The sequence below is a fragment of the Ipomoea nil genome, unplaced genomic scaffold (genome assembly GCF_001879475.1).
Source record: "Ipomoea nil cultivar Tokyo-kokei standard unplaced genomic scaffold, Asagao_1.1 scaffold1421, whole genome shotgun sequence".
Classification (NCBI taxonomy): domain Eukaryota; kingdom Viridiplantae; phylum Streptophyta; class Magnoliopsida; order Solanales; family Convolvulaceae; genus Ipomoea; species Ipomoea nil.
Genome location: NW_017617849.1, coordinates 3,464,870 through 3,521,679, shown reverse-complemented (window position 1 = coordinate 3,521,679; position 56,810 = coordinate 3,464,870). Strand labels below are relative to the sequence as shown.

At 32.3% G+C, this 56,810-nt stretch overlaps 4 protein-coding genes and 2 long non-coding RNA genes across 15 annotated transcripts; 5 read left to right on the top strand and 1 right to left on the bottom strand.

Annotated features, from left to right (window-relative positions):
• The first annotated feature begins 19,901 nt into the window (after window positions 1-19,901).
• LOC109188287 lies at window positions 19,902-26,225 on the top strand. Of its 6 annotated transcripts, none has more exons than XM_019338903.1 (5): window positions 19,902-20,165; window positions 20,271-20,326; window positions 20,415-21,009; window positions 22,922-25,872; window positions 25,973-26,225. In XM_019338903.1, exons 2-4 carry the CDS (start codon window positions 20,295-20,297, stop codon window positions 25,868-25,870), a joined length of 3,576 nt encoding a protein of 1,191 aa, XP_019194448.1. In that variant the 5' UTR covers window positions 19,902-20,165; window positions 20,271-20,294; the 3' UTR covers window positions 25,871-25,872; window positions 25,973-26,225. The 6 variants fall into 6 exon arrangements, with proteins under 6 accessions (XP_019194448.1, XP_019194450.1, XP_019194449.1 ...); XM_019338905.1 differs by having other exon boundaries at window positions 20,267-20,326; window positions 25,979-26,225; XM_019338904.1 differs by having other exon boundaries at window positions 20,267-20,326; window positions 25,976-26,225.
• Window positions 26,226-30,187: 3,962 nt separating this feature from the next.
• On the top strand, window positions 30,188-30,426 carry LOC109187624. Its single transcript, XR_002055290.1, has 2 exons — window positions 30,188-30,243; window positions 30,374-30,426. It is a non-coding gene; the product is annotated as an uncharacterized LOC109187624 (long non-coding RNA).
• Window positions 30,427-30,880: 454 nt separating this feature from the next.
• Window positions 30,881-34,371, top strand: LOC109187228 (zinc finger BED domain-containing protein DAYSLEEPER-like). 3 transcript variants are annotated; one of them, XM_019337376.1, is made up of 4 exons: window positions 30,881-31,058; window positions 32,041-33,275; window positions 33,393-34,035; window positions 34,118-34,371. In XM_019337376.1, the coding sequence occupies exons 2-4, from the start codon at window positions 32,496-32,498 to the stop codon at window positions 34,159-34,161; spliced, it is 1,467 nt and encodes a 488-aa protein (XP_019192921.1). In that variant the 5' UTR covers window positions 30,881-31,058; window positions 32,041-32,495; the 3' UTR covers window positions 34,162-34,371. The 3 variants fall into 3 exon arrangements, with proteins under 3 accessions (XP_019192921.1, XP_019192918.1, XP_019192920.1); XM_019337373.1 differs by having other exon boundaries at window positions 32,041-34,035; XM_019337375.1 differs by having other exon boundaries at window positions 30,881-31,065; window positions 32,041-34,035.
• Window positions 34,372-42,519: 8,148 nt separating this feature from the next.
• LOC109188266 (floral homeotic protein AGAMOUS) lies at window positions 42,520-50,574 on the top strand. 2 transcript variants are annotated; one of them, XM_019338864.1, is made up of 9 exons: window positions 42,520-42,725; window positions 43,063-43,346; window positions 48,694-48,775; window positions 49,231-49,292; window positions 49,365-49,464; window positions 49,615-49,656; window positions 49,804-49,845; window positions 49,982-50,151; window positions 50,264-50,574. In XM_019338864.1, exons 2-9 carry the CDS (start codon window positions 43,114-43,116, stop codon window positions 50,265-50,267), a joined length of 735 nt encoding a protein of 244 aa, XP_019194409.1. In that variant the 5' UTR covers window positions 42,520-42,725; window positions 43,063-43,113; the 3' UTR covers window positions 50,268-50,574. The 2 variants fall into 2 exon arrangements, with proteins under 2 accessions (XP_019194409.1, XP_019194411.1); XM_019338866.1 differs by having other exon boundaries at window positions 42,725-42,819.
• A 108-nt stretch (window positions 50,575-50,682) lies between these two features.
• LOC109188265 (probable galacturonosyltransferase 15) lies at window positions 50,683-55,991 on the bottom strand. 2 transcript variants are annotated; one of them, XM_019338862.1, is made up of 7 exons: window positions 55,766-55,991; window positions 55,327-55,669; window positions 55,141-55,184; window positions 53,647-53,820; window positions 51,788-52,369; window positions 51,396-51,698; window positions 50,683-51,252 (listed from the first exon to the last, which is right to left on the bottom strand). In XM_019338862.1, the coding sequence occupies exons 2-7, from the start codon at window positions 55,571-55,573 to the stop codon at window positions 50,950-50,952; spliced, it is 1,653 nt and encodes a 550-aa protein (XP_019194407.1). In that variant the 5' UTR covers window positions 55,574-55,669; window positions 55,766-55,991; the 3' UTR covers window positions 50,683-50,949. The 2 variants fall into 2 exon arrangements, with proteins under 2 accessions (XP_019194407.1, XP_019194408.1); XM_019338863.1 differs by having other exon boundaries at window positions 55,327-55,688; window positions 55,766-55,939.
• Window positions 54,363-54,780, top strand: LOC109188267. Its single transcript, XR_002055375.1, has 2 exons — window positions 54,363-54,707; window positions 54,751-54,780. It is a non-coding gene; the product is annotated as an uncharacterized LOC109188267 (long non-coding RNA).
• Window positions 55,992-56,810: the final 819 nt, after the last annotated feature.

Sequence of the window (56,810 nt, the reverse complement as noted above, 5' to 3'; positions counted from 1 at the left end):
ATATGCCAGGGAAGGAAATAATGACAGAAAAATAGGACCCACCGGATAAATGAAACAGTCATGACAATCTCGCGTGGCTATCACAAGTGCGTCCAATGGGCACGTGCATTACCAGCACCTAATAGTGTTTATTTTATTATTATTTTTTAAAATTAATTTTACTTTTTGTTTTTCCTTTTTTCTCTCCCCTCTCATATTATCTTTTTTAATCACACTTACAAAAAAATTTCAAAAACCATAAAAAAAAATCCTCACTATTATGGATGCTCTTATATGCTCACTATATATGCACTAACAAATACGGAGTAATCAACAACGAAGAATAAAGAAGTACAAGTACAACATTTGTCCTTTTCATAAATTAAAGGAACCAAATTAAATAGTCAATTGAGAATAAACAACAACATTATTTGTACTTAATTATATTTTATATTTTACCTAGGATATATATTATATACTTAATTTATAAAAATTTCCCTTTATTATAATAAAATATGATTATATATATATAGTAGTAGGTACTACCTCTTTTGTCATTGTAAAAATTTGCACATATAATATAATTTTGAGTATAACATGCATGCATTAATATTTAATTACCTGGCTCATATCATTTCAGAGTAAGAAGGGTAAAAGCATCATAAATAATAACAATGCAGCATATATATAAGTACCGGACCCTACATGGCTAGAAAACCGTAAATTTTCAACTATTGGAATATAATTTTACTTTTTCATCAAATTTTCTAGTCATTTTAAGATTCAAAAATTCCTTTGTATTCAATTATAAAACTATTTATGTATAAGAAGTGATTCATAACACTCAATATCAAGCTACGTAACAAAAGGTGAAAGTACCATTAAGAGTAACTGGCATATATACGAGTATCCATGATTTCAACAATTGATATCAATCTAAGATTTTTGTTAGAAATAGTCTTTCAAATCACGTTAAAAATTCAAAAAAAATAATAGAAATAATCTTTTTTTATTTATCACATTGAGAATTCAAAAAAAAAAAATAAAATATCTTAGTTGATGTGTTCCTTTAATTTGTTACAATGCGGACTTTTCACATGAGTCGAGCTCTAATATCAAATTAATTAATTAAATGTTTTATGTATTAAATGTTCAACATGAATATCTGTAGAAAGCTATAACACTCGGTAGCACCAATAATGCATCACCATATGATGATCCATAGTCAAAGAATTAGTGTGCGTCTCTCTCTATATATATAGCCAAATTCCAGTGAGTCCAGACCTTAACGTGCGGCCACATCATTAGATATGTAAAAACGCACCAATAATCACTAGTGAAAATTATGGAATTTCCCACCACCTAAAAATAGTCTTAAATCAAGTTGAAAGCCTTGTTCTGACCATTTTTGGTATCTCGAAAAACCTTTGTTGCTATTTCCGACCACTTTTTGGTATTAACTTGATTTAAGATCACTTTCAGGTGGTCGGAAATTCCATAATTTTCAGTAGTGAATGTTAGGAAACGCATCACAAAAAATGCACAAATGCACCACAAAACGATACGCAAAAACGCGCCACACAATGTTGGAAAACGAACCATTAGGTGTAGGGAAGTATGGTGTATTTTGTTGGGTGTGTGCTGCGTTTTGTGATGCATTTCATTGTGCATGGTGCGGCCTTTTCTAACATTATTGATGCGTTTTTACATATATACCTAATGGTGCCGCCGCACCGACTGCGCATTAAGGTCTAACCGCATTTGAGCTAACATATATATATATATATATATATATATATATATATATATATATATATATATATATATATATATATATATATATCTACTATACTAATAAGAGCCCAAGAGAGTTAGGCCTATAATGGGTAGAAAAAATGGCGGTCACAGATTTTAATCAAATGAATGGCTCAGATTGATTAAAAGATTGATCAGATTTAAATTTTACACTAAAATTTCCTAAAATACCCACACACCGTTACTAATTCTGTTAAAATTTTAAGAATTGCCGTTAGTTCACCGTTAACTTACTCATTGATTTCAATAAAAAAAAAAAAAAAAAAAAAAAAAAAAAAAGTCTTAGGTTCGAACCTCATCCCAATCAAAGTTGGCATAATTAGTACTCTATTTTACTCTTATTAAATTATATAAATAATAATTTAGTAGTTACAACAAAAAAAATACATATGCATTTCTTTAATTTAGAATTATGTGTCCACAATGCCTTTATTCAAAAAAAAAAATATTCATTATCAATAAATTAAATAAGAGAAATAATTTTATTAGTTATATTGTCTTTATTTTTCTTCAATATAAAAATTCTTTATATTCAAATTTATTAATTGATTATATTCGCTACATTGTCCTTACAATGTCTTTATTCAGTGAAAAAAAATTATTAATTATCAATAAATTAATTAAAAGAAATATTTTCATTAGTTATATTGTCTTTATTTTTCTCAAATGTACAAATTTTTACATTCAAATTCATCAATTGATTATATTCACTACATTATCTATTATCTTTTTTGTGCACTATTTTTCTAATTAAATATCAAAGTTATAATACAAAATAATGCTATATATTTATTTACCAAGTATTTTATTAATACCATAAAAAAATTAAAAAAATATAATTAATAAAGCTAACCATATTAACTACTTGAGAGATTTTGTGACAAAGAGAGTATTCAAATCACACAACAAATTGAAGTAGAACTACCTCGCAATGTCCTTGTTTGACAATCAGCGGTTAGCGTTAGCGGATTATACTAGCGGATTTGACCAGCGAATCTATTCAATTATTACATTGGGTAGAAAAAATGACCGCCAAATTATTAAATCAAATGAATGGTTCATATTGTTCAGGTTTTAATTTTTTTCTTTTAAGATTTTCTAATTTATCCTTAATTATATGATTATCCATTTAACTTTTTCTTTAATTCACCGTTAGTCTAATTCTAATATTAAAGTCTAATATAGAATTATAACTACACCATTAATCTAATTCTAATATTAAAGTCTTAATTGAACTTAACCACAAATCCTAATGTCAGAATCTCCTCAAACAATATTAGTATATATTTAATATTTTATGCCCTAATTTTTATTTGTTCTCCCTTATGTCCCGTATTTGGTTTCAATCATACCTATACAATTATTTTATTGACAATTATAATCAATATTGACTATATTATCTTGCATTTGTAAACTTAGAATTACCTATTTAACTCGCACGGGCTTAGCTCAATGGTTTAGTGGGTAGTATTTGGGAGAAGAGACCAAGGTTTGAACCTCGGCGGCGGCAATGCGGGAATTATGTCCAAGCCCTATCTGCTGAACCATTAAGTCACCGTAATTTACAACTTTGGGGTTGCCTTATCCCAATCGCGTAAAAAACTAGTATATATATATATATGGTCACCAGCCATATATCATCAAACAAAGCCTGCATGCTGTTGGCTGGGTTTTGCATAAAAGGGAGCAGTAGTACTGAACTCTGAACATATCATCGTATCCCAGGACGACGACAGTTGAATGCATTAATATAATAGCAGTGCCCCGAATATACACACACATATTATGTATACACCATATATATATATATATATATATATATATATATATATATATATATATATATAAGTATCAAAGACTCTGATCTTAGCTTGCATCCATCTCTTTCAGATGAGAACGATGGATCACAGCATGCAGCGCATATATACATATATCTGCGCAGATTGCAACGAAAGAACGCATCCCCGGCCCTCATAAATCTCGTTGTTTAATTAGCTTAGCTGGTAATAAACACATTATTACTGATCACGCAGGTTGCAATAACTATAACTTAATTAATTAATGACCACCTAGATAGTATATATGTCTGTGCAGAGAGAAAGAACCCTGTCACTAATATAATGCTTCAGATCTATCAGATCAGATTAAATTAATTCTGTGTAAGTCTCAGGTTTTGCAAGCTAGCTAGCTAGCTTTCATCAACCCTAAAACATATCATACAGAAGTTTTAATACAATTATATCCCACAGAGTCGGTCAATTTATTGACTTGGTAATCATTCTTAATTTGAGCTGGTGAGTTATAGGCATTATATTGTGATCAAATTAATTTTCTTAGTGTACACTCAAGTAGAGACTGCTAAAAAATAATAATAAATTATAGTAAAATTTAAAATGTACATATTATGTAATTGTTGGGGTTAATACCCCAACCCATCAAGGTCTAGTTAATACAGGCATTGGGATCTATCAATCATTTCAAGAACAAACATGGTTTGTAAGCAACATAGATAAGCTCCTTAACGGAGCCATAGCAGACAAGTATGCGTCTCGTTTAATGTTACCTTTCTTGTCTTATCTATATTTGACTATGAAAAAGTAAAATCTGTTTGGACTAAATAAAAAAAAAAGATTTAATTTTTACTCATGCCATTTACTTCTTCCACCCATCATTTTTCCCTTTAAAATATTAAATATCCCACTATGTAAACCCTCACATATAATCATAAGTGAATTTATATTGTTAATTTTTTTTTTAGTGTTGTATATATGTATGAAGGAGCAAATGACAAAAAAATCATCCTAAAAAGTGAGGATTCATTTCAACCATCCATCATAGTTCATTGATGGTTGAGAGTTTTAGAAAAAAAAATACAAAGTCAATTTTATAATTATTGAAAATTTTTAAGAGCAGTGTTTATTTTATAATTATTACAAATTAAAAGTTTAGTAATATTAAGATCTTAACATTTAATTTCTCAAGATTAATGTGTGGATGTGTACACATGTTTTTACAAATTACAATGAGGTATTCTCACATGAACCCTCATCTATGAGATGATTAAAGTGAAAACATGACCCCATATAAAATGTCAGGATTAATATGATATATCCATCTGGATAGATCGAACAATAGTTGAAGGTTGTTAAAAACTAGTGAAAAAATGTAAGATTCTTTTTAAAAATATTGAAAACTTAAAATTTTTAATAATTATAAAATTGACATCATATTTTGTTTATTATAACTCTAAAATATTAATGAATCTTGATATACATTGAAATCAATTCTATCTCACTTTTTACACAAGAATCATGTTCTTATCTAATCCTATCCATATTTCACCTTATTTCCAATTGATTAAATAGACAGTGCACGTAACAAGGAAAAATGATGTGTGGTAGGTCCGTATGGATCATATAATTAAATATTATTAATTAAATAGACAATGCATATAATTAACCTAGAGAACATAGTGGAGTAAATAATGTATGGTAGGTCCGTATGGGTCATCATCATTTGGATTTTGAATAACAAAAGTAATCACTACTCTATGATGTACGTACCATCATGTCGTGTATATACACGTACATTGCATATTCGCATGCATTTATCCGGTCCGGGTCACCGGGTGTATGAATTTCACATAATACAAATATAACACAAAATCTTCTATAAAAATAAATAAATAAATATAACACAAAATGATACTCACCCCCCCCCCCCCCCTCTCTCTCTCTCTCTTGAATTATGCATGCATTCACTTTGTCGTCCCGGCCTCTCAATTATTTAAAAAATGACGATTTTCTTCCCTCTGATAAATAGGTGTTTAGACTGTTAAAACAAAAGGTAAAATATGTATTTCATTTTTTTTTTCTAACAAATTATTGTTTATATATGAAAATTATAATAAATGTGAAAAATAACAAAAATCATTTGCAAGTATTAAAACTATAACTTTAAGTTAATGCTAGCAACATAATTAAGACTTAGACACAAATAATTTATTATTGCTAAATTTGTGTTTAAGTCGTAATTATGTTACTTTCATTACCTTAAAATCATAATTATATTATAGTATTCGCAAACAATGTTTATTTTTTTCATTTATTATGATCTCACGTACAAGTAATAATTTGTTAGAAAAAAAAGAAAGTTAAAATACATATTTTGTCCTTATTTTTAATAATTCAAAAGCTGATTTAACAGAGAAGGGAAAAAGTGTCACTGTACTTTCAAAATAGGGAGAAGTGTCAAATAGGCCCATGTACTATTGTCAAGTGCTCAATTCCCACCATGAACTAAATTAAAAGTTAATTAATCACACTTACCTACTAAATTTGTTCAATTAACTTTTTTTGCAGGTTACCAATTCAATTATTAAAAAAATAATTTCAAAATAATTTAAACATTATTTATAAAAAAAAAAATATATATATAGCCACCAGCTGTCCTCGCCGGACAGCCACGGTTGTCTTTGAAATGGCAGCCACCGACTGTCCGACGAGGACAGCCGGTGGTTGTATTCTATTTATTTATTTATTTATTTTAATAATTAAATAGGTAATCTGTTATTAACCTGTAAAAAAAAAAACCAATTGAACAAATTTAACTCGTAGATGGACCTATTTGACACTTAATTTAGTTCGTGGTGAAAATTGAGCACTTCGCAGTAATAGATGGGCCTATTCGACACTTGTGCCTTCAAAATAATTGAGATGAATAATGTTGATACATGACTAATTTAGGGGGGGGGGGGGGGGGGTGAGGGTGTGATTCAACATGAATATTATTCAAGGGAAAAAAGTCTCATCTTCCATTTATTAAACTAACAACTTAATTATAATGCATCGATCATGTTTGCAAGTATCTTCGATTACCAATACATTAAGACACTATATGTGTGTGTGTGAGTGAGTGACATGTATGTGGAGTGTGTTGGGCGAGGGGGGGGGGGGGGGGGGTTGTTAAGAAATTAAAATACATTTTTGTAGTATTGTGCATTTTCATACCATCTAGTAATAGCTGGGAATTTGGGTTATCACCCAAAAAAAAAAAAATCATCAAAAAAAATTATATTTTTTTGTGCATAAGTGTCAAATAGCCTCATTTATCACTGGTAAAGTGCTCAATTAAACCCTTATTATAAAATAAGATTAATTGATCACATTTACTTTTAAAATTGTACTCGCTTGGCCTTTTCTCTAGGTTTTCATCAGGTAACCCTTCCAAAATGTTGATATAGAATTTAAATAAGAATAATTTGATGACTTGTTTCATTGTTTACTCATTCAAATCCAGAGAAAACCGCTACTCTCTTCCTTCTCATCTTCGCCACCATTATCATCGCGGCTGTCGACTTGAAAACAAGATCAACATGCATGTTCTCTTGGCTTTGCAGTACCATTTAGGATCTCCCTTGTGTGCTCGTGAAAGGTTGGTGAATTATAGCACTATTGACATTTTGCAAATCTAAAATGAACAGAATAGATGCGTTCATTGGCTGTCCAATTCAAAGTAAGTATCATTCTATTGACATTTTAGTTTTATTTGACAATATTGCTCTGTTTTTCAGTTTCATTTTCCACACTCACTAGTTTCATTATAGCAATACCAAAGTATCATTTTAATTATACTACAGTTTCATTTGACAATATACATTATTGTATAAGCTCTATTTTGTTTCATTTTCTACACACACTAATTTAATTATAATAATGCTAAAGTATTATTTAATTATACTCCACGTTCATTTGACAATATATGTTATTGTATGGTTCTAAATTTTAGTTTTATTTTCCACACACTAATTTCATTTTAACAACATTAAAGTATCATTTTATATACTACAGTTTCATTTGACAATATATGTTGTTGAATGAGCTCTATTTTTAGTTTTATTTTAGTAACACTAAAGTATCATTTTAATACTGCTACAATTTCATTTTACAACTATTGTCCACATAACACTGTGAACCATGATCCATTGTATAACAACCACTCATAATGATCAAACAAGTTAAAATTGACCGATAAACTAATTAACTAAATATGTTATCAAATACAACCAAACTCTTATATACCCCACATCTCAAAATCTCAAATAATAATATTCCTTCCAATATATGTTTGGACAGGAATCGCTCCGGAGAAAAATGGGGAAAAGGGGAAGGCTCAAAAAGCCCTAAAAGGGGAAAAAGTAAAAAATAGTACTCCCAAGTCCTAACAAAGTCCTCTCTCCCATCTTTTATATATATATATATATATATATATATATATATATATATAATGAAAATATATAACTATTAATGTATTGATAAATAGTACGTCTATATAAAAATACACGTGAGAAATAAATTTTACTAAGAATATCATGTACAATTCATTTGACAAAAAAATACTAACAAAATTAAACTCATCACCTTTAAATATCATATATTCATACTTATGATACATTTACTCAATCAACCCACTTAGAAAACTCTCTCCGGTCTTTATCAATGGGACAAGTGTCCAGTCAGTGGGACCCATACTCAGCTCCCATAAAGAAAAGCCAGAGATCGAGCTTGGTGTTCCCATGCCATCATCACATGCATGCGTCATGCATGGATGCCTATCTACCCCTATTACATATCATGATACCTTTTTTTTTTTTTGGGAAAACATATCATGAACCCTTCAAGTCTTCAACTCATCAAATTGCTCCTCTATTTGTGATTCTTTTATTTATTTATTTATTTGTTTGAACATATTTATTTAATTTAATACTCCGTATCTCACACACACATATAGGGCCAAGTTCCAGTGCGGTCAGATTTTAACATGCGATCAGTGCGGCCGCACCATTAAGTATGTAAATACGTACCAACAGTGTTAGGAAATGCACAAAAAAAGTATCAATGCACAAAAAAAAAAAAAAAGCACTATTAGGTATGCATAAACACACCACACAAAGTTCGGAAACGCACAATTACGTGTGGAGAAGTATTGTACATTTTTTTTTGAATGTGTGGTGCGTTTTGTGGTGCATTGGTGCATTTTATTGTTGTGCGTTTTCTAACGGTATGAAAATGCACAATACTACAAAAATGTATTTTAATTTCTTAACAATCCACCCCCTCCCCCCACCGCCCCGCCAACACAATATATTTAAAAACTAATAAATGTGAATGAAGGTTATACTCTTAATTTATGTCTGTTTTTTTTTATACATACATTATGTTATAAGGGTTGTATTATACAATATTTTAGACAAATATACTCCTACTATTATAACTTCCGTTATTTTTTCACTATTGTTACCATGCACATGTATCCGGCCACCATATATTTTTTTATCTTCTTCAATAATAATAATAATAATAATAATAATAATAATAATAATAATAATAATAATAATAATAATACTAATAATAATAATAATAATATACACATTATATATTGGAGTTATATGTTAGTTTTTTTTAAAATACAAATATCAAATTTATAAAAATGTTTTACATTATCATTATTATTTATAATAATATAAATATCTAAAATTTAAATAAATTTAAAATTTTAATATAAAGTATTAATATTAGACGTTTATTTTTACGCATCCCACATAAAAATACTTGTCAAATAATAAAAGGATAAACAAATATTGTAAAAATTAGTGAAAGCAAAAATTAGCTTAATTTAGTGAATGACTGATAAATAAAGCAAGTGAGTTGGATAAGAAGGAATAATTGAAAAGAAAAATAACCGGGGATGTAGGCATGTAGCCATGATGCCAATACTTTTATGTACTTTTTCGTCGTATTTTAACCGAACAATTACATCTACGTCCCAGTGTCCCACAATGCTTATCTTATAATTCTAGCTAAACTATATATTTAGTAATATAGTTTACAATAATATCTACATAGTAATTTTTTTTTTTTTTGTCAGGACATGAGATGTCATGAGCAGATTTGAACTGTATGAGACACCTTTAAACTCGTATCATGCTCATACTAATTCTCATTCGTATTGGGCTGACCCAATTAAGAGATAAAGTGCTGACCAGATTGATTTTTCCATACGAGAGGAGTTCGAATTAAACTTCTGACCCTTCATTAAGGAATGAGAGTACACGGCCACCTACGCCAACCAAGTTGGTTTAGTAATATTATTATTAACTAAAGTAATAATGGTATCCGGGTTGGACTTCCATTTGGAAGGTTATGAGTTCGAGCCTCAGTGTGGGGGCGTTATTGGCTCTTTGTGTTTCAGTAGGTTGAGAAAGTATATGAACAGATACTACAATGTAATAGAGCTAGTAGCATTCAAAAAAAGTAATACTACAATGTAATATAATCAGTAGCATTCAAAAGAAAAGAAAAAAACTTAGAATCATAATATTATTCTCACCATGTTTTATTAATATATATATATAGGGACGCACTCAGGTGCGAATAAGTGCCCAGGAAGGAAATGCGAACGAATCAAGACGCGACACGTGTCCAGATCTAATAACTTAAAAAAAAAACGCGGTGACATTTTCGTAAATAATTGAACATCGAAGTGCAAGTAAAATCACTTACAAGTGCACCTACTTTCACCTATAAGTGCATGTAATTTTGTCTTGTTAGCATTCACTTTCCACAACCATTCATGCACCTGGGTGTGCTTATAACTATATGTGCAACTATTTATAACTATAGGTGCAACTACTTATAACTATAGATGCAACTACTTTCACCTATGAGTGCATGTAATTTTGCCTTGTTAACATTCATTGATCTGAGTTCAGCGGGTAGTAATACTCCTGAAAACCACTCGCAAACATTCATACACCTAGATGCAACTACTTATACCTATGTGTGCAACTACTTAGAACTATAGGTGCAACTACTTAGAACTATAAGTGCAACTAAGTATTGATGCTCAGTGTAAATTTTTACTTGCACCTATAATACATTTTACATGCACTTGTAATACATTTTACTTGCACTTCGATGTTCAATTATTTACGAAAATGTCACCGTGTTTTTTAAAAAAAATCAATGTTTCCCATCCATTAGATCTGGACACGTGGACGAACAGAATCCATTTATATTTCGCGCCTGGGCGAGCTGTTCGCACCCGAGTGCAAGTCTATATATATATATATATATATATATATATATATATATATATATATATATATATATATATATATATATATATATATATATATATATATATATATATATATATATGAGTTAAGAAGTAATAAAATCATTCTCAAAATTATAATATTCTCTACAGCTGCTTCCCTAAAAATATCTTAACCGGAGCTTCCTCTGATCTGGCAGTTGTACGTAACAGTACGTAATTATGGTGCTGTCACCTAATTAAGCATAACCCATCAATCAACATATATATGTCTATGGCGATGAATTTAGAAAGCATGATTTACTTTAATTTCACTGGTAAGTTCGTATTATCATATCCCTATTGCATGTAATGATTTGTGGAGTTTGTAGACCAGATCAGAGCCGAGAGTATTCTGGAGAGGCTTATGAAAAGCTTTCAAAATCCGATCCTCCGACTTCAAATCCTAACCATGACTAAAAAAATAGAAGTATATATAAATTGTTGATCATATATGATATATAAATATAAAATGTGCAATCGAACTATAAGTTTAGACTTGTAGTTGGAATGGATTCAATTTGACTTAGCTTTGTTATGGGTGTTAATATAAATATTTAGAGGTTAGTTGATGCATATTTCGCAAGTTTTAGTTTTAAATAATGCTCTTAATAACCAACTCTATCGTAACTAAATTCATGTAGGGTATATTTGTTTTGATATTTTCTATTAGAGTTCGGCAGCCGGCAGGAATGGATATTTATTTTTACTTGGTTGTCATTTTAAGAAGTTGTTAAATATAATTCTTGTGTTTTTCGTATTGAATGTAAATACTCAATGGTGCAGTGTATGAACAATACAATTCCTAAGTAGAGGTATAAAATTAGTACCTTAGATGTTTTGCTCAAGTGGCCATTTTAGTTATAAAATTTATATAAAGTTAATGATGGTAAGATTATATGTTCAAGCGTTTACAATAAAGATCGATGGAATGGTCAAACATTCCTTACAGCCAGACAAAGAAATAACTTTCTTAGTAATGCTAGGGAAAACTTGATTCGCAAACTGTTTCACAAATTTGAAGCTGAATTATTTGGAAGAACTTAAAGCTTCTTTAATGATCTTGTCAAACGTACTCAACACTGACTCTGGTTGAGTAGTCTTGCGCACCATCTAAGTATCTATTTCAATTCTTCTATCCATTGACAATATCTCTATCGGGTTGAACTGCATATCATAGTTCAGAGGAGTCTCTTTTTCATTGTCATGTTTGTCACCCAGGATGAGATTCACATACGCCATAACCAGTTTTATCGTTTCATACTTTATGGAAAAGAACTCGCCAAATAAACGAGAGGAAGAAACTCGTCAAAACAATGAGAGGAAAAACACAGAAACTACAAACAAAAGTAAACCAGTAAAACAAAGCAAAGGAAAACAATAGTGCGAAAATAAAAGAGTAACGACCGGTAGTAGTGGAGATGAAGGGGCCAGGCGTAACTGGTGGCGGGCGGAAAATGGAAGAGAAGACATTGAAGGTAGAGAAGACAATGACGACGAACGTTGTCTGCGGTAGAGATGGCAGCAGGGGAAGACGATCAGACGCCATCTCCACTTACTTCACGGAGGCGGCGACCGTGTAAAAATTAGAGCACTGAAAAGCTAGAGGCGAGAGAGAATTAGAGAAACTCTAATTCAATGATCCCTTACACATTCTTTTTAATTTTACCTTTATTATTTTTCCTTTCTATTCTAATCTAATAAGTTCTTAATAACACCATTTAATCTAATAACTTTTATTTTATGTTTACTTCTTTATATAAATATAATTTTATTTAAATCTTACATTTTTTTTTTGTTTGATGTATATATTGATTATTACTCTATACGTTTCTATTTTCTTTTATTCCTTTAATATATTTACAAATTTTTTTTATTCTCATTAGACATTTATTCTATCACACAATGCGCAATATTTAATAGTTATTACTTATTAATATAAAAATGTGACATTATCATATTATATTTGCGAAGTTCCATAATGTCAATTATCAATTATAAAAATGTAGATTTTAAAAAGATAAAGTGGTGCATGTTTATCTAATTACATAACTTGTAAAAGAAATTACAAATATACTACAACTAATATCGATTTCTAACAATCAATATGTTTATAATATCTATATGACACAATTTTTTGTGAAAAAAAAAACAATATATAATGTTAAAAAGAAAATTGAGAGTCCCCACTCCTAAGAAATTTATTGTATGATGAAGTTTTGAGATAGACCATACTATGAAGACCCGGTACAATATGCTTAATTGCAATGGTGTTAGTAAGAACTAAACTAATAATTTGTTTGTACGAAAATCATGTTCTATCTACTTCATCACTTCTTTTAGCGTTGGCGTTTTATAGTTTTGTTTTTTAGAGTTCCCCATGTATGAATTACAAAATAAAATAAAATATTACATTTCTATTGTTATAAAAAAAAATATTAATGATATTTTTGTAAATAAAATACAAAAAAAAAATATTTTTATTTTTATTTATAGTAATAAAAAATATAATTTTTAATATTAAAAAATTTATAGTCGTATAATATTTTATTAAAGAGCTTCTCAGTTCAGGAGTATTGTTCAATCATCATAAATAAGTAAGGCAGTGGCATATATAATTGGAGGGGGAACATGTTAAAGAATGGAGTACACGTATGCGATGATGTATGGTAATTAAAGAGGGATAAAACCCAGTGGTCACAGTCATTACTTCACTGTACGCATAATATTTTACACGTTCTTCGATGACCTTCTTTTTTATTATTATTATTATTATTATTATTATTATTATTATTATTTTGCAATGCGCACAAATATATGTCCAATATTTATATTTTTTTACTAATTAAAATCTATATGAAGTCAAATTTATTTATTATATTAATCTAATATATAATGTTTACAAATATTATTATCATTAAAGAATATAAGAAAATATATAGTGGATGCATGTGTATGGTAATAATAATGAAAAAGAAAACGAAAGTTATAACGGTATAGAATATTTTTGTCTAAAGAATTATATAGTACACATCTAAAAGTGTAATATACAAAATGATTAGCACTACAAACATGGACATAAATTAAAGATATAACTTTGATTGAGACTTATTATTATTATTATTATTATTATTATTAACAACTTCAATTCCTAGCTAGTTCCTACTACTCACAAAAAATGGTATATTTTTCTCTGTAGTAATATAGTATATATTTTTATTTTTATTTTTAGTTTTTTGTAAATTTAACATAATTTGATTGATGTTAAATAAAAAATAAAAATAAGTTTTATTATTTTTAATATAATGAAATCAAGAAATGTACATATTTGAAGGGATATAATAATTTTTATTGTTTTTCTTCATAAAATCAAAATCAATACATGTGAAGATATTTTTATTCTAAAAATTACAATTATTATTATTTGTTTTCCTTTTCAGCACTCTCCCTGTTTGAAGGGACACCATCTTTTGGTTCCTATGAACAGTAACTTTCTTTTACTTTTTAGGTCTAACCATTGCCACTGATGTCTTTTTCATTCTTTATTTTTGTAAACATTTCTAGAAAGCATCAACCTATCCATTATATTGGAATACAACACGAATTGAATTATTTCACCAAAAGAAAAATGAAATTAGAGAAAATTTATAATTACATAATTTACATTTAATTATAAATTTTAAGAAAAAGTTTCAAATAGACCACTGAACTTTTACACAATGTGCAATTGAATCATTGAACAAAAAAAGTGTACTGTGCAATTGGACTATTAAAATAATTTTTTTGTTTTTTTTTTTTTTTTAATTTCAAAAGAAAGTGGAGGAAACCATGACTGCTTCCACCTTCTTCTACTGTGGATGAAGGGGGGAGGCAGCCATGGTTGCCCTTTCCTTCGTCCGATCTGGATGAAGGAGGGAGCAACCATAGTCGGTGGAGGCAGCCATGGTTATCCCTTCATTCGTCCGATCTAGATGAAGGAGGGAGCAGTCATAGCCAGTGGAAGCAGTCATGGTTGTCCCTTCCTTCGTCTGATATGGATGAAGGAGGGAGTAACCTCTTCGTTTAATTTGGACGAAGGGGAGGCAGTCATGGCAGCTCCCTTCTTCGTCTAGGTCGGATGAAGGAGGGGGCAGCTATGGCTGCCTCCATTCTCGTCCAAGACAAGGGCAGAGGCTGCCTCCACCTTCTTATAATTTTTTTTATATAAATTCTTTTAATTTTTAAAAATAAGAATTATAATGATTATATATATATATATATATATATATATATATATATATATATATATATATATATATATATATAAAATTTGACATTATGATATCATATTTAATGAAAATTTTAAAGTAATTTGTAAAAAAATGCTATTTACATAATTTTTAAATTTTTAATGCATGGTTCAATTGCACACTTTTTTGTTTGATGGTTCAATTGCACAATGTGTAAAAGTTCAGTGGGCTATTTGACATTTTTTTTTCTAAAGTTTGATCTTATTTCTTTAACAAAGTAAGAAATTCTTTAAAACGTTTTACATTGTTAAAAAAATAGTGTACATATTGCTTTTTTCTATTTATAATAGTAGGCACATTATCTATTTGTTAATATGATGTTTACATATGCCATAAAAGAGGCCATAAAAATTAGGCACGCGATACCCTCCTGGCAAGCTGGTCACATTCTAATGTGATTTACTCTTTTGGTGTGGTTTTGGAGATATTACACAAAAAGTAAATATTATCCAATATTAAAATTAATTAAGGTAATGTTGCATGGATAAATGTTGTACTAATATAATTAGGGTTAAAGTCAATCAATATAATTCACTTGTAGAGTTTCGATATTTAATAACCACATTCCGATCTACTTAAATCATGAAATTAAGGTATTACTATATATAGTTTAAATTTTATTTTATTTTTGCCATTTTAATTAGCTAGTTTGATATCAGATAATAATTTAGTCATTGAATTGTCAAATTTGGTATAAGATTTTCGGAATATCCCTTACGCAATAGTACAGACTACAGAGGGCTTTGTGTACACTATCCAAATTTAATGTCTATTTTGTGTAAAACCTAAATTGTAAATATATTAAACCAATAGACAACTAGCGTAAAGAATCTAATTTGGAACCACTTTTAATTTACAATTCTAGCCTGGTGCTTGTATGTGAAGACGACAAAAGATACAGGCCATGAGTTAAGAATTGATGTGCTAACTAGCTTCATCATTTATGTTTCATTCAATTATTATTATTATTATTATTATTATTATTATTATTATTATTATTATTATTATTATTATTATTATTATTATTAATGTTTCTGCTAACTTAAATCCACTAATAATAATAATAATAATAATAATAATAATAATAATAATAATATTTAACTTGAATATTAACCAAAATTGTACCATCACCATATTTTAATCAAAATGTACCTTCTTATTATCACACATCAAAGACTTAAAACATTACCTTAACTTAGTTATATTTAATAACTAAAATTGTAATTTTCCCTTATAAAAACTATTATTAACACTTAGAATGAATTAAATACAACCCATTTTGAATTATGAATAATTATTACACTTTTAAATAATCCATGCTAACATTATAAATAAAGCAGAATCATCTTGATTAGCAATTACTGTGCATAGGAATTATAATTTACTAATTGTGTTTAACTACCTCAAATATTTTAACATTGTTTTATCTTTACCAGACACGCAAAATATAGATAAGTATCTATGACCAAAGTAATATGTTCGAATTAAATAATGTGTGAATAAATCATTAGTTAAAAATTATAGAAGTAAATAATTTTATTAAAAAGTCAAAATAAAGAATGGAGCATATTAAATTTTAAATTTTGATGAGTGAAGCGGTGAAGCCATATAATTACTAATAACAAGATTAATTTTTTTATAAAACTTTCCTTGAAATTATTAATTTTAGTACATTTGGAAAGATCGAAAAACCGACAACACAAAACTAAATTCTTGTTCTCATGGCCTCTGCTCACATGACATCAAAATTTGACTAGTTTGTCATGCTATCCCTTTTAACTCAAGTTTGAAAGGCTATTAACACATTAGTCATTATTATAATATTTATTCTTGAATAAGATTCTTGAAATTTAGTAGTTTAAGCTTATTTAATTTATTTTTTGTTCCCTCTTCTTCAAAGTATAGTACTTCCTATTACCCTCAACCACATACTAGAAATCTAGTATTAAATTATAATAACATTACGAGGAAATCAACATTTTAGTCACTCAATTGTTTCATAACTGTCAATGTAGTTCATAGTTTTCAATTTCAACCAGTTTGATCTTCGAATTGTTTAAAATTTCGTCAATTAAACCATTTCATGAACCAAATTGATGAAATTTTAAAAATGTGAATACCATTTGGATCTCTGAAATAGTTTAATTGACAAAATTTTAAATAATTCAAAAATTAAATTTGTTAAAATTAAAAATTAGAGACTACATTGACATTTAGAAATTAATTGAGGGATCAAAATGTTGATTAACTCTAACATTATTACGTCAATGCATGTTATAATTTAGTGTTATAACTATAGATGGAATATTTGAAGTTCAGTTGTCATTGATGTCAAAACAAGTGAAGGTAGGCCATATCGGGTAAATATATTTCAACACCTTGAAATTTCTCGACATTGCGACTTGAGCCCCTATATTTTGATCAAAATTCTTTAAAATTCCCTGCAACACTCTACTCAACCCTAACTTTTAACAGTCCAAATTAAATATGCAGTAATTATTTATAGCAGAAGGGCCAGACTGTATAACAAGGTAAAGAAAAGTACTGAGAGTAGACCTATAGTACATAGAGCGTGAAATTAGGAGCCTCGTCGGGCGCGTGGGGCACATTCACCCTCCAAAACCAAATCTTTGTCTCAGTTCTCAATTACTTGCACACATTTTTTTTGTAATGTATTTTTTGCTTATATGTGCACTGCAAGAGTGATTAGTTTTTGACAAATCTCTTATGATCTTTATTTGTAATGGGGGTTAAGTTTTTTTTTTAATATATTTTTTTATGGTGCAATAGAGGGACCGAGGGCCCAATAGATTAATAGAAACGCCTAGTGGCTACTCCTTTAGCGTCGCGATCCAGAATGCTAAGGACGCCCTTAAAGAGATCTTCAAGAATCTGAGTACCCCAATCATTGTTCTGTCCCAAGTTGAATAGGAAATCAGTACACTGGTTACCTTCCCAAAGGCTGTGAATGAAGTCTCATTTCTCAATTTGAATCAAAATATGCGTGCAATATAATCAAGAATCAAGGTCTTTGCCTCGGGTTTGGCGTCGCTCTCACACTTGATCGTTGATCATTGCTTCAGAATTAGACTCAAAAATAATTCTGCTCAGACCTTGGCTTTTAACCAGACAAAGCCCATCCCTCAAGCCCCTGAGCTCCGCCATGAAACTACTGGTGTACCCAATCTTGGTGACATAAAACCCACAACCCATGAGCCATTGTGGTCACGAAGCAGCCCACCTGCACTAGCCATGCCAGAGTTGGCTTTATGCATCCCGTCCGTGTTGAGTTTGAAGCAGCCTGGTAAAAGTATCATAGTAAGTATTACACTTTACGGAGTAATTAATTAATTATTGATTAGTATTATACTTTTTTTTTCATAAGTAATTTTTCAACCCTTAAATATTACAATGATTTAAAAATATTATACTTTTTTTTTAATCAAAAGTATAGCATTTTTCTTCAGAAGTAGCAATCAATTTATTTATTTTAAAGAAATCAATTTATTTCTTATTAGTATTACAGTTTTCATCATAAATATTACATTTATATCTAAATTCGATCCGTCGCATGCAAAAATGATCTATTAGACAATTTCATAGGAGACTCACCCTTAATTTTTATATTCTTTAAAAATGGTTAACTTTTTTTTAATATTAATTTAGGTTGTGTTGAGCAGTTGAGCTAACGATTGTTCAATTCACAACTTGAATTGATATTTGGAAAGCGATTTGAAATAACTGTGGTTGAACCGCTCTCCAGCCGTAGAAAAGTTTATGTCTAGTAAGAGTATAGTGTGAATTGAAGCTGATGAACTCTTCTAAACTCAACAGTCAACATAAACCCTCACTTTAATTGTTCAAATCTTGTTTCCGCTGCCCCGTAAAGCTAAGAGTCAATACTCCAACACTGGAGTTCAATCCTGTGACCCTCCTTTAAAGGGAACCATAGAGGTGTCATTTAAATACAAGGTACTTGATATTTTACTTCGTTTGTTAATTATTCATGGATTAAATCAATTTTTTAATTTGATGTATTTAATAGCTCCTCTATCTTATTTAAACTTTTATTCCCATTATAGGGTCATTCATAACCGAACATCAATATTAGTAATTATTTCAATTCCATCATACTACCAAACATGCAAAATACTTTCACCAAAACTCATACAATTTTCAAGTATTTGATTTTCATGCGCAAACCAAACACACCATAAAAATGATTTTATTAGTTGCATCCATTAACACTACTTGTATTCCACTAACAAGGTGACGATATATAAATAGACTTTAAAAGTAGAAAGATTAAACCAACAAATTTTTTAAGTGTAAGTTGGGTATGGAAAGTGGAAACCCTCTTTTTTCCGTTGTACATAGCCACAACAGGACACCACATCAAACAAAAGAACCCCAGTATAATATTGTAGACTTAATAAAATACTCCGTAATCCTGTTAAGGGAAATAAAAAAAGCATATAATCTTTTTTAAAATAAAATTATTCTTTACTTTCTCATAGGTCGCTTTCAGTCATAAATAGTCATAGCTGAAAATGGGATTTGGATTGACACACACACTCACTACCTTCCACTCCCACACCTTTCGAGCGGGAAATTAAAAAAAAAAAAAAAAAAAAAACACATCACCCAACACGCATAAAGCAACCGTTCCCCCACTTCTCTCTCTCTCTTACTTCCTCTCACTAAAGTCTCACCCTCCTTCATTCTTCTTCTTCTTCCACCTCCGAAATCCCTAACCTTCAATCTCGCTTTCTCTCTCTACATTCATGGTTGACTGCGTGCGGTATGTAACTGCTAGCTGTAAATTTTGAGTCGTGTTGATGGCTTCTTAGCTAGTTTTGTTGAGTATTTGTGTGGAAGCAATTGCTTTCTCTCTCTAGCCAGCTAGCTACAGCGACAGGAATAAGACAGGTACTAGACTCCTCGCTTTTCTATCGCTTTATCTCACTACAACTCCATTATGTGCTGCCTAATTGACATATATAGATATATGTGTATATGGATGATTGTGGATAGAGTTTGTTTCGTTTAGGGGGAGTGATGGCCGTGGCTATGGAGGGTTTTGCGATCAGGTGAGTTTGTATACTTTATTTGAGTTTTGTTCTTTTGTTTGTTTGCTTTGATCTGTGTGTGTATAATTGTGGTTTGGTGACTGTTTAGAGAGTATGTTTCGCGGATGAGGAGTGTGGACGTGGTGAAATGCTGGCCGTTAGATGAGGAGACGAGGGAGGAGGAGGACATGAGAGCTAGGCTTCCTCCGATTGCAGTTAAGAAATTCCGGTGGTGGTTTGATGAGCTCAAATCGGTCCGTTCCTGTAGAGGAAATGAGCACAGCAAGCTTGTGGAAGAAGTCGAAGAAGATATAGATGCGGAAATTGAGGTGGCAAGGGCTGGGAAAGGGAAGGCCAAGGCTCCGAAGAAAAGGTCTATTGTTGAGATCTTCGCAGTGGCGCCGCAAGTGGAGAGAGTTGAAAGTGATGATTATATGGACGGAAACAATAGCGATGATGATGATAGTGTGCAAGAAGTCGATGAAGTTTCTAATCTAAAGCTTGCAGTTCTTCGCGAATCCTTGCTTAATTCTAAAAGCAAGGCGAACAGTGCGAAGACAAAGACGAAAAAGAAGAAGAAGGTGACTCTTATGAAGCTGAATATGGGGAAGAACATGATCACCAATAAGGATAAGAAGGAGACGGCCAAGAAGAAGAAGAAAGTAAATAATTGCGTGGATCTACATCTACTAATTGGAGTTAAGGTACGAGACTTCTTTCAATGAACTTATTTATATTGTCGAGCTTGATTTTAATGAACTTGTTACGATGAATTGTCGATTGGAACATTAAAGTACTAGCTAATTTCTTGATGAATTGTGAAGTTGGTTTGATATTTTCTGCATAAAATAATAGTGGTGTCTACAGTTATGTGGATTCTGAGTTGTTGGATACATGATTTGTGGTTCAGTAACTTTGGACTATCACAGTAGTGTTGTTTCCTTTAAGCACTTTGTGCTCAAATTTACTGCTGAAAAAGCTGGCTAAAGGCTGCTTGCCTTTAAAGAGGGAAGCTATTGCTTGTTCTATTTTATGTACTTTTTTTTTGGGGAGCTATGGGAATAGGTTCAGTAAGATGAGAAATAAAAATAAGCAAAATGAGAGAACTCATCTTCATGAGGATTTGAGCAGGTGGTTGATGAAGGAAGAGATGTGGTTCTAAGGATGTACAGTACATATGGTTGGAAACAAGCAGTGAGGGAGAGGGCTTTTATGAGGTTGGAAATTAATTGTCATTGGTATAGCTGTGTATTCAATAAGTTGTGGTGTGTTACTTCCACAGATTTTAGAGGATGTTATCTTGGAGAGAGGTCCTTTTCATGACAGTTAGGGGAACTTAATATGTTGATCAGGTTGCCATACTTTACAATAGAGACAGAAATGTAATATTGTTTAATTTGTTAAGATTGCTGGATAGGTTGTCAGAGAAATCTTTGGAGTAATTAGTTTGGGGAGTTGTATAGCTAGTTAATTGAACTTCTTAGTGTTTCAATTTGAATCATTTTGATGGCATAGCTTGTTTTCTGATATTTATTTCATCCTTAAACAATTACAGTAACAACTTGGAGACATGCATGGCGTACTATGGGTTCATGGAGTTTCGCAATCAATTCTATTTCTTAATTACTCGTATATGCGCTTTAATTTTAATGAAATCACTATGAAGATGAAAGATATTAATATAACAATTAGGTGAAGTACCATCCTTTGGGTTCATGGAGTTTTACATGCATTCTATATCTTACTGGCTATATATAACAATTAATTCTTCACTGGCTTCGATGATTGAGAATATAACTTAAAGTGTTCCAACAACTATGTGAATGACATTTTATGTTGGACTCCAATATGACATAGTTCCTTACAACATTTTCCATTTGGATGATTGAGTGCAAACGGTTGTAAAGTCATATACTGATATACAACTTTGAGCAAGAGACTAATCAAGAAGGGTGATTAGTAGCTAATACCTTGAATTATTATGAAATCCTATTCTACCTCATCAAGAATGGATTGTTGTAAGTGAACTGCCTGACCCATCCTAGTTTCTATTTGGGCTGTTCTTTATAAGTTTTAATCAGGTGATCAAGTAAACTGCTCTACCATGTAGGCATGTAGTTATGTCAAATAAAACATTTCTGCTACAGAAGGCTATCTATATTATATTGAAGGTTCTAGTTAATGGACTCCATCTCATGCCCATGAGGTGGCAAACATATCAATATCCAAACACACTACCATTTGTTTCATAGGCGCAGCATATGATCTTAACTAATAGACCAAGTATTGTTCATATATTTAGTATAATACAAGAAGGTAAAATCTTTTGGAATCCCTCAGCATCATTGGTTGGTAAAATTTGTAAATGGGAAATTGGAATGATCTAAATGTAATTGTGGTTGATTTATTTTCAGTAGAAACAATAGTTCTAAGTCTTCTTGCCCCTTCTAGTTTTGTTAGTGATAGAACTGTTTGATGTTGAAACAAAGCTTTGTTGTGAACCCTTAATCTGATTACGATATTAGCAATCCCACATGTATAATGCTTTTCTCTATCTAAAGCTTCTGTAGGTTGTTAGGGTTATCTAAAACATTTCCATATTTGATTATCTTTCAGGAGAAACTTAAGAAGCATGGAGAACAACCTCCACCTAATCCTTTTCCAAGATCAAGATCTTCAATGCCTAAGGAGCTCCAAAAGGATATCTCAGAAGATATTCCAACCCACAAGAAGAAACCTAGAATGAAACGTCCACCTGCACAAAAGCAGACAAAGACAATGACTACTTCCAAGTTGACTGCACACCATCCAAAGGCAGTGATACCAGTCCGTGGCATCCTCAAGAATAATACCAAACTATCTCCAGAGGACAGTCCACCAAACTACTTTTTGAGGAATCCTAACCAGGCAAATTTGAGTGGGAATGCTCAGGCAAATAAGCATGTCACCTTCTCAGGCAAGGATGACACGGGATCAATGAGAAAAAATTCTGCTCCCATTAGGTGTTCAGACTTTCACAACTTTTTCAATTTAAATGCTGAAGTTGCTTCTCCTTCCATAAAAGTTCCCTTCACTGAAGGAGTTAAAGCTTTATCAGTTATGGAGGTGGGAGGAGTTAACGGAATGGCTCCAAACGATGCAGGAAATGAGATAACTGTTCAACCGGTAGAAAAAAAACAGTTGTCTGTCATGTCTGATGTTGCTGGCACATCTAGTTTCCAAGGATGTAAAACTTATAGTAAAAATTGCTCATTTGACAGATGTGTGGTTGTAGGTCAAGATGCAGAAAGCAGTGACAGTTTGCATTCATTTGAAAGAGGCTATGGGGTACAGCCAAATGATCCACTCTACACTTGCAATCCTGGGTTTCTCTCTATGTCTCAAGAGGCATATAGGAACAGAAAAAATAACCAAGCTATTCCACAATTAACAAATTCTTCCAGTGCCACGAAGAGATTGATTGGTCATCTAATGGATCCAGTCCCCAGAATTACAGCAGTCTGCTCCATGGATTGTGTCCAAGCATTTCACCGACCTTCACTGTCTTATTTGACTAGTTTCAATGAAAATTTGAGCAGGATGCCTATGGGTCTCTCACATACCACTAATGAGAACTTCAGTGGCCATGCAATGCATTATCTGCCATTCTCTCCTTCCCCATCTCAGGAATTGATGCATACAATCTGTTCAACTCCTGATTGGAAGCAAAGAGTGACTGTGTGTGGAGACAAGAACACTTGTGAAGAGTATGTTAGGTTGCCCCTAAATTCTCATGGGGAATTGATCAAGTCTAGTGGAAATGGGAGCAATGTGAGTTCCTCCACAAGCTTAGCTATGAAGAACACAGATCTCAGAAGTTGGAATGAGAGAGTATCCCAGAAGAGAGACCAGTTAAATTATGCAAATGTCAAGGATTCTATGAGAAGTAGTCCTAATTGTCCTCTCCCTTCTAGGTTGGGTATTTATGAATATCAAGATGCTGGAAGAGCAAGCATCAATTTGGGTCACCTGAAGGAAAACAATCTTATGATTTCAGTGGAGTCAGATAAGGATGCCTTTGACCTCAAAATGAAGAAAGATAATCATCTTCTGAAACAGTTTGAAAGTGCAAAGATTCAGCAACATGGAAATTCCAACTATTTCCCACAGCATGTCCCTCAGTCAACAATGCGTCTGATGGGTAAAGAGTTTAAAGTGGATAGGAGAGACTTGCAAGGACTTGAGGATGCAAAATTTTGGACTGATAAGCAGATCATTGCTGAGCATTTTCCTGCTAATGGTGGTGCCCTTGACAATTCGAATATCAAAAGTCGCAATCAAGGAGAATTTGATGTACATGCAGTGTTAGGAAAACTGAAAGGACCTGCTTCATGTTCTTTAGAAGTTGTCAATCAGGTAGTGCCTGAGCATAGGGTTCATCTTGCTCACTTTAACCACCAAATTGATGTAATGCACCAGAGTAGGATATGCTCTCTCAGACAGAGCTATTATCCTGAATTGTGTACTAGTGATCCTTCATCAGCTTCATCTGCAGCATATAACCGTCAATTTGTCTTCAAGGAGCCCTTTATATATGGACATGAATCTCCCAGAGTTAGCTCTCACATTCCTGTCATAACATTCAACAATTGCAATTCCAGTCAAATTTTGACTCCAATCTCTGCTGGACCGGAAAACATGGAGAAGCTGTCTCATGCTACCAAATCAGCATTCAACTTTCCTTTCTTGCATCCAGATTGCAGAGGGCATCCCAAACCAACCAGGTCAGAGAGCTATTCTAATTGCATGGTCCCCAGGTTGCCAGATGCTCCAAAAAGGGGTGTACTATTGGGGTTTCATCAATTATATAATAATTCAGATGGAAGTTCTCTTCCCTCCTCGATGTTAAGGACTACTTGCCAAACTGAATCTTCAGTATATCTTGCCCGTGAAGATTTCTCTTCAATCAACAGTTCCTCTCATCCAACTCAGCTGAATGCGTTGTCTACTACTGCTTTGGCTAAATGTTCTCCAAACCAAATCCAGCTTGGGTTGACACTAAATGCTGCCACAAAGAATAAACATGGGCACAAGATAAAGTTCAAAGAGATGATCAAATCAAGAATCTCTTATACAAGCCTTGGTCTGGGCAGAAAACGCAAGAAAAGGTCTGCAGCTGCATCAGATGATTCTGTCATTCCAAAGAAAATCCCTAACTTGGGATCTCAAAGGGATTGTAGTAGTACGGTGACAGCACATGATAATTTTGAAGGTGGTCTGCCGGATAGCATGCAAGCATTTGAATTGGAGTCAGCTAGTGAAGAAGTCAACAATGTTGAGTGGGAAAAGAGAGAGAGCCTTAAAGATACCACAGATTCTCATGGGTTGATGTCCTCTAAAGTTGATAGTGCAATGAGATCAGGACCCATTAAACTAACTCCTGGAACCAAGCACATACTAAAGCCCTCTCAAAATTTAGATCAGCCAAACTGTAAACCATCGATTTCAACTCTCTCTTTTGCTGCAACAGCTAGTGCTAACAGGAGTTCAGAATCTGAGAAACCAATAACAATTTACGAGTTTTAGATGTAAGTTTGGAAATTTACAGTTTAGAATTTTATATGTATGTGTGTGTGTATATATTTATATATTTATATTCTAGATCCTGTTGACACTTAACTTTATATGCAGCAGGAATGGTCCACTTTGGTTTTCCTAAAGTCGGGAGTTTTTGTTCTTCGGACATGGACTCAAAAGGGGTGGGAAGTTGTCTGATAAGGTGTGTTTTGTTTCACTTTTGCGTGTTTGAATGAATGAAACTATGATGCTGTAGCTGGCATCTGTATTGTGGGTGATCAAACACTGTTCTTAAATTATGAATTTTTTGTTTTTTCCTGTAAACCTGATAAGTGCTTTATTAGTGAATGACTTGTTTGAATTAGTTCCCATGCTTTACAATTTTAATTTAGTGTATTATCTGTGACGCATGTTATTTCCCACTAGGACTAGTATACTATAGCAAGAGATTTCCTTAAAATGTTGTCTGGAATAGAATATGAATACTATTCTACTATATTATTTGGTTCATAAGGAGAATAAAAATGAGATTATATGAGGAATTATATTCTTGTATTTAGTTGGATTATAGAATAGAAAATAAATAAATATCATTTAAATAAACAAAATAAAATACATACAAATATATACAAACTCACCTACCATAAAATAACAAAATACAAAACATAATAAAAATTATTGTATTATTTCAAAAACAATTCTAATATCATAACAAAAACAACCAAAAAAAAAAAAAAACAAAAAAAAACAAAAAACAAAAACAAAAAGTTCATTATTATTGTACTCCACTCCTCTCAAGAGTATGTTAATAATAAATAACACTAAATATATTAATTGTACCAACAAACTTCTTTATCTGCTGTAGCCATATTATAGTTCTAGACCATATTATATATACAAGTAGTAAACAAAATATTAAAAAGAAATCGAAGAACAAAACAGTACACTACACGAAATTGGATTTCTCATGCTAGTAAAACTAATTATACTACACGAATTGGATTTCTCATGCTAGTAAAACTAGTACTGTATAATTCATAATATTAAGTAAAGAAATTCAAATATTAAAATTTTAATCTTAAAATACTTAAATCTTCATCAGTTCTCAACAAATATTAAAATTTTAATCTTAAAATACTTAAATCTTCATCAGTTCTCAATAACAACCGAAAGGTCAAATATAATATTCAAATAATTTTCAAGAAAATAGGAATATAAATTGCTAAATCTACAATTACAAAATGTGCATCCAATATCCAATTAAATACAGTACAAAACTACAAACTATCTACCCCATAATAATAATAGTAATAATAATAATAAAAATAATAATTTAAAATTAAAAAAAAAGCCCTTAAATTGTTTTAATTCAAATAAATTAATTAAGAATAAAAAATAAATTTTTTTATGGAAAAATCGTGGTCGACTTCTCCATTCAACATGACAAAGAAGCCCATGTTCAACGACCTTCTTCTTCATGATATGGACAGATGAAATGACCGCCTTCGTTGTTGTGGAGAAGCCAACAAGTATTTAAAAAAATGTTATATAGGTTATCACCTTGAGTTTATTGGTCAATTAATTTAATTGTATCAATTTAACAAGTTATCAACTATATTGAATTGAATTGAAGAATTAAATTATCTAATTATATTTCAAAAAAAAATTATCTAATTCCAATTAATTAGAAACCTAATTTAAGGCATATTTAATCCTTTTCCAATGTATTTTTTTAATCTTTAACTATTTTCTATTGCTGGATGTCTGTGAACTTTGCGCACTTTGACCCGATGTTACCAAAAGTCTTGACATCATACAATTATTAACTCAAGTTTATGCAATAATTAGAGACACGTGGGGGCATGGGGCACCTCCAATCCTCCACTTTGGTTTAATAACAACATCAAACCTTAATTATTCCGAAGCTCTCAACTTGTTACAACTTTTTGCATCTCATTAGGCACTTTGGTTCCACTAACTTTTTTTTAATTAAATATATAATCGTATGGAGTAATTAATTATTTATGCATTAATTAATTCTTCAAATTCAATTATATACAATACCTTTTTGACTTTCATACCCTAAAACCTTAACACTCTAGCATATATTATTATTTAAAACATACTGTAATAAAATTATGTCTTTACTATTAAATATAACTTTTGACGCATTAATAAATGTGAATATAGAAATACTTAATTCATTATATTTACCGTGTATGATTATATTTTTCATTCTTCTAAGGTTTATACTAACCCGAATATAGCGGAGTAGGGTTAGTTGAGATTAAAAATTGTGCATGCAATGGAAATATATATATAATTCATTGGGCGTGCCGGACCAAAGGGAAAAGAAGAAAGTAAAGAAAAACTTAAATGTCGTTTTCAGTAACACACAATTCAAAACGTCGATGGCTGGCACATTAAGTGATGGAAGATTAATGTAGATACTGCATGCATGCATGGATACTCATACATGAGCATTGATTATGAGATCCACATCATTCATGCATGCATGATATGAAATGGTATGGCTTATGACATTGTGGAATGATGAGATTTGGCGTATTCGGAACCCTGTTGCCATTCACGTGATGCCACTTCTCATTCGAAGACAAACTCATCATAAACTGGACTTCCTTTAATGGAAAGCTACATACAACTATACAAGTATAGTACCATGTTTAAAAAAATGGTAGAGGTAAAATATTTTTAATCTTTTTGATCAAGGATTTTATCCTCGTCTTTTTTTCCAACTCAATTTTTTTCATCCTTAATTTTAGGAGAGTTAAACTAAAAGAATAACAATAAAGTCATTTGTAAATAATTAAGAGACAAAATGTAATAATAATAATAATAATAATAATAATAATAATAATAATAATAATAATAATAATAATAATAATAATAATAATAATAATAATATAGTTGAATGATAAAAAGTATTGTTTCTCTATAATTTATTTGAGAGTCTTCCATTAATGAGAGTCTTCCTAAAAAAATTGTATATGCTATGATTAATTTGAGACCTATTGCGTTGTGTGTAATGTAATTTATAAAATTCTGATAAAAATAGTGGCCAACCGTATGAAACTATTCTATTATTGGAAAGTATTATTTATGAGATCATTCAATTCCTAGAAGGTTGACCACATACAACTTCTTAATTGCTTCCAAGGTAGATATATAGGATACTATATTTGAGGAGGAAACAATTAGGTAAGGTGGGATTAAGGTAACTGCTCTCAAGCTAGACATAGTTAAGGCTTATGACCGAATGAGAGTGGTCCTTCAATTCTTGAGGAGTATGATGCAGTGGTTGGGTTTTGAGAAGAAGTGAACTGATATAGTCATGTTGTGTGTTTTCTACTTAGCAACATACTCTACAGGCCGGGAACACTTGCAGGGTACGGTGGATGCGGGCCTGCCCGCAGATGGAGTTGGGGTCAGCAACGTATGGCTTCATCCTCCTTACCGACGATGGTGCGTTCAAGGTACTAGGCTCATTGTCACTCCTAATTTCGTACCCCACTTACCTTCCTATGAGCGTTCGTTGTTGTGCTCTAAAGCTAACAGAAGGCACAATATGAGGTTGTACTTTTTTTCTTCTTCTTCTTTTTTTTTTTTTTTTTTTTTTTAAGTGTCTAACATAAGCCTCAAAAGCCTCTTATTCTTTTGTTGCCTTAGGCTCAACAAGCACTAATGGAGTGTTTGGTAGAGTGTAATTGCAATATTTTTCTTTGATAACAGAAATTGTAGTGTTTAGTTGGAGTTCTTTTATTTTCTGGAATTACAATTTATATTTTCTTCATATGAATTGCAATTTAATGAAAAAAAAATAGAGAAAACAACTTTTTTTTTTTATTATTCTTGATTATTATTATTATTACATAATAACATTTTAGTCTTTATACAATTTCTTCCATTCTCATTCCCAATAATTCAATTCCTCCTACCAAAAAATACATTTTAAATTTCTACTTTATTCCACCTTATTCTTTTTAATTTCCACCGAATACACTTTCTTTCTCCTTTAATTTCCTCATCCAACAAAACTAGGGGCGGAGCCACCTTGTGATTGCAGGGGACCTCCCCCCCCCACCCTTCTATCCCATCCAAAAGCAAAATTTATTTTTATTAATATTACAATGTTTGTTTTGCCCCCCTCTGCCTCATCCAAAAGCTTCCATAGTTCCAAAGTAGCTTAAAAAAATAATAAAAATCCCATGCACTCCCCATCCAAAAGTTTACTCTCCGTCTCTCCCCATTGAAAAGCTTTTAGAGTAAGTTTTCAAAAAAATAAATAAATAAATAAATTAACTGCTACTCTTGCTAGTGCGACTGTGCGAGAACTCCGATGACTTCAAATGATTTGTTACCAGGTTCGTCTCTCTGACTCTCTCTCTCTCTCATTTCTCTTTTCTTAATCGTTTTTGAAACTGTGATCCGTGATTTACGGCTGAGCTCTAATGTATGCAACTGCACATTAATTACTTTATTTCTTATTTGAAGTATTATTTAATCCTAGGAAGAAGAAATCAAGTGGAATACAATTACTGCTTTTTAAAGAAAAAAAAAAAAAAAAAAAAACCAAACCAGTACAGCTCGCTCTCGTCGAGTTCATCGCGCCACTGTTTCATATGCTCGGCTGCCTCTACTCTTTTCTCGTAATTCTTTTCCTCTTCATCCAGTTTTTTTTTTTCTCATAAATTTTGAGATTGTTCCATCACTGTCTTCCTTAATTTATATCCGTATCCCTTTTTGGGCGCCATTGAAAAAAACAGGTATACCTTAAAGGTAAAATTATTATCACATGTCATGATTTTATTGAAAGAAGTAGAAAAATAAAGTGAGAATACATGTATTATTATTATTATTATTATTATTATTATTATTATTATTATTATTATTATTATTATTATTATTATTATTATTATTATTATTATTATTATTTACCCAAAAAAACTCTACTCAAAAAATAAAAAATGGTATTTAAAAAAAAATGGTAGTGGGCTGACAGCTACGACCATAGATCTCCCGATCTCCCGCCGGGTTCGCGCCTTGCAATCCAAACTTGCTCCGTTTACCCAAATTCTACGTGACATATGCCTTAGCTCTCCATCTCGCTTCTAGTACAGATTCTTGAACCGCTGAGAAACAAACCCTAATCCAGATTACTTGAACACTCTTCGTACTAGTAAGTGGTAATCCTTCATTTTCCTTGTGCACGCATGCATTTATAATTGTTCTGTAACTGAATATGTACGTATTTTATTCACTGAACGCAACATAATTTTAGGGTTATATGTGCCCCGCGATCAAGTTCACGCTCCAAAATTTCAGATATATTCTTTTTAAAGTCTGGTTTCTTCACCTGATTATTTATTACTTGCGTTGGTTTCGATTATCGGATCGGGTTTCCAATTTGTGGAGACCCGAGTTTCTGGGGACATAATTTGATACCGGGTCGGGCAGACGATTTCATGTCTGTTATCTCGACCTAAAATCTGTAATTTGAGGGTTCCTGGCTTCATTTTTGCTTATTTATAGTTGAGTCCAAATGCATTTAGACGGGTAGCTTAAAACGGATTCTGTTTTTTTTTTTTTTTTTTTTTTTTTTTTTTCATTTTATGTTGTAATCTCAATTCTCAAATGATTATGGCTTGAATATAGTATTCTACCAACATAATCTGGTCTTGGTCTATAAAAAAATGACCTAGTTGCTTTTCAGATGGTAGGATATATATATTTAGAAATTGACACTACATTTATGAAATTTAAGCACTATTGCATTGACTTCCATTTGTTGATTCTAGGTAGTGGTTTAATTATTTTGGTTTTGGAGAATAATGTCATTTCCTAAGAAATTTGGTGGTTGTGGAAAATATAGTTTGCTTGTGTAATTGAGTTAGATAAAGTAGAAAATGATATGTGTGTGTGTGTGACTGATGCATGTTTGCAGTAGTGCTATTAAATTAATGTATTCTAGTTGGTGGGTGCAATAGCAGCTATAATTCAATGGTTTTGCTACTCTCTCTGTTTATGCATGCATTTAATTCTTGTCTGTTTCTTTTACTTATTCCAAATATTGTTTCTCACATAATTAATGATTACTAATCATCCCGCTGGAAAATGAAAATAGTAAAATAACGTGGTTTTTCTAATGTTCTCCTCAACAGAGATCTCAGATAGTTTCTCACAGTATGAGGAAAGTAATGGAGATAGCAGATGAGCCAGTCATCGTCAAGTCTAGTAGACTGAAATCTGATGTGTGGAATGATTTTGATAGAGTGAAAAAGGATGATACTTTTATAGCTATCTGTAGGCACTGTGAAAGGAAACTTAGTGGGTCTAGTACCAGTGGTACTTCACATTTGAGGAATCATTTACTTAGATGTAGGAGTAGAACAAACTATGATACAAGTCAGTTGCTCACAAGGGGCAAGAATAAGGATAAAATGTTTGCTGCGGTAAATTGTACTTTTGACCAAGAGCAGAGAAAGGCCGAAGCTTTCAGCATTGTGAAGCTTGAACATGGACCCATGAAAGATGGAATCAACAGTAGAAGTTTGAACTTTGATAACAGGCAGAGTCGGCTTGATCTTGCTCGCATGATATATTACATGGGTACCCTATGACTATGGTTGAGCATGTTGGATTTAGAATGTTTGTTAGAAATCTTCAACCTTTGTTTGACATTGCTACATTTGATGGAGTTGAGGCTGACTGTAGGGAAATTTATTTAAAGGAAAGACAAAAGGTATATGAGGAGTTGGATAAATTGCCTGGTAAGATTGGCCTTAGTGCTGATACATGGACTGCTAATGGAGATGCTGAATACTTATGCTTGACGGCTCATTACATTGACGATTCTTGGCAAGTGAAGAAGAAGATTCTGAACTTTTTACTGGTTGATCCTTCTCAGACAGATGGCGACATGCTTTCAGAAGTTATAATGACGAGTTTAAGAAATTGGGATATTGACCGAAAGTTGTTTTCTGTGACATTTGATAATCATTCTATGTATGAGAAAATTGTCTGGAAAATTAGAGAGCAACTATGCCAGCACAGATTTCTTCTTTGCAATGGGCAACTATTTGATATACCATGTGCAGCAAATCTTATTAAAATGATGGTTCAAGATACTTTAGAGAAATCATGTGAGATTCTCCATAAGGTTCGGGAAAGTATTCGGTATGTTCAATGTTCTCAATCGACACAAGAAAAGTTCAATGAGATGGTTCAACTTGTTGGAATTAATAGCCAGAAATGCTTATGTCTTGATAATACACATCAGTGGAATTCGACATGCGTCATGCTTGATGCTGCTTTAGAGTACAAAGATGTATTCCTCATTTTTCAAGAACATGACCCTCACACTGGAACATCACTCTCTGGTGTAGACTGGGACAGGGTAAGTGCCTTAACTACCTTCATAAAGCAATTTCACGAAGCTTCCAGCATTTTTAGAGGAAACAAGTGTAATACTGCAAATATTTATTTCCCTGAGATCTGCAATATTCATTTACAGTTGATTGAGTGGTGTAAAAACTCGGATGATTTTATTCATTCATTGGCATTAAAAATGAAAAGCAGATTTGATGAATATTGGAAGAAATGCAGCTTGGCTCTGGCCATTGCAGCCATCTTAGATCCACGATTCAAGCTGAAATTGGTTGAATATTACTATCCACAGATATATGGTGATAAATCTCAAAAATGCATTGATACTGTTTCAGATTGTATGAAAGCACTATATACTGGCCATGCCATTTATTCACCATTAGCTTCTCATGGTTCATGTGATGGCTCTCTTGTTGGTACTGATTCTAGAGATCGGCTGAAAGGCTTTGACCGTTTCCTTCATGAAACATCAGAGAGTCAATCAGACTTGGACAAATACTTGGAAGAACCTCTTTTCCCCCGGACTGTGGACTTTAACATATTGAATTGGTGGAAGGTTCATGCACCAAGATATCCCATTCTATCTATGATGGCTTGCATTCTATCTATGATGGCTTGCAACATTCTAGGAATTCCTATGTCAAAGGTTGGACCAGAGCTAATGTACAGCACAGGGAATAGAGCTGTTGACAGTTATAGGAGTCCTCTGAGATCAGATACTCTACAAGCATTGATGTGTGCCCAGGATTGGATGCACAATGATTTTGAAGGTTAACAACTTACATAATGTTTCTATTTTTTACCAATTTATATTTGATACTAGCAGATGACCATAATTGTTTGTTACCACAGATGCAAAGGCTTGGCCGGGCTCTACTATTTTTGCATTAAGCTAGGATGAAAAACAGTAGCAAGACTTTGGTGCACTTTTCTGGTCTAGCATCATCATTCTTTTGTGAAGTGTGTACATATTTTTCTGTGAAGGTCTCTGCCTCCCTCAAATTTAGTAGGAAAGTATATATTTTGTATAAATACTTTTTGGCCTAAAGCATGAACATGAGGATTGAGGAATGCTTGGTATGGTTTTGCCTAGTCTTGCTTCTACATCCATCTTTATTTGTGTGGTTGTGCATTATCTTGGTGGATAATGAATGATTGAGTTTGGCAGAATTATGAGAAGTTTAAAGTAAGGGCAAAAGATGCTGAATATTGTAAATGGACCCCACAAAACAGCACTCGGGCATTTTACAATCAGGTATGTGTCTATTTCTATGCAATCATTGTCAGCAATACTCCAGAGCATACGTCCTTTGTTTGATGCATTTAATGAGGAAAAGTATTATTCCCATTCAAGAGGATTTTCCATTTTCACAAGCAATATACGCCAGTTTAATGTTTGGATTAAATCTGTAAATCCTCCTAAATTGATTTCTTAAAATTTTGTGTATCATCTCCCTCCCTCTCCCATTTCTCCTTGTTCTTGGGATAATGTTTATTCTGCTCTGTTTTTCACTAAAACTGCAACCACATGGCTGTGCCCATGTTGGGTAAATCATGTGAGTAATGGATGCCAAAGTCTTGGCTTCTTTTTACCAGCTGATTGTGTATTGGTCACCATTCACAATTATTAGGCTAAGGAATCTTTCTTCATTTGCATATCAACTTGCATTCTTATTTATCATTTTGTTGTTTTCACCGTCAATTTGGCTAAATATAAATTTCAATTTTGACAATGTCTATGCGTTAATTTAGTATTATTTCTAAAGTATTTAGTTCACATGTTCGCACGTTAAGGTCAGTTTACACTTGATTATGAACCGGTGTGTATATATATAGGCGCGCTCGAACTAAGAACCAATCACAGCTCTCCACGTGTCCAGATTTAATGAATCAGATATAATTTTAAAAATTAATGCGGTAACATTTTTATAAATAACTCGAACTTTGGTGCAAATAACATGTGTTAAAAGTGCAAGTAATTAGTATAAGTTTGCAAAGTAAAAAGTGCAAGTAAAATCAGTTACAAGTGCAAATATATTACTAAATAGTGCAAGTAATTTACATATTTTAATATTGGTGCACCTAATGATAACGTCTTTCACATTTGTGCACTTAATAATAACGTTTGGTGCAACTAATGGTAATGTATGTGCACTTAATATTGATGCTCAGTGTACATTATTTGTTGCACTTTTAATACATTTTACTTTACTTGCTATTAGGTGCACTAGGCAGTTGCCGCCACTACTTCCACTATAGCTCTGCCCCTGCGTGACTCTCGATTTACTTCTGCACCAACTATAGGGGTGGGGTCCTGAGGGCTTAGGATCAGTCTGTCGAAACTGAGTTCATTTAAGTATTAAAAAAAAAAAAAACACCACAAGGAGGTAAACCAATCTAAGTTATCCATAGTTGATCAATTCAATCCAAAAAGACTTAATAGGTCACTCCCATTCGGAATCAAACTTGAAACATTGTAATTACTAAATCAATCACCTAACTAATTTAGTTGGAATTGTCCCAACTTATATTTTCTTTTAAAAAATATAATATGTGGTCAAAATTATGTCGTATAATTGTACTGACTATTAAAATGTTAGCTTCTTAAAATTTAAAGAAAATTATTTTGTTTTATGAAATCACAAAATGCAAGTTGAATGAAGAAGAAACTTCATCGTATTGTATTGATTTGAACAGCGTGAAATATGCACAGAAGTGCATGACTTGAGTCAAGGGATGAAGTCTATATGTTCTTTATTCAACAGAAGTGCATGACTTGAGTCAAGGAATGAAGTCTATTTTCTTTATTCAACAAATTAAAGTGTACCTTACCTTAATTTATACCTGACACAAGTGATGAGCTCAACTTGTCTGCCTAATAATCTCTTCAAAAAAAAAAAAAAACAAACAAACAAACAAACAAAAGGTGGACTCCTCTCCTTATCAGAATGAGGATTATGTTTTTTCCCTCTAATATATCATAGTGAGAATTAATAGTTTCATATTATTAACATAAGAGAGTACCGATTTTAAACTAAAAAAAAATAGAAGTAATAATGGTTAAAATTAAAATTTAAAGGATACATATTAGGTCAAAATTACATACAATCGTAATAAATCGTTAAAAAAACTGTAGAATCATAGTTTGATTTTTGTCGATATTTTCTCAGTCGAGCCTGTAACTCAAAGTCTTTCTACTATTACAAAGGAGTATAGTTTATCCAGTGTACATCAGACCTCACGCAGTGATTACGAATTTACCTCAACACCCAACAAACAAAAAGACAATGGGACCACAAACGCAACATATAATGTCTCAGTCTAAGGTTGGAAGTAGCATCAAGTATGTGTTGATGGTGAAAGGTGCAAAGAATTCAATGGCAGCACCTAATGTCCTAATGGCCATAAATACCACGCACCCCCTTGTCAGTATTTCACCTCCTAACGTATCTCGCCCGTTGCTCTTAATTAAAGAGAACCAAAGTTGGGTGCAATTCATGAAAAAAAAAAAAAAAAAAACACACGCACACTAATCCGTGTGGATATTATGAAAATGTAGGATATTGTGTGCGACACATCATGTGTGTGTAGATGATTTGTTTGAAAATTTAATAAAGCAATGACGGACAAGTAACAAATAATATGTTATGGGTATAAAGTTATAAAATTTTTAAATAAATAATGTATTTTACGATATTTAATTTGACTTTATTTTTTTGAAAAAAAAAAAGCAAAATTATTTTGATTTTATATGAGGATTGTGGAGATGGACTCATAAAATGTTTGGTTTTTCCATCCTTGATTCTCTAGCATACGGCGGTTGATATGTGTCATTTTTCATCCGTGTTTGATTGGAATACTAAGCTTTTATATGGTTATGAATTATGTTTGGTTAAATTAAAATTAAAATGAAAGTGGGTTTCAAAAAAAAATTAAAATTAAAGTTGAGTGCCTAATTATTATTGTAGTTGTAAATGTAAAAGTAAAATTAATTCACATGTTCAACTATCATGGTAAAGTAAGGGTGTGTTTGGTGCACACATGAGAATCAGAATCGTAACCATATCAGAATAGAATCAAATACTTGGTAATGGTTACAATCAAGGAAGCATTTTCATGGGCCAAAGAACGTTGCTATCAGAAGGTGGTCATTTTTTTTTCAGATTGTCAAGTGATATGTAATTTGGTCAATGGTTTTTCCATTGATTATTCTTTTGCGGGCTGCGTTATTAGTGGTTGTCGAGATCTAAAACGACACTTTGATTCAGTGTCTATTCGGTTTGTTCCTAGATCAGTGAATAGGCTTGCCCATGCTTTGGCTAGGGATGCCCGTTCTAGTACTGGTCCTTCTATTTGGTTTGATTTTGTGCCTTCTTGTATTAGATCCTTGATTTAATAAAGTATTGAGTTTTCCTTTTAAAAACAAACAAAAAATACTTGGTAATGGTACGTATAAGTTTTGGTGAAAGTATTTTGTATTTTTGGTAGTAGGGTGAAATTCGAATGATTACCAATATCGATGTTTGGTTATGTATGACCTTATAATCAGAAAAAATAATTTAAAAATACAAAAACAAAAGCTCAAGTCAATTGATCCTAATATACTGATATCCAAAACACCAATAATCCAATATGAACAAAAAAAAAAAATCAAAACAAAAATCTAAAAGCACTAATTCAAACTTAAAAATCATTTTAATTACCAACAAGATGGAATGACGTACATTTTTTTTAATTAGGGAATATAGTTTTTAATTGAAGGGGTAATCAAATCCCATAGTTGTGCATTCAAAAAAAATTCCATAGTTGTGTTTTACAAAGTTATCAACCAAACACTAACTATGATTTTAATTCTCATTTATTATTGTGTGTAAACCCATGAACCAAACACACCGTAAATGTTTTTATAATATCCACTTGCCAAAGTTCCTGAGCTTATAAGATAGTGACGAGTTTAGGTCAACCTAGGTGTTGGTTGATATGATCAACACCCAGAAGAGCAAGTGCCACAAATATATATAATTGAGTGGAGGGTAAGGAGAACAAGCAAGAAAATATGGAAATGAAGGGAGATGTGTTATTTGTCTAAGCCAGAGTTTTCATGAGTTGATTGGAACTTTCAGTCAAAATGGTGTTGAAAGATACGGAGTAAGTATTATCTGGTCAAGAACTTGCTATACAACTCTCAAGTGTGAATTCTCCTCCCTCTTTCTCATTAAATAAGAGGGTATTTATATATACTAGTTTCATTACGTTAATTAAGAAGTTGATTTTGAGGGGGCCATCATTAGTCCTAGTACATCATCATTACTTGTCAAAATTACATCTTAGACTGAATAACTTTCCCTATAAGTATGTATTTGACATTATCTCTCAATGCGGTCACCTTCATCGCGTTCTAAATTTGCTGACTTTTTTCTGAGTATGGTCCCTGTTGGCGGCCCGGAATCTAGTTGAGAACTTCTTTTGGGCACCTCCTTTTCTTATTTTTGGGTTGGGTCGTGTTTGGACCAATCATATTCGTTTCGTTTTATCTATCAAATAATAATTACAAATAAAAGTTTATTAAATCACACTTTTATTAGTTTTCCAATTGTAAATGTGGTGTAGATTTAGTTAGTCAATAATTTACCATGCATATTTAGACACTAGGTTTTGAACTTATTTGGTTCTTGAGGTGAATATTTCTTAAAAATTACAAGGACCCCACATGACGAAAAGTTGAGTGACTAATTAAAGCTACACCACAATAATAATTGAAGTATTAAAATAATCATTTTCTCTATAAAAAGTTCATATTAAATTCCTTCCATTAAAGATTAAAAAAAAAAAAAGTTAATCCCGTCATAGGTCCCTTATCTTTAGTAACAATTTTGAATTTAGTCTTAGATGATCGCTTTTGTCATTTAACATCCTAGACTATTATTTTTTGGACACTTTTAATCATTCTCAACACTTTTTCTATTTTTAATAAGGACATTTTTGTCTTTTCATATTTTTCTTTTGTTATTTTTCCAGTTTCAATCGGTTTAGTTGGTTTAGAACTTTATGTAACCTCTGATTTTTAATAATCATATTTTTCAACTGGATTTTAGTAAAGTCCTAAATCAATTAAACCGGTTGAAATCAGAAAAATAGCAAAAGAAAAATATGAAGAGACAAAAATGCCCTTACTAAAAATATGAAAAGTCATGAAAATGACTAAAAGTGTCCAAAAAATAATAATCTAGAATGTAAAATAGCAAAAACGATAGTGTGGGACTAAATTTAGAATTGCCACTAAAGACAATGTACCTCTAGTGGAATTAGTTTAAAAAAAAAAAAAAAAAACAACTATATACATGAATACATCCAAACTTAGAGGAGACGACTAGTACTTATTTTAAAATTTACTTTTGACTAGAAGGGAGCAGTTAATTTCTTTAACAAATAAAAAGAACAAGCTAGCTAGCTAGCTAAGAGAAACTTGAGTTTTGTATTGATTTTGAAAATGTCCAACTTTGTTTTAGGAAGAAAAATGGTACACCTTGTTACAAACTTAGAAACTAAAAATATATAGTAATAGTAAAATATATAGTAAAAGATATAAGGCTTAAAAACTTTTTTTTTTTAGTGTTTGTAGCAACAAAAAGTGATAACAACTTCAAGGCTGCTCTTCCTAGGCTGCTCTTCAACCTTTCTATTTGAGGAAACCTATGGCGTAGGATGAGTAATAATTATGATTCCACTAGACGTGGTCAAATGATCCATTTTCCATTACTCCGTATAATTTTATTTCACAATCTACTTTAATTTGGATTATATTTATATATTTTCCATAAGGTGACGTATTATGTTTATTATGCATAATTAATAATACAATCATTTTTAGTCCATATTACATGATGAGGCGCATTGGTTATTCACATTTGCCTACTACTCCAAATCAAATCTTACCAACTAGTGAGATTACTTAACTTTTTTTAAAAAAAAAATTATTCACTTACATTTGATTCAAATTATCGCAATGATACTATGTCCAAGTTTGCCCTATCACATGAGAAAAGCACTCTGGTTTTTGACCATTCTCCAGCACCCATCCATACTATCTTGATTGATGACAAGATGAGAGTGTCGAGAGCCAGAAGGGTCAACGTGGATAATCACTAAGATTGATCTTTTAGGAGTTTAAATTTCTCTCCATCTTTATAAAGAAAAAAATGTCTAAATGTTATACAAATTGTAAATTTTATAGTGGGAAAGTTTTGGGAAGTAAAAAAGAAAGAGAGTAAAAGTAAAAAGATGGATCCCATACCACGCAAGAGATGGGCCAAAACGGAGAGATGGGAACTAAAAGTGTATGATGAAGTAGTTGTAGGCTTACCATAAATGAAGTGAGTTATGGGAGGTAAAGGAGAAGTTGACAACTACATCACATGCTACTCTTCTTCATTTGCGTCATCTCTTCAATTCCCACTTCCCATACATCAATTATATTCAATAATTATTATTATTATATTTACACACAGATAATTTTTTTTTTTCTCTGGCTGGGGTAAGTTGCACTTTTTTTTTTTTTTTTTTTTAAATAATAATCTTTTCATCAGTTCCAATATAGGAGGGAAGGTGAAAAAGTTTTCAACCATGGGTAAAATATCAGCTTTCATCACAAACCTAAATCTCAAATATACTATAAATTAAAAATACTTGAACTTATCAGGTTAACCTAAATTAAAAAAGATGGAAAGACCCAAAAGCAAATTCTAGCTTCAAATAAATAAATAACAATACGAGACGTCAGAACACCAAAGATCTCTTCCCACAGTATACCATGCATACAGAACTTGTGGTAGTCAAAGTTCTATTTTTCTTTTAATCCCACTTAATAGTCACTTTCCAAAGTCAATGAATTTTAGCTAATTGGTTAAAGGATAAAGGTCATAAAGCTGTAGGCTCTAATTGGTAAAATAGTTAGCTTATAGGTCAATTTTGATTTATTTGACCACTATTAGTTATTTGACTTGATTTAAAAATTAATATAAGTATTTGGTTAATTTGTTTTTGTACTCTAAAATGCTAAAATTCAAAAAGCTACTCAAACCAACTTTTTCAATTAGCTTTTTTTAGAAAAGAAATTATACCAAATAGCTATCATCTAATAGCTAATTTTACCAAATTTACCAAACACCTTCCTACAATCAGCTAATGTTATCAACTAGTTATACTCTTTAATTAACCCAATCAGCTAACAGCTATTTACCAAACATGACCATAGCCTACGGGGATAAAAAAAATTTCATCAAAAAATTTCACTAGATATATATGTGAATTGGTTGACTCCACTATTTGTTTTTAAAAATTAATATATTGCAATTGGTGAAAGATTATAGTGAATTCTTTTTAATCCATGAAGACCGTGTAATCTAAGTTTTGATTCTTACATATTAACAATGTTGCAAAAATCGCGTCTAGGCGCTAAGTAGTGGCCGCCACTTAGAATTTTAGCAAAATTGCCGTTTTTGGCGGCCTAGACGTCGACTGATTAGGCGGCCTAGGCAAGCGTTTAGGCAACCAGTTAGTTATTTTTTTCGTATTTTTTAAATGGATTATTTCACTCAAACCGAAGTCCTTTTTAGTGAAATAATCCTAAATTGTCCAAATCGGTCGCAAACAAAAAAAATGTAATAAAAAATTAAAATCAAGTACTCTAATATTAATACTTTGTGAGTTGTGACTTTGTGTTGTGTTTTGATTTTTTAAATCTTTATACAATTTACAATTCTATATGTTTTTTAGGTTAATATTTAATATTTTAGTACCTACTCTTAAAGTATTAACTTTGTTAAAATTATCAAGTCTTAAATATATATTTTTAAAAATCTTTAAAGTAGAAAAGAAAAAAAAAAAAACACCCGGACGTCAGAGGAACGCCTATCGATTTTTGCTAACCTTGAATATTAAATTCTTTATTTAAGAGTGTTTAATCTAATTAACAAAAGAATTTTTATATAGATGGATTATTATTGCAGTACAGTATTGGTTGATTCATAAATTAAATTCATAATTATATTCCTGCTGTCACCTATCATGTTGAACCAAAAAAAAAAAAAAAAAAGTGAGTCTCCAATTACCTTTTTCCCCAGGCCAGACCATTCAATTCCCTTTTATCCATACCTGAGAAAATGGATTCTGATGAAAGTCCATTTTTAAATTGTGAGCTATAACATACAGATACATAAAAGATGGAATGGTATTTTGTGTGTATATATAGATAGAGAGAGAGAGAGAGAGAGAGAGAGAGTATGTAGAGATACAAAGTAAAGATATAAAGGATTGTTGTTGGAAGGTCTATTTCTTGCATCTATAAATATATACCTTCTTCTTTCTCCAACTGACTTCCATTTTCTGCAACCCTTAGCTCCTCCAATCCCTGTTAACACCCAACATACAGCTAGCTAGCTAGCATAGAGAGGCGGTGGAGGTGATTATTATTATTATTAATTTATTTTATTTTATTTTATTGAAAAGAAGAGGCAAGAAGATGCTAAGAAATTTGTCCTGGGTGGTTAGCTAGGGTGAGTGATCATATCATATGGCCTGGGAATGAAAAAGAAAGGAATAGAAATTGATTTGATTAATTCTTTCATTCGCATGTATATATATATATATATACATAAACAAGTCGTAACTGAAAATCTTGTTTAGCTGGTTTCGGTTGCACCAAAAATATACTTGGGGTTCACTACTACTGTTAGTATTCCCCAATTGAGGCTTGAAATCTTATCCCCTCTCTAACCATATTGTTTTGCTTATTTCAGCTTTAATTAATAGGAGGCCAGGTTTAAGTAAGTGAAGATCAGATCAGATCCATGGAATTTCCGAATCAAGCATTGGAGGAGGAGGAGTCGTCTCACAGGAAATCTGGAAGGGGAAAGATTGAAATCAAGCGGATAGAGAACACCACCAATCGACAAGTCACCTTCTGCAAGCGCCGTAATGGCCTTCTCAAGAAGGCTTATGAGTTGTCTGTGCTTTGTGATGCTGAGGTTGCTCTCATCGTCTTCTCCACTCGCGGCCGTCTTTATGAATATGCTAATAACAGGTCCGTATCTCTCTCTCTCGATCTCTCCTTCATTATCACTTCCATCTTAATTTCAAGTTTTAGCTTCAATATAATGGTGTAAGGACCGGACTGCAACTACATTATTCCATGGATTTTCTCATCTCTGTTTCTAGCTTTTACATTAGATTTTCAGATTCCGTTCTCTCACCCTCTTATTTCTGTACTGTTCATCTCTCTCATAAACCTACCTCTCTTATGTATTTTAAATTCAGATCTGTTATAAGGTAAGGTCAAGGAAATGAGAGAGTTCTTGAAAGAATCACACCTTCCCTTTGTATGATTGTATCTCTCCTATCAATTCTTTTCCCACTCTCTCTCTTTCAGATGTCATATGCTTTCATTTCTTTGTTGTTTGTCTTCTTCCTCTGGGAACCTACATGTCAGCTCAGAGATCACACAAGGAATAGCCTATCAGGTTCGAGATTAGGGTTCCAAAAGGGTATAACTTAAATCTCATCACCTTCAACAACTCCCCACTTTCAAACGTGTCAGTGCTAAATTAGGGTTCTTTTTTTGTTAGCATCTCCAATTTTCTTTTCTTCACCTTCTTGCCCATTCTGCCCCTACATGATTATGCCACCATACTTCAAACTTCTAATTTAACTTCACAATTAATTAGCTAGCTCAATAATATAAGATTTTGCGAGATTAAGTTGAAACTGGCAATTGACTCAATAATATAAGATAGTTTAGGATCAATTTGAAACTGAAGACTTTTTTTAAAGTACAATTAAATTATTATTAGTAAATGGAAAGGAGGGTAATTATGGTGGTATATATGTTTAGTTAGGGTTTTAATGTATAGGATGACAACTGAGATCAAATCAGGCATATGTATCACTCAGACAAGAATCTCTGGTCACGTCACAGACGTGATTTTTCATTATCATTCAGTTATTTCAGTTCAATTAAGTTTTATCGCAAAGGTGAAATTTTTTATCCGGCCATTCTCTACTTCCCTTCTCTCATTTCTCCCAAGTAACTCCTTCCTCAATTTTGACTCCGTACGTGATGCATGCTTCAAAAATATATCTACTTAGAGATCAAACTATGAAGATGTTTCGTAAATAACTGTTAGCTGATTGGGTTAGTGGTTTTGACTAGTTGATAGTATTAGCTGATTGTACGTAGAAAGATGTTTAATAACATCGGGGTATGGTTGAGTGGAAGGAACCATTCATCCTTAACCAAAAGCCAAGGATTCGATTCTTGGCTTTGGGTATGGAGCAGCCTTAGATCTTCAGGCCAGTTATCCCACCTAAAAGAGGTGCCTACAATCTAGCGAGGTGATTAGTCACTGTGTCCGACAGTGGAAACCTTGGGTATACCAAAAAAAAAAAGAAGATGTTTGGTAAAATATCTAAATACATACAAAATGACTTTCTCAAAAAGCTAATCGAAAAAGTTGAGTAGCTTTTTGAATTTTAGTGTTTTGGAGCAATAAGATTTTACAAAAAGGTAATTAATCAAACACCTATATTGGTTGTTTAATCAAGTCAAACAGCTAATAGTGGTCAAACAAACTAAAATTGACTGATATACTAACTAATTTACCAAACATGACCTATAGTAAAAAAATCAATTAAACTTCACTGCTGCATATATATGTGTATGCATATTTGTATGTGTATATGTACTCTATAACCACCATGCATAGATGGTCTTTATTTGGTCGATCTAAATCATCTAATAACTTGTCTAGCTAATTTGTGATTGATTAAATTTGAATCTTTATAATAATATATGTCTTACATATTATGGGAATACATATATATATGGTTAGTGTTTTATTCACCGGGGTAATCCTAGCATAAATTATCAAAAAATTTGGGGTATGAATTATAGCTTGTAAAGGAAATTAAGATCCCTTTTTCAGTACAAAGATAAAGTATTTATACATGTAAAACAAAAACAAAAAAAGAAAAAAACTTAGTAGTTACAATCAAGACAATATAATCTAGTCATGTAAATATGACAGTCAATGGAGTGTTGTATTTAGTTTGTCTTGGAATAGATGCCAAAGAAAGTTGTAACAGATTGTATTGAGGTTGAAACACCTAAATTGTCTTGATCTTTTAGTAGTGATCCTGATTAGGCGTTTAGATCTAGATGATTTTAACATTGTAAGTGATTGCGACTTGAGACATTGAATAATTAAGCTGAATCACAATGACTTGATATACTTCAATGGCAAATTATATCGTATTCTTGAGGTTTACATTGTAATGTGATACATGTTCATTTTCAGTACATGGTAGATTATTTTTAGGGCATTGTAATAAGTCAAAATACACATATAGTACAGTAAAAATAAATCGGCATTATACTAAAAATAAATATATATTAAATGTTCATTTTACTACGCAAACCTTGATCCACAGTATAAGCATTAATACAAAAACTTGGGTTAGATCGAACCCAAGAGACATGAGAAACTCTCACACATGCATACACAATACATAGGGATGGGTGTGAGAATTATGTCCAAAGTTTACTAGTTCAATAGGCAGTATTTGAGAGAAGATACCAAATTTTGAATCTCAACAACAGTGATGTAGGGATTATGCTTAAAGTGAACAAATCTATTGTGGACATTGGTATTCGTGAGTGAAATTTACATTCTCCTAAATACTCTATCGAATCGGGTGTGGGGGTCTTTGGGGTTGAAGATTAACCTTTTGAAAGAAAGGATGGGTGTGGGGGGATTGAAACAAACAAAGCTAAGGGTACGTACGGACAACAAAAAGGAACCAATGGGGTTTGTTGCACTTTATGTGTGAAGTCTTTCTATGCATAGGGCAGGGTGTAGAGGATGCAGCAATGAGAACTGAAACTATGAAAGCAATATTGGGATTTTGGATCCGAACAAGGTGGGTAAAAGGGGTTTCTTTTGAATATTACCCGGGGGTAAATCGCTGTGTTTACACGTGGCGGAATCTGGGGATAGGGATGTATGCAGCCAATCATATTGTCGGATCTTGTGCCAGCGTGGCTGTGAGCAGCCAATCACTGCCTCGACGAAATTAAGGTTGCTCTGTTACTTATGCAGACCGATGAAGCTCGCATTTAATCGACGACGAGATTTGACTGGCGAAGCAAACAAACAAATTTGAGCGAATAGGCCCTGAGATACGGATATTATAATATTATTTGAGAAAAGGGGGCTGTGATGATTGCGAATAATTTCAGTAAACCCCATCAACTTCTTTTGTCTATCAATTTGACCCACATGAAGTCTAATTTTTTCTGCAAGCTCTCTTTGGATTATAATTTTTATTACGGAGTAATTCAGTTTATAACTTTATATATACTATAGGGTTTAAATTTTAGTTAGAATTTTGATTAGCCAGCATTATATTATAATTATATAATAAGAATTTAAACTTTTAAATTATGAATTTCGTTAATAGTAAGTAATAAAGTGTTCAGTTTATTAGTTGAATTATATTGTGTTTCGTGATGATGAGTCAAGCTTGTACTTAAGTTGAAAGAAACTCTTGTGCATCTCATCGTGATGACGACTTTAATGAGTAGATAAATAAACCTGGACTATTCTTCTAGTTTCATTTATATAACCAATTCAATTTTGAAAGAAGATTTGAAAAACAATTTCATATTTCATCTTGCAATTTTTATATTTTATTTCCATAGTTCTTAATTAAGGTAAGTCTTTCTTGTTGTTTTTTTCTTTGCAATTTCTTCTTTCAATTGTGATTGCAATATCTCTTGTTTTAATTGAAGCTTTCATTTACATTTCAATCCATGCTTAGCTAGATTCATTTTGAGATTGGATTAAGTCATTTTTTGTGATTGATATTATGTGATTAAATTGAGCTATGAGCTAGTGTAATGACTTGATTATGACTCTAGTTGTGATTTTGGTGGTTTGTACTGACTTTTGTATGGTTGTGGTCGAAGTATGCAAGAGGTACATGGAAAAGGTGTTGTCACTACGATAATAGAACAATACCATATCCACACCTCTCACTAATCCAACTCACCTTTGAGAAAATGGGGTTGGAATGAAGGAGATGCGAAGACCACACGTTTGATAAAATGTTTCAATGGCCTTAAGTCACAACGAGAGTGTGACTTGAAGTTAATTGAGAGTCCAACGACCACGAGAGTGGCGTTGGCACCTAGTAACATCTCCCTAGTTCCATTGTCAATGCATTACATGAGCTCTAACCAATGATACACTATATCATAATCTACACTCAAATGACCTAGTCCAAGCCCTTAGTTTTATTATTGATTGTTAATTGTTGCTTGATCTTTCATTACAATTTGATTGTCATTTCCTTTATTTTGTTCTTATCACATGAATAACATTTATTCCTTTGAACTAACTTCCAAACACTCTACACTCTTGTGATTAACCACCTACTATTCAACTCTCAATAGGTCCACTCATTGAGACGATATCCGATGTGAGGATACCCTCTCACACACACTCCATTCCACCACTTTTACACAACTTTCACATACATCTCTAAATATGGCATTAGAAATGATGACCAATTAATTTTGTGCATAACATATGTTAATAAGTTTTGACATATTAAGGTTACATGTATGAAATTATTTATTATTTAGTCAGGTAGCAAGAACATGACAAATTGGAAATGAGATAAGGGAGATGACACTTTATTAGAAATAAGTTTTTTTTTCTTTTTCTTTTTTTTCAAGTAAGTTCCTGAAATAGTTTTATTTAGATTTCTAAAATGTATTTCTTCATATGAAAAAACTAGTTTCCAAAAGTTTTTAAGTACAAAAATAGTCTTTAAACATTTTTGAAAGTTTTGAAGAAATATATATGTTGAAAAAGTTTTTGAGAGTTTTCAAGAAATTGTTCAAGGACTTCCTTACCATATATGTGGGAGAGAGGGGAGGGGATGCTCCCCATCACCGTATACCGAAGGGCGTAAAAATTGCTCTATAACTGATTAACAATTACCAGTAGTAGTTGGTTGCACCCTACCAATCCTAGGGTTTTTACTTTTATTTTACACTTTTATTATTTACACCTCTAATTCGCTTCGTAACATAATAATTTCTTCAAAAATTTTAAATATAATATTTGAAATAAATAATACTTTAACATAAAATTTGTAATATCTAATTTCTAATTTAAATAGGTAAACTTTTATGTATCAATCAATATTTAAGTTAAATTTTACTCAAATTGATCACCAAAACTGTAAATAAGACATACGAAAATATTCTTAACATTTTTTTCCTCATGTATATTCTGATAAAATTTCATATATTCGGTAGTAAATGAGATCTTAATCTAGGTCCAATGATTTATTTTATTTTTTTGCAGTGTTAGAGCAACGATTGACAGGTACAAGAAACATCATTCTGATTCCACAAATACTGGATCTGTTTCTGAAGCTAACACTCAGGTAACATGAATGTGAAGGGAGATATTAAAATTATTATTAGCTTTAATTTTGGGAAAATATCATGATAGACAGTTAAGTTCATTAGAAGTATATACATATATATGGTGTGACACTGGCAAGAATAGAGTTATATTGTTATTAATACAATTAGCAGACTTATCCATATGACGACTATATGTGATGTTTTGAATTTTATTTGTGTATTTTGAATGCTAAAATTAAAATACTACAGACTTTCACAATAATTGTACTATTCTCATTACAAAGTACACAAGCTTTTGTATAGGACTAATTCTACACATAAATATCCAATTCTTTCTCTATTAGAGTGGGCTTGTTTAAATCTTTCTTGCAGTATACTATATATTGTGCCAAATGTATCCTACTTTTGTTGCTGTGAAGAAGATTAAGAACGTAATAGTATAGATATATAATATTGCGTTGTGCATTGCCAGTTTTACCAGCAGGAATCAGCCAAACTGCGGCGCCAAATAAGAGAGATACAAACTTCAAACAAGTACGTACTCCAAATCAATATATAGTAGAGTGTACTAATAGTAATCACACTTGCTAATAATGCGATTCGCAGGCAAATTCTTGGAGAGTCGCTCGGCGTTTTAAACCACAAGGAACTCAAGAATCTGGAAGGGAAAGTGGAGAAAGCCATTGGAAGAGTCCGCTCCAAAAAGGTGTGTACTCCGCTCCTAAATGATTAAGTAAACTAGAATTACATTTAAATACCTAGGCAGACTCGATTTACTTCCTCATGGATCTTGAGTAGGTTCTGGGTTATAAGTATGTATATAGTAGGATTCTGAAGTCTGGGTTTGTATTTCCAGAATGAGTTGCTGTTTTCTGAGATAGAGCTGATGCAAAAGAGGGTAAGCACTCATTGTTTATCTTGTTTCTTGCAAATTAATTAAGGATGAAAATGTTCATATATATCATATATGTATGCCTGCTTTCATCCTTAGCTTGCACTTGCTATATATAAGTTTTTCAAACTCTACTGGTGCAACTTCTTCCAGGAGATTGAACTGCAAAATGCCAACATGTATCTGCGAGCAAAGGTCTGATTCGATCTCTTGACCTTAAAAAGACTTTCTAGTACAGAATGTAATATATTATACCATACCGCGGATTAGATAGGTAGTTCTACTTACTGACTGTAGAAGCTTATGCAAGGTGAAATGAATGATATTGCAGATATCTGAGTTTGAAAGAGCACAACAGCAAATGAACCTGATGCCAGGATCTGAATACCAGGAGACTATGACAACTTCCCAGACTTACGACGCTCACAACTTTCTTCCATTAACTCTCCTCGAGCCTAATCAACATTACTCTCGCCACGACCAAACAGCTCTTCAACTCGTGTACGTGTTTTAATTTGCTCTCTTACTGTCTTCAACAAAGATGCATGATTGGCAATATAATGATTTGATGATTTTTTCTTCTTTCTGCTGATGATGCTTTAATTTGGAACAGGTAACTGACCTGGGAAAGACCTTAAGTGCAATCAGGTCGATCTGTACGTCTGCTATCTATTCTGTCATGGGAATGCATCACCTTGTTTATTTTTCTGCTTTTTTATAGTTTTGTAAAATCGTTCATTAAGATCAGAAGAACAAGTTATTTCCAGTTCAGCAATGGGCTCTAATTAGCTGCTTGCCCGTTTGTGCTTAAGAATTTGAATCGGGTTTAGAGAGAGAATATTCTTGTTTGATCCATCCTTCCAGTGGTTCAGACATCTAAAGCTCTCTGCTAATATATACAATGGTGTTGTTTCCTTTGCTACCTTCTAGATGCATCAATCAGAAAGGACCGCCTATCTATCACAAACAAAATAACTCATAATACATGTCTTAATGTTTTAGTCCTGTATGGTGCTGTTTGCATAAAAAGGAAGAAGCGATGATTTAAAGCATTATATTGCCATATTGGTTGACTAAGAACCAGAATTATAGTGTTCTATTTACTCATAATGACATATGCTATATATATCGATGTCGTTAAAGTCAGATTTCAAGACTGTATAGGGCTACCTTCATCTATTCCCTATTTTATGGACAAGGAAAACAATCTCAGTAGTATAAGCAGAGACTGAAGGCAATACCTTCTTCCCCCTGACTCAAACTATTTCTCTGATAACTTCTTTCCGAGTGAGGAGAGACTTACGCCCTCTTTGCTCTTGCGCTCACAATTCCGCAATCCCTGACAAATTCATTTGAGAAATTTACATTTCGGCTCCACAAGCTTTGTATCTTAGGGGCTGCAATCTCAAGCCACGGCTTCGCTGGTCCACTGAAATGTATTACAGCTGCAGCTTTCAACACTGATTCTTCAACTTGTGGAAATCGATCACCCAATTCAGCAACATGCCATGAAGGATCAATTGGCTGCACCTTACCCTCAAAAGCTATTAAAGCAGGCGGAAGTGCTCCAGGACGCCATAATTCAAAACCAGAGTTGAGGTTCTGCAAATCATACAAAGATTAACCAGACTTATTGTGAAGGTTTAAGCTTTGCTCAATCTATGGTCCTCAGTGTGGTGCACAGAGCAATGCTGGAAATGCCAGTCAATAAAGCAATTGATTGTGGCTGAACTGAATGCACTTACATATTTAAGCCATTGATGATAAGTTGCAGTAATATTTGCCTTCCTCCATGCTTGGAGGTCAAAGATGTTCATTCCATAAAGCCATCCACACTGATCATAGTTTAACTTGGATGATATGAATGGGTTTGTGAAATTGAAATAGTCCATATATTTTCTTCCAGGGCAACATCCATATCCACACGACGAATCAAAAACTGCACCAACAATTTTGCCATTGAGGTCTAAATCCCACAGAGATGATAAGTCATGTTGAACAACAGTATCATCATCCAAGAATACAATCTTGTTCAGATCTGGAAAGAGCTGAAATTGGGTAACTAATCAATCTTCACTAAATGGACAGCATTGAAGATCATCCTTTATCAGAAAAACAGATGAAATTAAGTAATTACCTCAGGGATATAAATGCGGAGGTGATTCAAAAGGGATATGCTGGTTGGCCATTGATAATCTAGATCCTTGTCAAGCTTATCTTCAAATGCAGCAACTTCATCCTTGACTCTATCAAATTTGTGGCCCCAAATCAAGTTATGAATCTCTAGCATCTGCTTAATCCCAATATTCACATCATGAGGCCAATCATATTGGTGCAGGCCTTTTACTTCCACAACAGCTGAGTTAACGGAATTCATTGCAAACCATGCATGCATAGCAGTGTATGTTTTCTTATCAGTCACTACATGAAACACCATCCTCTCTGGGGTCATTGAGCTTTTGATGGTAGAGGAGATTACAACAGAGGCAGCAAGCACATTGTCCGTTAGTAGAACAACGTGTTGGAAAGAAGGGTCAGTGAGGCGGGAAACATATTCTGGTGCAGGTAAGCGAGATCGTGCCACAGCATTCACTGCATATTCCTCAGCCAGCTTGAGAGAAAGACAATGCATCCATTTGGGTACACCATGAGAAGCGAAATGCCAGTAAATGGACTCCTGCTTCCTGGCTGATTGAACCATCTGTTCCATCTTCAACATCTAAATGCAAAATAGGCATTCACTGTTATTATTGTTAGTAATTGTCTTTTAATAAGTAGTAATTTATCATATATGGTGCTGTAACAATCAAATCAACAATTTATAGTTCACTGACAATTTTCTAGGTGCAGAAGGCACCCAGTTAACATATCAAGTCACCTTGAAATAGAAGGCAGTTAAATTACCAGTTTAGTGGAGTAGCAACTGCATGCAAAAAAAACCTTATATAAAATTGACATCCCAGATTTATACCAAAAGTCCAAAAATAGAATGTACTCTGTATATTGCTACATTAAATGCTTAGTTGAAAATGAAACTATGGTCCAAAACAAGAATCAAGCACTAAAAAAGTTGTTAATTAATATGACATACTTTCTAAAGATCTTAATTCTTAAAAGTACTTCAAAAGTGCCTTCAAAAAAAAAAAAAAAAAGTACTTCGAAAGTCTGAAAGCTGGAATCAACAAGTAAAAGAACAAGTAGTTGTGTCTATAACAACAACAACACTACTACTAGTACTACTACTACTAATAATAATAATAATAATAATAATAATACTCTGTAATAAAGAATCCGAAGTTCAAAGAAGTATCATGACAGCATTAAATAAAGTCAAGTTACATAATTCCAGGAAGAGTAAAAGGTTCAGAGCTAAGCTTTCTGTATATTCAGCCATTCAGGAAAGATAAACTTAGACAAACTTTGGTCTGTCACTGCAAGATGCATTTATCCTACTAAACGAGTACAGAGAGCTCCCAAGAAAACAAATTTCATCATAGGAGTAGGAGAGGACAAACTGGTCCTAGTTGTATTTGAAAGATGCCAAAACAAATATGGTCCCACAAATTTATTTAGAGCATTTTTCCAAGGCCTTAGTTACACTGCAACACAAACAATATCAAGCAGGTATATGTGGCTAAGATTTGATTCAATGGCCTTTCAAATAGTAGCATACCATCACCCTCATTTAATGTGGCAACACAATTTCAAGATTCATATCTTCAAATGTTGCTTACCATATTACAGTGAGAATTGTATACAAAAACAGTACAATATATTTAGAAAATATTGATTAAATATTTTAATGTAAGACAATAAGCAAGCTAGATGTATTGCTATAAGCAAGTTATATATTGGGTCAAGCAGAGAGTTAACTGTAAATGAATAAAGGGAAACAACCCAGAAGTAAAACCAAGTAAACAACAAAATCACAGTGCAGGTGGTGAAAGTAGTTTTTTTTTTTTTTTTTTTTGAATGGTGGTGAAAGTAGTTTGTTACCGTAGCTTTAGCCTTGAAAGCAAAGGTCTTGATATCATGTCTATTTGAAGTCATTTCCTTAACAAGGTCATTGAATGAGGCTGCAACTGGAGTTAAACCCTCCATTCCCCCAATTCCATTCTCACCATCAATGCTTGTGACCTCCAGCAATGCCCTCGTCAGCTCTTCTCTGAGCTTTTTTATCCATTAGGCAAAACACACATCATTACGAAAAGGAACAGACAAGAACTAAATTAAATTAATGATGACGTCTGACAGCATAAAGATGAGAATGGCCAACCAACTTTTATCACGTTCAAGTGGGTTACACAGTTGGAAGCATTATCCTCATTATATTTAGACCAATTCTTGACTTCATGCAAATCCGTACGTTCTCAGTGTTGCCCTGGTGTTTTTGCTCTAGAGATAAAGCTGATCAAGTTGGACTAAAAATCTAGTGACTTATTGCTAGGTTGCTATACAACTGGCAAGGTTCGCTAGTGGAGATTGATTATTGACAGCTCCTGATTAAGCTCATCCATGAAGATTGAATACTCAAAAACTGTACTTAAATTTCAAATCCTAGATTCATACCCAATATCAAATTAAGTATTGGTTGACTTAGTGTTGTAATTTAGGCAGGATAAAAAAAAAAGTAACATAAAGAATAAGTTATTATTATTAACACCCCACATCCACATCAAAAAGAGGAAAAAGAAAAGAATTACTAAGCTACGTACTATACCATTTCTTGGAGCAGTAAAAATGATTTAAGAGCATAGAGAATTCCACAAGTTGAGGCCAAGAATGATTTGAATTTGAAAATTAAAGTTGATTGTTGACTCTTTCATCTCTAATAGTCTCCATATGATGGGTGTCCATTATTATTAAAATGCGAAAAGTCTACTTTCCAAGAGAATCAAACTGGGGCTGTCGGCAGGCATCTTAAAGCCCAATTCGATGCTAGCTTACCCCAAGTGAAATAGAGCAATTAATAATTAGCTTAATGAGAAAAAAATATTGAAATCGAATTTTCTAGTCTAGCTTGGTATGTTCTGTAAAATGCAACTACGCTACAAAAAGTTGGTCCGCAAAAAAAAAAAAAAAAAAAAAAAAAAAAAAGAGTTGCAACATGTGAACGTAGATTGTGAGCCTCAAAATTCCCAAGGTGCCCCACGTGGACACCCTTGCCGAGTGATACAAGTATCGCAGGCTCGCAGCGAAGCAGTTTCACGTGCTTGTTTTACTCGGATAAAAACTTCTAATCCACTCTTATAGTCTTATCCACTTGAGTGATGGCTACATTGATTTATGCTGTTTATATTTACTTTTTATATTAGTTTATTATTTAATGATAGCGAAAAATAAATTTTAAAATACGAGAATTTTAAAAAATTATTCAATGGTGAAATAGACAGGAAGCATGATCACTAATGCACTTAAATGAATCAATATGGCGTTAATAATGCAGTAGTATACTAGGTTAAGTTAGTCATATGAAAGGTAATTAATTACCAGAGCCGAATCACTCCCGCCGAAAAATCTCCATCCAAGACAACCTGCAAATTGATTAAAAAAAATATTATTATTATTGCGTATTCCGCATGGCGAAATTTAAGGCACAGACGCACCGTAAAAAAAAAAAAAAAAAAAAAAAAAGTTCAAAGTAAAAAATGAAAAATAAAAGTGAAACAAAGTTACCGAGAGAGGAGGAGCAAATGGCAGCAGATTCAAGGAAGAGAAAAGCGATTCTGACGAAGAGAAAGGAACAAAGCAAACAAAGCGTTAATATTGCCGGAAACATCACCGTCTTGTGAGATATCCGCCGACCGATACGGGGCGATCCTTTTGCCTTCATCCCGCCGGCGAAAACTTCTCCGCCTTCAACGGAACGAGAATTCGAAATCGTAACTTTCTTAATCCCCGTCGCCGATATGTAAAACTTCATCTCTGAATCCTCAATTTCCGCCCAACGAAACTCTCATCTCATTTCACTTCTCCCTTCAGATCCAAGCTCACTCTTCCCTGTCCACTGCATCTGCACCTATACATACACAGCATAACTATATAAATCCAGATTGAACAAACATTTCAGTTCACACATACATATCAAAAACAGCTCAGAAAATCACAGCTCTACCTCTTTAGATTCGACTTTTGAAGTTTAATCTCGAGATCGAGCTTTGTATATATTCATAAGCCGATATACAGAGTATGTGCGGACATGTATGTTGGTTTCTGAAAGAGAGAATGTGATCACGCACTCTGTGTTCTGCAATAATAAGCTATTAACTGTACGGCTCTTTTTATTTTATATAATTTGAGAGAGAAGAAGAGTGGGATAGCAGAACTATTAACCGAAAAGCCAAAACCAATGCCGCGTTGAATGCCGCGGGAATTAGATTGGAATTACTTTAAGATTCTGTCGTCATAGGCACGTTTTTTTTCTTTTTTTAATTATGAAATACGGAGTTATATATTACCCAATATAATATATAACTCCGTATAATAGTTATGAAATACGGAGTTATATATTACCCAATATCATTCACCAAATAATATCATTTTTTTTTATATAAATACAGGTGGATGATTTAAGTATATATTGAATAAATATATCATATTTCTTTGTTTGATATTTGTCTTCAAAAAGTATAAGATATCCACGAAAGAATAAAAACAGAACTTTAGAACTTATTCCGTTGAGTTACCATGATTTACATCCTCCCAAATATTCTGTCGGGTCGAGGTGTAGGGGACCCTTAAGATTGGGATTCAGCCTTTTGGAAGAACTTTAGAACTTATTGTGAAAGTTATATTAAGGTCACATTTGATTGGGATATAAGAACCATAACTGGATTAGCCGATTAGAAATAAAAATAATTAGTACTAGCAATTAGTGTTAGGAAAATTATATAAAATTTTTGGTAAATAGTAGGAATTGTAATCTAAATAAATATATAACGATATATAATACATATATATACACATACATGTGTGTGTCTATATATATATATATATATATATATATATATATATATATATATATATATATATATATATACACAATCAGGTGCGGAAGCTTTCTCAGGTGAAACATGCAGAATAATCATAGTTATTGATCTTGTCAAAATCAATAGTCCAGAATGAAGACAAATTAAAAAAAAAAATGCAGTGGCATTATG

Bases quoted from the DNA above. Each gene is read 5' to 3' on its own strand.
- LOC109188287 (XM_019338903.1), top strand. From the start codon at position 20,295: ATGGCCGTGGCTATGGAGGGTTTTGCGATCAG. The intron at 20,327-20,414 runs GTGAGTTTGTAT...GTGACTGTTTAG, and splicing joins ATGGAGGGTTTTGCGATCAG to AGAGTATGTTTCGCGGATGA. The intron at 21,010-22,921 runs GTACGAGACTTC...ATTATCTTTCAG, and splicing joins ATCTACTAATTGGAGTTAAG to GAGAAACTTAAGAAGCATGG.
- LOC109187228 (XM_019337373.1), top strand. From the start codon at position 32,496: ATGACTATGGTTGAGCATGTTGGATTTAGAATGTTTGTTAGAAATCTT. The intron at 34,036-34,117 runs GTTAACAACTTA...TTGTTACCACAG, and splicing joins GATGCACAATGATTTTGAAG to ATGCAAAGGCTTGGCCGGGC.
- LOC109188266 (XM_019338864.1), top strand. From the start codon at position 43,114: ATGGAATTTCCGAATCAAGCATTGGAGGAGGAGGAGTCGTCTCACAGG. The intron at 49,293-49,364 runs GTACGTACTCCA...TGCGATTCGCAG, and splicing joins GAGATACAAACTTCAAACAA to GCAAATTCTTGGAGAGTCGC. The intron at 49,465-49,614 runs GTGTGTACTCCG...TTGTATTTCCAG, and splicing joins GAAGAGTCCGCTCCAAAAAG to AATGAGTTGCTGTTTTCTGA.
- LOC109188265 (XM_019338862.1), bottom strand. From the start codon at position 55,573: ATGAAGTTTTACATATCGGCGACGGGGATTAAGAAAGTTACGATTTCG. The intron at 52,370-53,646 runs GTAACAAACTAC...TTTTGCATTTAG, and splicing joins CTTTCAAGGCTAAAGCTACG to ATGTTGAAGATGGAACAGAT. The intron at 51,699-51,787 runs GTAATTACTTAA...ACCCAATTTCAG, and splicing joins TCCGCATTTATATCCCTGAG to CTCTTTCCAGATCTGAACAA.